Source organism: Jaculus jaculus, chromosome 19, assembly GCF_020740685.1.
Source record: "Jaculus jaculus isolate mJacJac1 chromosome 19, mJacJac1.mat.Y.cur, whole genome shotgun sequence".
Classification (NCBI taxonomy): Eukaryota; Metazoa; Chordata; class Mammalia; order Rodentia; family Dipodidae; genus Jaculus; species Jaculus jaculus.
The window spans coordinates 44166585-44220845 of record NC_059120.1 but is presented as its reverse complement, the minus strand read 5'-3'; the positions used below and the strand labels follow the sequence as shown (position 1 = coordinate 44220845).

General features: G+C 46.5%; 1 protein-coding gene and 1 pseudogene across 2 annotated transcripts; one reads left to right on the top strand and one right to left on the bottom strand.

Moving 5' to 3' along the window:
• The first annotated feature begins 8649 nt into the window (after positions 1-8649).
• On the top strand, positions 8650-45489 carry Sars1 (seryl-tRNA synthetase 1). Of its 2 annotated transcripts, XM_004659046.3 has the most exons (12): positions 8650-8875; positions 20312-20382; positions 27104-27184; positions 31470-31628; positions 32551-32694; positions 33861-34016; positions 42205-42426; positions 42963-43092; positions 43345-43502; positions 43753-43824; positions 44172-44301; positions 45052-45489. In XM_004659046.3, exons 1-12 carry the CDS (start codon positions 8740-8742, stop codon positions 45207-45209), a joined length of 1617 nt encoding a protein of 538 aa, XP_004659103.1. In that variant the 5' UTR covers positions 8650-8739; the 3' UTR covers positions 45210-45489. The 2 variants fall into 2 exon arrangements, with proteins under 2 accessions (XP_004659103.1, XP_004659104.1); XM_004659047.3 differs by lacking the exon at positions 43753-43824 and having other exon boundaries at positions 8652-8875.
• Positions 40999-41392, bottom strand: LOC123456058 (annotated as a pseudogene).
• Positions 45490-54261: the final 8772 nt, after the last annotated feature.

The following is a 54261-nucleotide window of genomic DNA, read 5'->3' as shown; positions in this document are numbered from 1 at the left end:
GGACATGGGCTGGGTGGGTGAGTGGAAAAATGATGTCTTCCAACCCTGTGCAGAGGAGAAGGACTCAGAAAAGAGCAAAGATTTCATAGCACCACCGACATAAGCTAGAAGCTTCTTGCTGCCTGTTGAGAAATCAGTGGCCTCAGTTTCCCTAATAATAGGATGCATTGAATGATGGGTGAGGGCCAAAAGATACCCCAAGCAAAACATAGCTTGTTAGTTCCCTCCCCTCAGTTTGGGCTTCTCTCACAAATAGCTTGAGGCCCGCCACACCAGATAGCCATCAACACAAATGAGCCTGGCTTCTTGGTGTAGACAGACGGTGGATTGCTACAGACTGTATGTGGCGAGCTGCCCAGGGCATATCAGGGACTCACCACCTCCAAGGGGGTTGGGTTTTCTGGGCTCTGTACTTTCCCTCAGGTTAAAGCCACCTGACTCCCCAGGAAGCCACTCCACCCAATGAGTTCCAGGGTGTCACAAGACTGACTGGCACCAAGCACCAGATTCTAGGTTAGGGTCTTTGAGGAATTATTTTTAGCTTTCCAGCAAGTTCTCTCCCACTCCTCTGTCTCTGTAGCCTCTTCCTCTCTTCTACTTCCTCCTCCTCCTCTCTTTCCTTTTTGTTGTTTGCTTGCTTTTTCTTTTGTTTTTTTTCTTTTCCTTTTTAGTTTTCTTCCAGGTAGGGTCTCACTCTAGCCTGGGCAGACCCGGAATTCACTATGTAGTCTCAGGCTGGCTTCTTACTCACAGTGATCCTCCTTCCTCTGCCTCCCAAGTGCTGGGATTAAAGGTATGTGCCACCATGCTCCACTCAGTGTCCTTTTTCTAACTTATATGGTACTCTGACATGTTTTGTTTTATTTTATTTGTAATCAGAGAGAGAGAGAAAAAGAAAGAATGGGCCTGCTAGGGCCTTCAGCCAACTGCAAACAAACTCTAGATACACATGCCACTTTGTGCATCTGGCTTTATGTGGGTAATGGGGAATTGAACCTGGGTCGTCGGGCTTTGCAGGCAAGTGCCTTAACTGCTGAGCCATCTCTTTAGTCCCAACATGGTTCTTTTTGCAAAAAAAAATATAGTTTTTATTTTTGTTTATTTGAGAGAAAGGGCATACCAGGTTCTCTAGCTGCTGCACATGAACACCAGGCACTTCTGCCACCTAGTGGGCATGTGTGACCTTGCGCTTGCCTCACGTTTGTGTACCTAGCTTTGGTGGGATCTGGAGAGAGCATGGGTTCTTAGGCTTCACAGGCAAGCATCTAAACAGCTAAGCCATCTCTCAAGCCCACTCCACTTCTTTCTTTCTCCCTTCCTTTCTTGATTTTTTGAGGTAAGGTCTTGCTCTACCCAGGCTGACCTGGAATTCACTATGTATTCTCAGGGTGGCCTTGAACTCACAGTAATCCTCCTACCTCTGCCTCCAGAGTGCTGGGATTAAAGGCGTGCACCACCATGCCCACTTCCTCTCTAGTTCTTCTTATTTATTTCTTATTTATTTATTTGCTTTTGTGAGGTAGGGTCTCACTCGACCTCAGGCTGTCCTGGAAATCACTCTGTAGTCTCAGGGTGGCCTCAAACTCATGGCGATCCTCCTACCTCTGCCTCCTGAGTGCTGGGATTAAAGGCGTGCGCCACCACACCCAGCCCCAGTTCCTTATAGTCCTCCTCTCTTCTTCTTCCTTCTCTTTTTTTGGTTGAGGCCTGGCTCAGTGTCCTTTCTCTATCTCATATGGCACTTCAAATGGTCCTTTCCTAGCTGCCAGGAAGGACAGGCTGGTTGTGTATGACCTACTTCTATTTTGACCAGGTGGATACCTGGGCTGTACTTGAAATTAAATGTTTTCAGTATCACTCCTGCTTACAGAATAAAATAAAAACTCAAGAAGAAAAGTAGAAAAGGGAGCTAGGGCTAAGAAGATGGCTCATCTGTTAAAAGCACTTATTTGCAAAGCCTGCCAGCCTGTGTTCAATTCCCCACTACCTATGTAAAGCCAGATGCACAAAGTGGTGCGTGTGTCTGGAATTGGTTTGCAGCAGTAGAGGCCCTAACATATCCATACACACTCTCTCTCCATTAAATAAATTAAAAAAAAAAAGAAATAAAAGAAAAGAAAGCCGGGTGTGAAGGTGTGTGCCTTTAACCCCACCCAGCATTCAGGAGGATGAGGTAGGAAGACTGCTGTTTGAGGCCAGTCTGAGACTAATTCCAGATTAGTCTGGGCTAGAGCAAGATCCTACTTCAGAAAACCAAAAAGAAAAAAGTACAACAGGAAATCAGTATTTACTATATTGTGTCATCTGGCCTGAGTACTTTCCTGGAACTGCCTCACTTAGTTTTCCAAACAGCCTAGAGGCAGACACCATCCCCATTACCACAGAAGAAGAAATTCCAGTGATGTGGCCTGCAAGAGCCTCTCACAACCTCCCCAACCTGCTCCCCTCCCCCTTGGCTCATCTTCTGTCACAGTGAAATCACAAGGTAGTACTGCAGTTGGTTTCACAAATTTGACCATAAATTGTACAGAATCACAATACAAAAAAAAAAAAAGTTATAAACTTAATTTATATGTGTAAATAATCTTGAAGGTTTTTCAGCCACTGACAATGAAGTGGTCATGCAAGAAAATACTTATGAGGGCCTGGAGAGATGGCTCAGGGGTTAAAGGCACTTGCTTGCAAAGCCTGACAGCCATTGTTCAATTCCCTGGTACTCACATAAAGCCAGACACACAAAGTGGCCCATGTGTGAGCTCTTGTGCATCCATTCTCATTCTCTCTTTTCTCTTTCTCTCTCTCCATTGCAAATGAAGGCTAGATGCTCACACCACTTTTTGTAACCGCCTTGACAAGGGTGTTGGGGAATTGAATCAGGTCGGCAGGCTTTGCAGACAAGTGCCTTTAACTGCTGGGCCATCGCCCCAGTCCCCACTGCAAGTGTCTTTAACCCTGGCATACCTACATTGAGATGGGAGGTAAAGGCAGAGTACCCTAAAAGCTTACAGGCTAACTAGCCTGGTGAACTTGGTAGCAAACAGCCAAAGGCCCTGCCTCAAACAAGGTGAGAGGTGGCGATTGACACTGTGAGACACATGCACGCTAACACACACACACACACACACACACTCACACACGAAATGACACATCTGAAAGATTCATGGCTTCACATCATTCTGGAGCTACAGTTTTGTTTATTGGTTTTCGAATTTTTTAATACTTTTATTTATTTATTAGAGACACAGAGAGAGATGGGCATGCCAGGGCCTTTAGACACTGAAAACGAATTCCAGATGCACGCACCACCTTGGGCATCTGTCTTACATGAGTCCTGGAGAATCAAACCTGGATCGTTAGGCTTCGCGGGTAAGCGCCTTAACCACTAAGCCATCTCTCCAGCCTGTCTGTTGGGTTTTTGAGAGAGGGTCTTGCTTATATTAGCCAATCACTATGTAGTCCAGGCTAGCCTCTTACCCATGATCCTCCTCTAGCTCAGCCCTCAAGGACTGGCATTATGCAGAGATGTGCCATAGTGAGACCTGGAGTGACAGCTTCCTGCCGTTCTGTTCATATGTTAGCTTCTAGCAGGAATCACTAGGTATAGCAATGTGCCCAGAAATATCTTTGCCATCTTCTCCTTATACTATGACCTTACCCTGAGCATACTCAGGTTGTAGTCCTTACTGAGTAAAGGAGAGCAGGGGGTGGTGGTACATACCTGTAATCCCAGCATTTGGGAGGTAGAGGAAAAGTTAAAGGTCATCCTCAGCTGTAAGTTCAAAGCCAACTACATGAGACCCTGTCTCAAAGAAACCAAACTCATAAGGATAAAATAAACTGAAGTTAGGCGTGGTGGTCCACACCTTTAATCCTAGCACTCAGGAGGTAGAGGTAGGAGGATCGTCTTGAGTTTGAGGCCACCCTGAGACTACATAGTGAATGCCAGGTTAAGGCACTTACCTGCAAAGCCAAAGGATCCCGGTTTGATTCCCCAGGACACATGTTAGCCAGATGCACAAGAGGGCGCAGGCATCTAGAGTTCGTTTGCAGTGGCTGGAGGCCCTGGTGCACCCATTCTCTCTCTCGCTCTGCCTTTTTCTCACTCTCAAATAAATAAAATAAAGAGTTGAGTTCCAGTATTACACTGATGGCCTCCATAAAAGGTTGGCCCGATCCTCCTCCCCTACCCCTGGGTCCAGTGCAATCACTTAGTCAAACTAAAGGCCAGGAAGCTATACAGGGGCCACGAGGGAGGAGAGGAGGCAGGATTATCATAGATATGTAAGTAGAGGGGCAGAACACTGGGGGAAATGATCTAAGGGGGGTATGGAGGAGAGAAGCAGTGGGAGAAGAGTTAATCAAAATTTAAGATGGTATGAACAAGCCATATGGAAACCTATCCTGTGAAGGTGGATAATAGTGTGCCCAGAAGCCAATGATTGTTAGAAAAATTTCTGTGCCAAGGGTGGGACCTTCCAGCAAGTTGTTGGCTAGGGAGGCCTCCAGTGTCCCCCAAAACATTACAGGTTATTGCCAAGGCTCTTGGTTACCCACCAGAACTAGATGGTGAGACCCTATTGCTCAAGACTTCACATGCTTGGGCTGCAGGTCACTGAGAAATCAAGCTGGAGCTGAGCTGGAAGCCTCCTCACTATTAACTAGCTGTCAGGATGCTGGAAAGAACTATGCAGCCTTTGGGAGGAGACAAGTTATCAACAGTCTTAACCAGCAGTGAACCCCGAAGGCTGTCATCCAGGCAAAATGTACCAACTGGTACATTCATGTCAAGTCTATTTTGGGAGAAACCAATTGCTCTCTGATTGGATTTGAGGCCCACTCCACCAAAGAGAATTCATACTTGGTATGGAAAACCTAGTCAAAAGCCTATGGCTGGAGAGATTATAAGTGCTAAGTGGGAAACTACTACTGTTGTCTGGCTAAGTGGATATATCATGACCACCAAATTGTCATCTAACCACTTGTGTTTGTGTCCGTATGTTAATGTTACTCTCACTTTCTCTCTCTATCTACCTCTTTCCCTCTCTCTCTAAAATAAGTGAATAAATAAAATAAAAAGAAAAACTTAGTCAACAGGCTGGAGAGGTAGCCTAGCAGTTAAAGATGCTTGCTTACAAAGCTTAATGGCCTGGGTTCCATTCCCCAGTATCCATGTAAAGCCAGATGCATAAAGTGGTGAATGCATCTGGACTTCGTTTTCAGTGGCTGAAGGCCCTGGCATGCCCAATCTCTCTATCTGCCTCTTTCTCTAGTAAATAAATAAAATAATTAAAATATATTTTAAAAAACTTAAGTCAATACAGACCTTGACCTCAGAGGCTTTCAGAGACCTCCACTTGGTGGAGAGTCTGTTTACATGTTTTCCTCAGAAACTGCAGCTCCCTATCTTTATCTTATTTGTAAATCATGAATTATAAGAGTTATTTTAGGAAGAGTTTGGAGGGAAAGCCAAGCAGAAAAGCCCAAGCCAAAAGAAATTTTCCTTCACATAGAGGAAGGTCTGGAGATACACCTTGGAAAGCAAAGCAGTAAAGTGCTCAGACAGAAAGAAATTCTGGGATTGGAAAGATTGCTTAGTGGTTAAGGCACTTGTCTGCAAAACCAAAGAACCCAGGTTTGATTCCTCAGGACCCATATAAGCCAGATGCACAAAATGGCCCATATGTTTGGAGTTCTCTTACAGTGGAGGTCCTGGCACTCCCATTGTTTTTTTCTCTCTCTCTCCCCCTCTTTCTATCTCTCCCAAATAAATTTTAAAAATAAAAAAAAAGAGGGCTGGAGAAATGGCTTAGCCGTTAAGGTGCTTGCCTGTGAAGCCTGAAGACCCGTGTTTGACTCTCCAGATCCTACATTAGCCAGACACACAAAGGTGAGGCAAGCACAAGGTTGCACATGCCTACTAGGTGGCACAAGCATTTGGAGTTCGATTTCAGTGGTTGAGGCCCTGGAGCACCAATTCTCTCTCTCCCTCTGTCTCTCTCTCTCTAAAAACGAAAGAAAGAAAGAAAGAGAGAGAGAGTGAGAGAGGGAGGGAGGGAGGGGGGAGGGAGGGAAGGAAGAGGGCTGGAGAGATGGCTTAGCGGTTAAGCGCTTGCCTGTGAAGCCTGAGGACCCTGGTTCGAGGCTCAATTCCCCAGGACCCACGTTAGCCAGATGCACAAGGGGGCGCACACATCTGGAGTTCGTTTGCAGTGGCTGGAAGTCCTGACGCACCCATTTTCTCTCTCTATCTGCCTCTTTCTCTGTCACTCTCAAATAAATAAATAAAGATAACAAAAAAATTTTTTAAAAAGAATGAAAGAAAGAAGGAAGGAAGGAAGGAAAGAATTTTCCCTTTTCCTAGTCTAGCTGGGAAAGGGGAAGAGAGACTGAGAAGTTCCCCCTCACATAGAGAGAGCTAATTAAGAGAGGTAAGGGAACAACTGCTTTAAATTTCTTTTTATTAATGACAACTTCCATAATTACAGACAATAAACAATGATAACTCCCTCATCCCTAACTTTCCCCTTCGCAACCCCACTCTCCATCATACCCCTTCCCCTCTCAATCAGTCTCTCTCTAATTTTGATGTCATCATCTTTTCCCCCTGTTACAATGGTCTTGTGTAGGTAGTGCCAGACACTGCAAGGTCATGGATATCCAGGCCTTTTGTGTCTGGAAGAATGCATTGTAAGTAGTCCTAGTCTTCCTTTGGCTTTTACATTCTTTCTGCCACCTCGTCCTCAATGGACCCTGAGCCTTGGAAGGTGTGATAGAGATGTCTCAGTGCTGAACATTCCTCTGACACTTCTCAGCACTATGGTGCCTTTTGAGCTCTCCCAGAGGCCACTGTCATCTGAAAAGAGAAGCTTCTCTAACCAAAAGTGAGAGTAGCGTTAATATGTGGGTGTGAGCGTTAAGAGACGTGCTTACTGGCCAGTTTGGTGAGTATAACATATGCACTTAGCTAGACACCAGCACATAGGCATTGTACCTGTAGGGCTCATGACTTCCTCCGTCGTAGGTTCTTAGTATCAGGCATGTAATCCTTTTTTTGGTTTTTCCAGGTTTTTCTAGCTCAGGCTAACCTGGAATTCACTGTGTAGTCTCAGGGTGGCCTTGACCTATTGGTGATCCTCCTATCTTTGCCTCCTAAGTACTGGGAGTAAAGGCGTGTGCCACCATTGCCAGTTTATTCTTAATTTTATTTTGTTTTGTGGTTTATTTTTATTTCCATTTTCCCAATCTCATACAGACATCTCTAATTAATTGAACCAATTACATCCAAGGATTCCGACCGCAAGGTGTTCTGGGAAGTGTAGTTTTATCTATCAATCATCCACGTATCTAATTATTTGAGAGAGAATAGGCACTCCAGGGTTTCTTGCCACTGCAAATGAACTCTAGACACATGCACTACTTCGTGTGTCTGGCTTTATGTAGGAACTGGGGAACTGAATCCTGCCCAGCAGGTTTTGTGTGCAAGCTCCTTTAAGCGCTGAGCCATCTCCCAGCCTGGAAGTATATAGTTTATAGTTTCCAAAACTATGGACTAGGAAAAGATACAGGAAAGTGAAAGTTCATAGTGTTTTGTTCCTTTTGTTTTTAAACTATATTTTCTGTTTTGTTATTTATTTATTTGAGGGGGGGAGGCAGATAGAGAATAGGCATGTCATGGCCTTCAGCCTCTGCAAACGAATTCTAGATGTATGTGCCACCTCATGCATCTGGCTTATGTGGGTCTTGGGGAATCGAACTTGGGTCCTTTGGCTTTGCAGGCAAGCGCCTTAACTGCCAAGCCATCTCTCTAGCCCAAGAACTAAGCATATGACCTAGTTCAGAAAAGGTAGTGGGGATAAGGCTCCCAACATTTTGTAAGGTAGAAGGACCACTGAGAAACAGACCATTTACTCTCAACCCCTCCCAATCTCTTGTTACTACGGAGACTTGTTTAAGGCAGGGTCTAATTTTAGCCCAGGCTGACCTGAAACTCTGCAACTCAAATTCACAATAATCCTCCTACTTCATCCTCTGGGCTCTGGGATTAAAGGTGTGTGCCACCACGCTCTATTAGGGAGTCCTTTGATAACTTTGCAGTGAAATATTCTCATTGTTCATTGAAGCCAAAGCCCTGAAAGTTACAAACTCAAAGTATGATGAATTATTTGTTCCAGAGGCCTTCAAATAGACCCAAGACTAGGTGACCTGTTATCTTGTCCAGTCTTCATCTGATACTATTGTCTCTTTAAATGAGTCTCTTAATGTCTTTCTGCACAAGATTCCAACTGTGGGCATTCCGTATTTGAGGGAGGCTAGCAAGAATGTTGAGATAGGATAATCCTGGGGACAAAAGAAACCAACAAATTCAAGACAGAGGGAAAATGCCATCTACGGCTAACGCCCATTTCCAAATTAGGGGTCAGGAAATAAACTGCCTAGTTTGAGATCTGGCCTTCGACCCAAAGAAACCGAGGCACACACAATTTCTTGGGAGATCAGAACAAGACACACACTCATCCCATTCAATGCTTCCCCCAGCTCCGCCCTCAAGCCACACTGCCGCTTCCGGCCAGAGGGGGCGCCCGCGAGTCCATTCGCGCGTGCGCGTGCGCGCGGTGGGAGGGGCCGGGGGGAGTGAAGCCAGGTCAGGGCGCAGGCGCAGTGCGTCCTTCACGGGCCGGCTTGCTGCTGGGCGCTCCTCCTCGTTTCTCTGGGTGTTAGCTAACCTGTGAAACAAGGAAGATGGTGCTGGATCTGGATTTGTTTCGGGTGGATAAGGGAGGGGATCCAGCCCTCATTCGAGAGACGCAAGAGAAGCGTTTCAAGGACCCCGGGCTCGTGGACCAGCTGGTGAAGGCGGACAGCGAGTGGCGACGATGTAAGTACCGGGATGCGCATGGCATCCTCCTAAACGTCGCTTCATCTCTCGGCTCCACCGACCGCAGCTTCCGCCCTTGGCCAGGCCTCTCCCAGGCCTCAGCGCCCTGCCTGTCCCCGAGACAGGTCGGGAGCTGGGGTCGTTCCACTTTGCCCAGCTTCCCGGCTGGCCCTAGGTCCGCCCGGCGCGTGCTCCGTGCTGACCGCCGCGGGGACGGCTGGAAAGGCGCACTGCGCACGCGCGCGGAGCGCTGTCAGTCCCCCCGCCCCTGGGGTAACTAGTTAGAAGGAAGCCTGGTCTGGAGTTTTAGAGGGGTTGGGGGCGGGTGGTAGTTAATTCCCTTTCCTAACGTTCTGACCCCTCCTGGTCCTTTTCTCGTCTTCAGCAAAGCCAGCGTGGTCTCCCTGTTTTGATAGATTCCAAGGGTGCTGTCTCAGATTGAGTCGCATCTGCAGCACAATAAGGTTGACTCTATCTTATTTGAACCATCTGGGGACTTTGGGGACTGCTCCTGGCTCAAAGCAATGATACCGAAGCTTTGGGAAAGACCATCCTTCCGACTTTATGGGAATATTTTCAAGTATCAGCAGTCTTTTTCTGTGGCAGATCAGACAGAAGGGAGAGATGCTGTGAGGCAAGAAAAAGCTTGTAATTATTTGAGGGTGTTTGTGATTTGTGCAAGCTTTCTGGAAAAGACCTGTTTTTCAACATGGGCAAGAACCTAGAACTGATCTGCATCTTGCATGAAACTAAAAGCTCTACAGCATTGGCTGCCTCCCAGTGATCCCTGGCTGGCCGGATGTTGTCAGGCACACGTGACTCGTCTTGTCTGATGCAATATGTCTGCAACCAGCTGAGAGCCAGGTTTATGACAGAATCCTGCACAGGCAGTGGCTGGCTACCCAAGAGTGTGTGGATATGTATTGGAAAATTAATCTCACAGCCAAAACAGAATTTGCTTAACCCACGGTGTGTGTTGATTCTGTATGTTTTAGGTACTCTGATGTGACAATGTATAAGATTCCACACTTAAATCTGAAGTTTTGAATTGTACCGGAAATGAATTTTCTCTTTTTTTTTTTTTTTTGATATGTGGTAGAAATACTCCAGCTGGGTGTGATAATGCACTTCTTTAATCCCAGCACCCACTCCGGAGGCTGAGGATTGCTGTGAGTTCCATGTCGGCCTGGATTAGAATTAGGCACTGTCTCAAAAACAGTAACAACAACAATGACAAAAATCACCCTGAGCAGGACATGGCAGCATGTGCCTATAATCTCAGCACTTGAGAGTCTGAGACAGGAAGATCTCTGTTTCTAAGGAGACCCTGCCTCAAAAAAATTGTATATATATATACACACACACTCTGAACATGTCCTGAATTAGAAGTTAGGATTTTCTGATTTAGACTGGTACAGATTTCTGAGTCAGTGTATGCATTAGGTAGCAGGTATGACTTTGCATGTGCTAGATGGGGTCTTGTATACAATACACACATCTATAGGGAGTTTTGTCTCTTACCTGATATTTGGTGAGTTCTTTAGGGACACATAGGATATACAGATACCAAAGGACAAAATCATAGCAATTAAAAAATGAGGGTGGTAATGAAGATGTGGCACATTTATACAATGGAGTTCTACTCAGCGGTAAAGAAAAATGAAGTTATGAAATTTGCAGAAAAATGGATGGACCTGGAAAGTATTATACTAAGTGAGGTAACCCAGGCCCAGAGAGCCAAGCGCCACATGTTCTCTCTCATATGTGGATCCTAGCTACAGATGATTGGGCTTCTGCATGAGAATGAAAATACTTAGTAGCAGAGGCCAGTAAGGTAAAAAGGAGACATAAAGGGAAGAGAAAGGAAGGGAGGAGGATACTTAATAGGTTGATATTGTATGTATGTAATTACAATGATTGTAATGGGGAGGTAATATGATGGAGAATGGAATTTCAAATGGGAAAGTGTGGGGGTGGGGAGGGAGGGAATTACCATGGGATATATTTTATAATCATGGAAAATGTTAATAAAAATTTTTAATTAAAAAAAATGAGGGTGGGATCAGGGGCATTCTTTTGCTGTGCTGCCTAGGCTGGTTTAGAATTTATGAGATGGGGGCTGGAGGATGGCTTAGCAGTTAGGGTGTTTGCCTGCAAAGCCAAAGGACCCTGGTTTCCCCAGGACCCACATTAGCCAGATGCACAAAGGGGCGCATGCATCTGGAGTTCATCTGCAGTGGCTGGAGGTCCTGGCGTGCCCCATTCTCTCTCTCTCTCCCTCCCTCTTTCTCTCTGTCAAATAAATAAATAAAAATAAAATATAAAAAAAAAGAATTTATGAGATGGAGCTGGAGAGATGTCTCAGTGGTCAAAGGTGCTTACTTGCAAAGCCTCATGGCCCAGGTTTGATTCCCTAGCACCTTATGTAAAACAGATGCTTAAAGTGGCACATGCATCTGGAATTATTCACAGTGGCAGGAGGCCCTGATGTTTTCATTCACACACTGCCCCTCCCTTTCAAATACATTAAAAAAGTTTTTTTTTTGCCTTTTGAGGCAGGATCTCGCTCTAGCCCAGACTGAACTGGAATTCACTATGTAGTCTCAGGGTGGCCTCGAACTCACAGCAGTTCTCCTACCTCTGCCTTCCGAGTGCTGGGATTGAAGGCATGCACCACCATGCCCGGCCATAAAAATATTTAAAAAAAAAAGAATTTATGGTCTGAAGTGATATATCCTTTTATCCTCTTATCTCAATTTTTCAAGTAGTGGCTTGGACTATAGACATATACACCCACACCTAGCTTTAAAGAATATTTTTTTTGAGACAGGTTCTCATGTAGCCCAGGCTGGCCTTGAACTTTTGACCCTCCTGCCTCCACCTCTGGAGTGCTGGGATTATAAGCATGTGCTACCACATCCCACTTAAATATCAGTGTGTAGGCCAGACATGGTGGTGCAATAATCCCAGTACTTGAGGGAGGCTGAGGTAGGAGGATCACTGTGAGTTCAAGGCCAGCCTAGGATAGAGGAAGATCCTACCTTGATGAAAAGCCCCCCCCCAAAAAAAAAAATCATGTTTGTGTGTGTGTGTTGTTACTGGGTATTGAGCTTAAGAGTTTAACACATAGTATGCAAGCCTTGTGTCATTGAACTATGCCCCAGACCTTTGTTATTTTAAGACACAGTCTTGCTAAGTTTCCCAAGTTGACCTCAAGCTTGCAATCCAGTTTAGCTTCCCAAGAAGCTGGAATTAGGGGCATACACAATCATGCCTGGCTTAAAGATCTTTTTTTTATTACCATTATTTGAGAGAGAGAGAGAGAGAATGGGTGTACCAGGGCTATAAATGAACTCCAGACGCATGTACTACCTTGTTTAGCTGACTTACGTGGGTTCTGGGGAATCGAATCTGGGTCCTTTGGCTTCGTAGGCAAACACCTTAACCACTAACCCATCTCTCTAGCTTCCACCTTTTTTTTGGTGGGGGAGACATGGTTTGCTGTTATATTTACTTTGCCTTCATCAACGCAATCAAAGTATAGGTGCTGTACATTAAAACATGCAAATATGGGCCAGGTGTGGTGGTGCACACCTTTAATTCCAGCACTTGGGAGGATAGCTGTGAATTTGAGACCAGCCTAGGACTACAGAGTGAGTTCCAGGTGAGCCTGGGCTATTGTGAAACCCTACTATCGAAAACAAACAAGCAAACATACAAATACATCATTCACTGGCTGGAGAGATGGCTTAGTGGTTAAACGCTTGCCTGTGAAGCCTAAGGTCCCCCGTTCAAGGCTCGATTCCCCAGTGCCCACCTAAGCCAGAGGTGCAAGGTGGCGCATGCATCTGGAGTTCGTTTACAGTGGCTGAAGGCCCTGGTGTGCCCATTCTCTCAATCTGTCTCTGCCTCTTTCTCTCTGTGTTGCCCTCAAATAAATAAATAAAAAACCAATATATCATTCATCAATTCCTGTAAGCCAAGGACTTTTTTTGTTTTGTTTTGTTTTGTTTTTTTCTAGGTACCATCTTACTTAGCCCAGGCTGACGTGGAATTGACTATGTAGTCTCAAGCTGTCCTCAGACTCACAGGGATCCTCCTACCTCAGCCCGCTAAGTGCTGGGATTAAAGGCATAAGCCACCATACTCATCTGTTTTTTGACAGCTCCTATAAATGTAGACAATATACCATGATCATAGTCCCCTCCCACCACCATCCCTTTCTCCCCTCTCAACCCCCTTCTACTGAATCCCTTCTTTTCAGCTAGTCTCTCTTCTTTTTTCCCCTCCTACTATGAAAGTCTTTTGTAGGTAGAGTCAGCCACTGTGAGGTCATTACTATCAAAGCCACATTGTGTGTGGAAGACAGCCCTGTAAGCAGTCTTGGCCTTCCTTTGGCTCTGTTTTTTGTTTGTTTGTTTTTTTGTTTTGTTTTGTTTTGTTTTTTTAAGGTAGGGTATTACTCTATTCTAGGCTGTCCTGGAATTCAGTATATAGTTTCAGGGTAGCTTTGAAGTCATGGATATCCTCCTACTTCTGCCTCCTGAGTGCTGGGATTAAATATATATTTACATTAGAGAGAGAGAAAATGGGTTCATCAGGGACTCTAGCCACCACAAATGAACTCCAGATGCATGTGCTACCATATGCATCTGGCTTACTTGGGTTCTGGGGAATCAAACCTGGGTCCTTAGGCTTCAGTGCCTTAACCGCTAAGCCATCTTTACAGCCTAGCTCTTTTTTTATTTTTTTGGTTTTTCAAGGTAGGGTCTCACTCTGGTCCAGGCTGACCTGGAATTAACTCTGTCATCTCAGGGTGGCCTTGAACTCATGGCGATCCTCCTACCTCTGCCTCCCGAGTGCTGGGATTAAAGGCGTGCGCCACCACGCCCGGCTTCAGCCTAGCTCTTACATTCTTCTCACCACCTCTTCTGCAGTGGATCCTGAGCCTTGGAGGGTGTGATAGAAATGTCTCAGTGCTGAGCACTCCTCTTGTCACTTCTCAGCACTGTGATGATTTTTGAGTAACCTCAATAGTCATCACCATTTGAAAAGAGAAGCTTCTCTAACCAAAAGTGAGAGTAGCATTATTATATGAGCATAAACATAAGTGCTTAGGGGGTATTTTGATGGCATAATATATGCATTTAGCCAGACAGAGCGTAAAGATCTTAATGGACTTTTTTTTTCAATGCTAGAACTGAATGGGTGTTTCAGAGACCTGAGTAGAAGAGATTGGTTTTAGAGAGTGGGTTGTAAGGAAGTAGAAAACAAGGTCAAAAAGCAGATCAGTTGTTTCAAAGTTACTTTCCCTGTAAGGTGGGTTTAGGGAGGTAGAAAATAGTTTCAGTTTGATGATAAAGAACTTGAATATGGGGCTGGAGAAATGGCTTAGTGGTTAAGGCGCTTGCCTGCAAAGCCAAAGGATCTAGGTTCAATTCCCTAAGGCCCACATGAGCCAGATGCACAAGGGGGCTCACACATCAGGAGTGAGTTTGTAGTGGCTGAAGGCCGTGGCATACCCATATTCATTCTCTGTCTCTCTCCCTGCCTATTTCTCTCTTTCAAATAAAGAAATATTAAAAAAAAATTAAGAACTTGAATATGGCTGGCTCTGTTTTAACTTTTATTTATTTATTTTTAAAAATTTTTTCAAGGCTGACCTGGAATTCACTCGGAAGTCTCAGGGTGGCCTCAGACTCACAGCAATCCTCCTACCTCTGCCTCCTGAGTGCCGGGATTTAAGGCATGTGCCACCACACCTGGCCATTAATTTTTTTTAACACATTTTATTTATTTATTTGAGGGAGAGAGAGAAAGATGCAAATTGAGAGACAGAATGGGTGCACCAGGACCTCCAGCCACTGCAAATAAACTCCAGACACATGCACCCCGTTGTCCATCTGACTTATGCAGGGTACTGGGGAATCAAACCTGGGTCCTTTGGCTTTGCAGGCAAGTCCCTTACTGCAAAACCATCTGTCCAGCCTGTTGTAACTTTTGAAAGTCTGTAGTGTGAATACCAGGTGGTAAAATCACTGGCGAGTGCACAGCCTACCTCCCATATTACCTCTGCATGGAGCTGTCCAGCCCACGCCCTGTGTGTGCCAACCCTGTTTCATGGAATGCCCATGCTCGCTGACTTCCCACCTTTGTGCTCTTTAGAGGAAAACTCTCTCTGCCTTTGCAAACATGGGCTTGAGTGGAAAGGAAATACACTGGGGTCTGCACTGCATAGTTCATGGTGGCTTCTAACTTCTGAATCAAAATCATTTTGGCCTGCAGAGACAGCTTAGCGGGTAAAGGAATTTGCTTGCAAAGCCTAACAACCCAGGTTCCATTCCCTAGTATCCATATAAAGCCAGATGCACAAGGTGATGCATGCACATAAGGTGGCATTTATGTCCGGAGTTCATTTATAGTGGCTAGGGGCCCTGATGCTCCAGTTCTCTCTGTTTCTCTCTCGTTCTTTCTCTCATACAAAAAAAGGAAAAAGAAAATATATGAAACCCCGTAATTGTGAAACAGTGCTGATTCCCTAGTTGAACTCACACCTGAACCCCAGTCTGGTGGCTTAGTAAATAGAATCCTGCACACACAAAATCAGTCACTTGTTGGGGCTAAGTATGAGTGATTGTTTTACATATTGAACTTAAGATCAGAGAATAAGGTTCTTCTGCCACCGGTGAAACAAAGACTTCGACGTAGGGCCCTGTTGAGAGCATGGAACATGCTCACTCATGTCCTGTCACAGCGGAACCACTTGTCTCTGCGGATGCTTCAAGATGCTACTGGGGCTCACGTGGGATGCAGGAATCTGCCGTAACCTGGAGTCAGCATCACACTACTGACGACTCCGACTCTCCTGCATTTGAGCTGCATTTTCTTCCATTTAATTCACAGTGGTCTAATGAGGCCACGTTTGGACATATTTGTCTTGGCACTATTCCCAGAGCTACTGGTTCTTAGTATATCTGAAATCTTCTGCCAACCATAGGAATTCTACCCTCTCCAAAATGTACAATCCTGTGTGAGATTTCTGTTTACCGTCAGTTAAAGCCGTCCTTTCTTCCTAAGCTGTATAGGATATGCCTTAAGCTAGGCTTTATCTCTGTTTGCTCCAACAACTGGGCTAACTGTCTAACTACCTTCAGTTTTGCCTTAGCCCCACTTAGTCAGAGTCCATCTCCAGGGCATGTGACCTTTCTGCAATGCACCTAATCCTTCCACTGGTGGACCTCTCTGTCTTGCAGTCATACAGACGGGCTAGGATGTGAGCACATGTGTAATTGTGCATTTGTTTGTAATGACTCTAGAAACCACTCACATGTCCACAACTGCTGCCTCTTCCTGGAATACTCCATTTCTAGGGGCCGCCACGTCCTCCTGTTCTTATTGCCACCGACTCTTCTATCGCACGATCTCATTGGCTGAGTTTTCTCCGTGTATTGTCTTTTGTATATACCTTTCCTAAGCTTATTTGTACTGAGGTATAATGTATATAATAAAGTGTGGCTTGATGAGTTTACAAATCCTTACACCATGTAATCATCACCCAGACCAAAACCGAAGACATTTGTAGCGTCCCAGCAAGCTCATGCATACTTCCTGCCCAGTCTCTCCTTCAAAGGTACCAGTATTCTGAGCTGAGGGCTGGCTCAGGAGCTAAAATGCTCCCTTTAACTAAGCCTGCCAGCTCAGGTTCAGGTCCCCGATACCCACACGAAGCCAAGTGCACAAAGCAGCACGTGCATCTGGAGTTCATTTGCAGCTGCAAGAGGTCCTGGTGTGCCCATAACTTACTTTCTCTCTCTCGCTCTCTCTCTCCCCTTCTACCCCCTACTCTCCTCCCTTCCCACTACGCGCACACACACACACTCACACGTGTGTGAGTGTGTGTGTGTGTGTATGTATTTAATAGTAGTCCAATCTGTCACCATAAATAATTTTGCATTGTTTTTGGATTTTGAACTTCATGTAAATAGACTTTAATAGAATGTGCTCTTGTATACTCGGACATGTTTGGTTTTTTTTTTGAGGTAGGGTCTCACTCTGGTCCAGGCTGACCTGGAATTAACTCTGTCATCTCCGGGTGGCCTTGAACTCATGGCAGTCCTCCTACCTCTGCCTCCCGAGTGCTGGGATTAAAGGCGTGCGCCACCACGCCCAGCTATGTTTGGTTTATTTGTCACAGGTGAATTTGATTTTTTTTTTTTTTTTTCCGAGATAGGGTCTTGCTCTTAGCCCAGGCTGATCTGGAATTCACTATGTAGTCTCAGGGTAGCCTCGATCTCATGATGATCCTCCTACCTCTGCTTCCCAAGTGCTGGATTAAAGGAGTACACCACTATACCTGGCTGACTTTTTATTTTTAATTTTTGGTGTTTCAGTCAGGGTTTCACTCTAGTCCAGGCTCACCTGGAATTCGCTATGTAGTCTCAGGGTGGCCTCGAACTCATGACAATCCTACCTCTGCCTCCCAAGTGCTAGCATGAAAGGTGTGCAGTACCACACTGCCTGCATTTGACTGTATGAGACAGGGTCCCATCTAGTCTGGCTGGCGTTGAACTCACTATGCACTTGAAGATGATTTTGAGCTCCTGATCCCCTACCTCCACTTCCCAAGTGCCAGGATTATAGACATATGCTACCGTGCCTGGCTGCAAATATCACACATGTAGAAGTTAGCTGTTTTTTCATTGCTGTGTTGTATTCCACTATGTAAACATTGTGTAAGTGATGAGCATATTTACATAATGCCATTTGGCCAAAATAGGAAGTTTCCAGTTTGAAGATTCATGAATGAATTTCTGCACACTTCCTTCTTTGTGGTTTCATTGAGACAGAATATCCCATGCTGGTCTGGAATGTGAGATCCTCCTGTCTTCTCTTTAGAGCTGGATGGGATTCTGGGTGTGCCCCAGCCCGTCCAGCTCTGGCTCCATTTTGACCACTATTAAGATTCAGTACTGTGTTAATTAGTTTCCATTACAAAGCCCATCCATTATCATTACTTCAGTCAACATCATGCTAGAGGTTGCAGATACTTGCTGTGAGGCAAGAAACAAGATTAGGGGCTGGAGAGATGGCTTAGTGGTTAAGCACTCGCCTATGAAGCCTATGGACCCCGGTTCGAGGCTCGGTTCCCCAGGTCCCACGTTAGCCAGATGCACAAGGGGGCGCACGCGTCTGGAGTTCGTTTGCAGAGGCTGGAGGCCCTGGCGCGCCCATTCTCTCTCTCTCCCTCTATCTGTCTTTCTCTCTGTGTCTGTCGCTCTCAAATAAATAAATAAAAAAAAATGAACAAAAAAAATTTAAAAAAAATTAAAAAAAAAAAAATAAAAAAAAAGAAACAAGATTAGGACAGAAGTAAAACTCAGAATTTTGGATGATTTGATTGTGTATGCAGAATCTGAACTATAACTTTAACAAGACCACTAGATGTAATATATAAAATTAGTGGGATTTCTAGGCAAAAATAGTCAAAAAGCAGCACAGTTTCTTTAGAGTTCAAAGTGTTAGCCATCACATCACAGAACCTCTTACCACATAGTTATAAAAATCTTTTTTAAGACAGTTGGGCAGGTTACAGTTATGTTAGTGGATCTTCCAAGTGTCTCAGTTGGGTTGCTCCTTGGTAATAGGTTATGGTGCTTTCACATTTCAACCTCAGAATGGCCTTTTCCTTACCACCCTACTGTAGTCACCAATCTATGGCAACTGACTTTGGGGTTCTTTGTAGTTTCAGGCCTGTAACTCATAGCGATCCTCCTACCTTGGCCTCACAAGGGCTGGGATTAAAGGCATGTGCCATCATGTCCAGCACAGAGAGAGAGAGAGAGAGAGAGAGAAAGAAAGTGGGCAAGCTATGGCCTCTAGCCATTGTACACATACTATAGACACATGCACCAGTCTGTGCATCTGGCTTTATATAGGTACTGGGAAATTGAACTTGGGTCATTATGATTTGCAGGTAAGTACCTTAACTGCTGAATCATCTCTCCAGCCCCTGACCTTGGGGTTCTGAACCTGAGATTAGTACTTTGTTAGTTAACTTTTAAGTACTGTAACAAACCACCTGAAATAATCAACTTTAAAAGGTAGAAGGAAGCTGGGCATGATGGCTCATGGCTTTAATCCCAGCACTCGGGAAGCAGAGGTAGGAGGACCGCTGTGAGTTCGAGGCCACCCTGAAACTCCATAGTGAATCCCAGGTCAGCCTGGGCTAGAATGAGACCCTACCTCAAAAAAACAAACAATAACCAAAAAAAAAAAAAAAAATGTGAAGAAACAAGTGACAATATAACACTGCTCATACTGCTGTCCTGACAACCAGCCATACGTTGATAGTGACAAACACAGTGATCAATCAAAACAGAAATCCAGAGGCTATAGAGAACACAACACTAAATTAGACTGCCAACAGGCTTGCCATGGCTCAGGGAAGAGGGGGCAGAAAAATTGTTAAGAGCTTCAGAGTGGGTAGGAATATCCTGAGGCATGGTTCCCTGCTACCCCACAGGTTCTGACTGCGGCCTTCATGACCCTCAGTGACTATGATAACCCCACTGAGGAGGATCTCGTTTCGTGGGAGCTAGGGCAAGGGGATGAAAGAGAATAACCTGTTACAATTAATATAAAATAAACTCAATTTTAAATAAAAGGTGGAAGGAACTGGTTATAGTGGCACAACCCTGTAAGCCTAGCACTTAGGAGATAGAGGCAGAAGGATCAGGAGTTCAAGGCCAGCCTCCGTTGCATAGTGAGTTTAAAGCTAGTTTAAGCTAAGTGAGACCCTGTCTCAAAAGAGAGGGAGAAATCCAATGTGGTGGCACCCACCTTTAATCCCAATGTGTTGTGAGTTTGAGGCCACCCTGAGACTACATAGTGAAATCCAGGTCAGCCTGGGCTAGAGAGAGACCTCACCTCAAAAAAAAAAAAAAAAAAAGAGAGAGAGAGAGAGGAAAAGGTGGGTATTTTGGTCCATAGTCTTGTGGGTTTCAGTCCATAGTTTGTTGGCCTTGCTGCTTGCGTGCCTTTGGTAAGTCATTTCACTCTGTGCATCTGGCTTACATGGGTACTGGGGAATCGAGCTCACGTTGTCAGGCTTTGCAAACAGGTGCCTTTTACCACGGAGCCATCTCTCCAGCCCACCACGTCTCTCATTTCAGGAATATGGTGGAGGAAGCTGCTCACCACATGGCAGCCAGGAAGCCAAAAAACGAGAGAAAGGGATGGATTTCCACACCCTCCCCTCTGCAGTGGCCCAGCCCCGGGAGTCTGTGGCCCTCCACTGGGTTCCACTTACAGGTCCTACCTCCTTCCAGAGCTGCCAAGCTGACACCAGCCACTAGTACAAGGAGCCTTTCAGGTGCATGGCCAAGGACACCTTCGTTATGCGCGTCTTTGGTACATTCTTGGCTTCTTCACTTTTAGGTAGATTTCGGGCAGACAACTTGAACAAACTGAAGAACTTATGCAGCAAGACGATTGGTGAGAAGATGAAGGTAAGAGCTCCAAGCGGCCGGCTGGAGAGCTTGAGCACAGCGGCTCCATCGCGTACTCTAGCTGACAGCCACGGAAATGCTCACCCAGCAGCTAATTTGTGTTTTGTTTTTGCGCGTGTGTGTTGATGGTATGTGGGTGTGTGTACACGTGTTTGTGTCTGTGGGTAGGTGTGCACGTGTGTTCATATGTACGTGGGCGAGTGCACGTGTGTTCATATGTATGTGGGTGTTCACATGCATGTTCATATGTGTGTGGGTGAGTGCACACGCGTGGAAGCTGGTGGTAGATGTGAGTGTCTTCACCTTGTTCTGTGAGACAGGGTCTCTGTCACCAAACGTGGCTCACTCATCCGGCTTGAGCTCACTCATTTGGTTAGTCCAGTAGGCAGCAAGCTCTGCGGGTGGGGCTTTCTCTCCCCAGCACTGGGAATCCAGGCATGCACCTCCCTGCCCAGCATTTTATGTCGGTACCGGAGCTCTGAACTCGGGTCCTTGTACTTGTGTGGCAAGTGCTTTACCCACTGAGCCACCTTCCCAGCCCCTTAGCATCTGATATCTTTAGGACTAAAGTTCTTAGGAGAGGGAAGTTGTTTTCACAAGAAAGGAGAGAAGGGAACCCAGAGGCATTTTCAGTGACCTTGTGCTGTGTCTGTCTTTTGTTTTTTTTGTTTTGTTGTTTTGTTTTTCGAGGTAGGGTCTCACTCTAGCCCAGGCTGACCTGGAATTCACTATGTGGTCTCAGACTGGCCTTGAATTTACAGACATCCTCCTACCTGTGCTCCTGAGTGCCACCATGCCTGGCCATGTCCTTTGTGTTCAGTTAACGTTCTTGCCACGTTAGTCTGTTTTGTTCTTACAATAGTGATGTAGGATTTAGAGGTTTCTGGTGTCTTCTTCCCCTCCCCTCCCCCAGGCCTGTGAACTCCAAGTTTAGGTTCTTATCCATTTTAACCAAGAATTGAGAAAACAGTCTCCAAGAAGGGTAAATTTTGAATTAGGTTTATTTAGGGAGAATTGGCATCCATGGGAAGGCTACAAAGGCTACCTATTGGGGGACTTACCTGTTCACTTGAAAAGAAATTCTAAGGGGCTGGAGAGATGTCTCAGCAGTTCAGGCGCTTGCCTGCAAAGCCTAAGGACCCAGGTTCAACTTCCCAGTACCCATGTAAAGCAAGAAGCATAAGGTGATACTTGTGTCTATAGTTCACTTGCAAGGGCTAGAGGCCCTCACACAGCTATTCTCTCTTATCTGTTTTCTCTCACTTTTTCAAATGAATAAATAAAATATTTTAAAAACAAAGGAATTTCAAGTCTTTTATGGGTTCTGCCACATGAGCAGCATCTTGGCGTGGCAGTCTAATTGTATAGGTTTTGCTGTCTTAACTGGACTGATTTTTTTCTGTCAGAGTGCAGACCTCAGGGTTTGTGTTTACTTCCGTTGAAAGTGTTGGGCCAGGAACCATAAGAATGGAAGGTTCTGATTTTGCAAAGAGGTCTCACCCTATTAATGGGGAAGGAGAGTCTGACTTGCCAGTGATGCTTATCACTATCCCAGTTAAGTTATCAGGAAGAAACTACAAGGAATGGCTGTTGGGCCAGTCCCTCCTGGTTCTGTATTTCATACTAAGCTTCCAGCAGGACAAAGCCTTTTTTAAAAAAATATATAGTTATTTGCAAGCAGAGAGAGAGAGAGAGAGAATGAGAATGAATATGGGCGTTCCAGAGCCTCTTACCACCACAAACAGAACTCCAGTTGCATGCGCCACTTTGTGCATCTGGCTCCATGTACTGAGGAATTGAACCCAGGGCTGTTAGGCTTTGCAAGCAAACACCTTTAACCACTGAGCCATCTCTCTAGCTCCCAAGTTTTTTGTTTTTTTTTTTGAGGTAGCCCAGGCTGACCTGAAATTCGCTATGAAGTCTCAGGCTGGCCTCAAACTCACAGTGATCCTATTTCTGCCTCCCAAGTACTGGGATTAAAGGTATGTGCCACCACGCTTGGCCCTAAATGTTTTGTATTGCCTTGGTTTTGGGTGCTTTCTTGCTCAGCTACATGTGCGATCTTTCTTTAAGCAGTGAGTCCGGGGCTAGAAAGATGGCTCAGTGGTTAAGATGTTTGCCTGCAAAGCCAAAGGACCCAGGTTCAATTCCCCAGGACCCATGTGTTGCAGTCAGGTTCACATTGCTGGCAGAAATCACCTGACCAAGAGCAGCTTTTGGGAAAAAGGGTTTATTTGGCTTACAGGCTCGAGGGGAAGCTCCATGATGGCAGGCGAAAACGACTGCCTGAGCAGAGGGTGGGCATCACCCCCTGGCCAACATCAGGTGGACAACAGTAACAGAGTTGCCAAACACTGGCAAGGGAAAGCTAGCTATATTACCCATAAGCCCGCCCCCAACGATACACTACCTACAGGAGGCATTAATTCCCAAATCTCCATCAGCTGGGGACCTGGCATTCAGAACACCTAAGTTTATGAGGGACACCGAATCAAACCACCACATTCTGCCCCTGACCCCCTTAAAGTAATAACCATTCGTGATGTAAAATGTAATGCATTCATCCAATGTTAAAAGTCCCCATAGTTTCTATCCTAATGATGTTCAAACATTCCCATAATCCAAGGTCTTTAAACTGAGCCATAATATCAGAAAATCCCCAAAACCTCATAGTGGCACAGAATAAACATTCACACTATAAAAGATGGTATTGGGTATAGCAAAGAAATAATCAATGAATACAAGAGTTTTAAAAATTTTATTTATCTGCAAGTAGAGAGCTAGAAAGGAGAGAGAGAATGGGTGCACCTGGGCCTTTAGCCACTGCAAACAAACTCCAGATGCATGCGCCCCTCTGCATCTGGCTTACGTGGGCCCTGGGGAATCGAACCTGGGTCCTTCGGCTTCACAGGCAAGCACCTTAACCTAAGCCATTTCTGCAGCCCCCAGTGCAAGATTTAAACAGGTCAAACATCAAACTCTGTAGCTCCAAGTCTAACAACTCTAGTCAGTGACAAATTACCCCCCTCCAGTTAGGCTATTCACAGTCCTGGAAAACATCTGGAGCCAGCAGCTCTCCTTAGCAGCTATCTCGTGGTCCCAACATCTCCACTGGGTCTCCATTGCAACCCATGGTCCATCCTCATGGCTCTGTTGGGTCTCCATGCAGGCATCCAGCAAACCTGCTTCACACTGCCCATGGCCATTTCCAAAACAGAAGACTATGTTACAAATTCAGTTACTCTCTTTGCTGCATTTCTTATACTCCATGATACCAGGTCGGGTGCCAATTTGTTAATCTAGGGGGGAATAAAGCAGATTTTGAAGAACAGGACACACTCTGAGCACTTGGGCCCCTTCAACAGTCTGTGTTCTTCCTGTTGTTCCAGTGCAGGTCAGCTGACCCAATCTCAGTGGTTGTAATCTCTCATACAATTGCACCTGAATGAGCCGCAGTTACGACCCAAAAGATTTCATTTTTTCTGTGCTGTATCCCTCTGCTCACCCCAGTCCATTTCCATGCATGACACAGAATAAACATTCACACAAACTGCTTCTAGCCCAGCCCAGGTAAAGCTCATTCTCCCCCTCATAAGCCAAACTTCACAGCCCATAGTTCTTACTGCTTTCAGGTCTTTCAACTCTGCCCAGAATAGTCCATCAAGCTGTTCTTACAGCACTGCAAGGTGTCTCTCAGGCTGAGGTTCCAAATCCTTCCACATTCCTCTTGAAAATGGCTCTAAAAGGCCAAAGTCACACAGTCAGGTATCTAGCAGTAAAAGACCCCACTTGTACCAACTTTACTGTTGCAGGCAGGTTCACATTGCTGGCAGAAATCACCCACCAAGAGCAGCTTGTGGCAAAAAAGCATTTATTTTGGCTTATAGACTCCAGGGGAAGCTCCATGATGGCAGGATAAAAACTGGCCTGGTGGACATCACCTTCTGGCCAACATCAGGTAAACAACAGCAGTAGGAGAGCGTGCCAAATGTGGCAAGGGGGAACTGGCTATATCATCTAAAACCGTCCCCAACAATATACTGCCTGCAGGAGGCTTTAATTCCCAAATCTCTATCAGCTGGGAACCTAGCATTCAAAAACACCTAGTTTATGGAAGACACCTGAATCAAACCACCATACCATGTAAACCAGATGCACAAGGTGGCACATGTGGCTGGAGGCCCTGGCACACCCATTCTCTTCCCCCCCCACCCTTTCTCTCAAGTAAACAAATAAAAATAAATTCAAAATAAAAAAGAAGAACCAGCATGGTGGTGCTCGCCTTTAATCCCAGCACTCAGGAGGCAGAGGTAGGAGGATCGCCATGATTTCAAGGCCACCCTGAGACTGCATAGGGAATTCCTGATCAGCCTGGGCTGGGGGTGGGGTGGGGGAATCACTGAGCCCTTCAGTATCCTATTTCTTAGTCCCCCCACACACACCTCCAATGCAGGGTCTCACTCTGGCCCTGGCTAACCTGGAATTAACTATGTAGTCTCAGAATGGCCTTGAACTCTTGGCAATCCTCCTACCTCTGCCTCCCAAGTGTTGGGATTAAAGGCATGTGCCGCCACGCCCGGTTTATTCTTAGTCTTTCTTGACTCCTGTGCGATTGTAAAGACCGTGTGCTTGGGCTCTCATGCTCTGCTTCCCACGTGTGAGTGTTCATCTATTGGATTGGTAGGAATAGCGCTTTAAATTGGGTAGCACATTGTCTTGTTTTGTGTAAGGATTAGAAATGATTGCGTTCCCGGCATAGTAGGAAAATCACTGTGAGTTCGAAGCCAGTCTAGTACTACATAGTAAGTTTCAGGTCAGCGAGACCCTACCTTGGGGAAAAAAGAAAGAAAGAAAGAAAGAAAGAAAGAAAGAAAGAAAGAAAGAAAGAAAGAAAGAAAGAAAGAAACAAACAAACAAACAAACAAACAGAAGGAGGAAAGAAGGAAATGATTTGGAAAACTCAAAAAAATCGCTAGTAGAGGAACTGGGCGAAGTAGTTTAGCTGTACCCCTGCCATTGAGTGTCTGGAGCTGTGACCTGTTCACGTTATGCCTCCCTGATAGCCCTTCCTCCCACTTTCCCTCAGTGCTGGGATTGTTCTTTGTGCGTAGACACAGGCTGACCCTCAGGGCCTGCTGTTGACCACCACACTGTTTCCAGTGTTTCTATCCCTCTCCCCCTCCGCCTTTGGCATTTTGAGACAGGGTCTTGCTTTGTACCTCTGAATAACCTGGAACCTTTTATATAAATCAGACAGTCTGGCCTTGAACTTGCAGCAGTCCTCCTGCCTCTGTCTCCCAAGTACTGGGATTATAGTCATGTGCCACTCTCCCTGGATCTCCATTGTTTTATGCTTCATAACATCTCAAACATATGCTTAGCGTCCTGGTGGTCTAGTGGCTAGGCGCTCGCAAATACATTCCTGATTTTTCTGTTATCTCTACAAGGAGAGGAAAGCTAATCTTTTTAGGTTCATATTAATTCACCCCAACAGATACATTGACTTCAGATTAAAGAGCCAGGCCAGGGCTGGAGAGATGGCTTAGCAGTTAAGGCACTTGCCTGCAAAGCCAAAGGACCCAGGTTCAATTCCCCAGGACCCACATAAGCCAGATGCACAAGGTGGCACATGCATCTGGAGTTTATTTGCAGTGGCTGGAGGCCCTGGCATGCTCGTTTTCTCTCTCTCTCTCTCTCTTCCCCCTCCCTCTCTTTTCCTCCCTCTCTCAAATAAATAAATAAACATTTTAAAAAAGACTGTATCTCAAAAATAAATAAATAAAAAGAAAAAGGAAAAGGGGAAAAAAAGCCTGGCCAAGTGTGGTGGCGCAAACCATTAATCCCAGCACTTGGGAGGTAGGAGGATTAGGAGGCTGAGGGGGGAAGATCTATGAGTTCAAGGCCAGCCTGAGACTACATAGTGAATTCCAGGTCAGCCTGGGATAGAGTGAGACCATACCTTGAAAAACAAAACAAAAAAGCCAGGAAGAAGTTAGTGATATTGCTCACCTGTTTAGGGCACTTGCATGGAAAGCCTGGTGGCTGCGTGGTTGATTTCCCACATAAAACCAGGTGCACAAAGTAGTGCATATATCTGGAGGTTATTTGCAGTTGGAAAGTGGCCATGGCACACCTGCATTCATTCTTTCTCCCCACTCTGTAAATCAGTCAATCAATAAATAAAAATTTGTAATTAGCTGGGCGTGGCAGTGAACACCTTTAATCCCCAGCACTCAGGAAGCAGAGGTAGGAGGATCACTGTGAGTTCAAGGCCAGCCTGAGATTATATAGTGAATCCCAGGTCAGCCTGGGCTAGAGTAAGACCCTACCTTGAAAGACTAAAAACAAAAAAAAGGAAGTTGGGCATGGTAGCACGTATCTTTAATCCCCACATTCAAGAGGCAGAGGTAGGAGGAACACTGAATTTGAGGCCACCCTGAGACTGCATAGTGAATTCCAGGTCAGCCTGGACTACAGAAAAACCTTAACTTAAAAAAAATTAATCAAAAATCAAGACATTTCTTTCTTGAAGAATAAGAATTGCAGAGTAAGAACTTGAAACCTCGATATCTGGCTTTTAGTTCATTAATTTTTTCCCCCTACATGCAGCAACTTAACATAGAACATTCTGTGGTTAGTTTATATGATACATTAATTTGGTCTGTACTAACGTCAGATTTTTTTTTTTAATTGAGTTGGCCTTTTTTTCCCCTTCCTGCAGAAAAAAGAGCCAGTGGGAGATGATGAGTCTGTTCCGGAGAATGTGTTGAACTTTGATGACCTCACTGCAGACAAATTAGCTGTAAGTTCTCATCTTTTCTCTGAATGTCATCCTTGGACAGGAAGTGCTGACTCTACTCCACACAGCAGTGTGGCAACTTGAATTCCTGTGCTGGGCTGTGTCCCTACCTGCTCTTGTTACATTCAGTTCTTAAGTACTTACTAAACAGAGGAGAAAGATGGAATGGGAAAAAAAAAAGGAACTGAAGTATTTGTTTCACATAACTCCTTTTTCTACTATTTCACAAAGGGAGGGAATTTTTCACTTAACTATAATTAAACAAACATTAACTAGTGGCTTACTATTTTCATCACTGAGCCATTTTTTGTTTTGTTTTGAAACCCTTAACACATAGCAAGAGTATAAACCAAAAAGGCAAAATTGTTGTGCTTGAAGGGGTGGATTGAGGACTTACTCCTATCTAGCCTGGCCTGCTAAGGTTTCCCCCAAGAAATGACAGCCTAGTTTGAGTCATCTGCAGAGGAATGCAGAACAAACTAAAGACAAGGTATCTTGCTCCTAAATAAAGTTGTAATCCTCCTGAGGAACATTTGAACGTTTGTATACATTGGGATGTAAAGGCAGGCATGGTGGTTCATGCCTGTAACCCTAGAACTCCAGAGACTGAGGTAGAGATGCCGTGACTGACAGCAGCCTGGGATATAGAGCAAGTTCCAGGTCCGCCTGGGCTAGAGTGAGACTCCATCTCAAAAACCTAAAACAACGGGCTGAAGGGATGGCTTAGTGGTTAAGGTGCTTGTCTACAAAGGTAAAGGACCCAGCTCCACTTCCCCAGGACCCACGTAAGCGATATGCACAAGGTGGTGCATGCATCGAATTCATTTGCAGTGGCTAGAGGCCCTGGCACACCCCTTCTCTCTCTTCCTCCCTACCTCCCTCCTTTTTCTCTCTCAACTAAATAAATAAAAATAGGTTGAAGAGATGGCTTAGCAGTTAAAGTGCTTGCCTGCAAAGCCAAAGGGCCCAGGTTTGATTTCCTAGGACCTACATAAGCCAGATGCACAAGGTGGCACATGTTTCTGGAGTTTCTTTGCAGAGGCTGAAGGCCCTGGCATGCCCATTCTTTCCCTCCCTCTCTCTCTGTGCCTCTTTCTCTCAAATACATAAATAAAAAACTTTAAAAAAATGAGTGGCACACTCCTTTAATCCCACCACTTGGTAGGCAGAAGTAGGAGGATCACCGTGAGTTCAAGGTCACACTGAGATTACATACTGACTTCCAGGACAATATGGGGTAGAGACCCTACCTGGAAAAACAAAAGAATAAATAAATAAAAATTAAGGGAAGTAGAACTATTAAAAAAAAAAAAACTAAAACGAGAAGCTAGAGAGATGACTAAGATGCTTGCCCGTGAAGTCTAAGGACCTAGGTTTGATTCCCCACATATATAAGGTGGCGCATACATCTGGAGTTAATTTGCAGTGGTAGGAGGCTATGGTGTCTCTCTCTGCCTCTTCCTTATTTTCTCTCAAATAAATTTAAAAAAAACCTGAAATGTACAAAATCTCTTGGGATGTATAAGAATAGCAGGAATGGAGCTGGAGAGATGACTTAGTGGTTAAGGCACTTGCCTGTGAAGCTTAAGGACCCATGTTCGACTCTCCAGGTCCCACGTAAGCCAGACAGCAAGGTGACCCAAGTGCAGAAGGTCACACGTGCATAGTAGGTGGCGCACATGTCTGGAGTTCCATTACAGTGGCTGGAAATCCTTGTGCGCCAATTCTCTCTCTGTCTCTCACTCTTGCTCTCTCACATTTGACAAAAAAGGGGAGAGTGGGGGCCAGTCTGTTGGGCTTGCCTCACAAACAACAAAAATCCAGGAATGGTGAAAATCTTCAAATGTCTGACTTAGGCATTCCCCAAGGAAGCTGTTCATGGCTTGGTAGCTTTCTGTACCCCATGAAATAAAACTCATTCCTTTTTTTCCCCCCCTCTTTTTGGTTTTACAAGGTAGGCTTTCACTATAGCCCAGGCTGACCTGGAATTCACTGTGTGAACTTACAGTGATCCTCTTATCTCTGCCTCCCCAGCGCTGAAATTAAAGATGTACACCACCACGCCCAGCTTAAGCCTCATTTCTTTAAAGCGTTCATTTTCAGTATTGACATACTCATTTTCATGTGTGCTGTGTGTGTGTTCAGGTGTGTAAGTGTGAACATACACGCACCACAGCACGTATGTAGCTGTCAGAGGACAACCTTAGGTACTGGCCCTCGCTTTCCACATTGTTTGAAGCAGGGTCTCTTGTTAGCCACTCCGTTCGCCGTGCTACCTGGCACGTGAGCCCCTGAGGATTCTCGTGTCTCCACCTCCCATCTCCCCATAGGAGCTCTGAGATTACAAATGGCGTATCACCATGTCTGGCTTTCCACTGGTCTTGGGGATCCAAACTCAGGTCTCCATGCATGTGTAGCAAGCTCTAAGACATCTCCCAGCTCTATTTTTGTTTGCTTTTATTTTTTTCACTTTTTAGTTTTTAGAGAGAATTGGCATGCCAGGGCCTCAGCCACAGTAATTAAACGCCAGATGCTTGTGCCACCTAGTGGCCGTGCGTGACCTTGTACTTGCCTCACCTTTGTGCATCTGGTTTACCTGGGCTCAGGAGAGAGATTGAACCTGGGTCCTTAGGTTCGCAGGCATGCACCTTAACCGTTAAGCCATCTCTCCAGCCTGTTTGTTTTTTGAGGCAGGGTCTCACTGTAGCCACGGCCAATCTAGAACTTACTGTGTAGTCTAAGCTGGCCTCAAACTCACAGCAATCCTCCTACCTCAGTCTCCTGAGTACTGGAATTAAAGACATGTGCCCCCATGCCTGCCATTTTCTTTTCCCTTTTTTTTTAAAAAATATTTTATTTCTTTTTTTATTTATTTTGTTCATTATTTATTTATTTATTTGAGAGCGACAGACACAGGGAGAAAGACAGATAGAGGGAGAGAGAGAGAATGGGCGCGCTTCCAGCCTCTGCAAACGAACTCCAGACGCGTGCGCCCCCTTGTGCATCTGGCTAACGTGGGACCTGGGGAACCGAGCCTCGAACCGGGGTCCTTAGGCTTCACAGGCAAGCACTTAACCGCTAAGCCATCTCTCCAGCCCATCTTTTCCTTTTTTCTTTAAAGCATTTTTCTTTCTCTTTTAAAAAATATTTTATTATTTATTTATTTATTTGACAGGGAAAGAGGGAGGGAGGGAGGGAGAGAGAATGGGGGTGCCAGGGCCTCTAGTCACTGCAAACTTGAGATGACTGCGTCCCCTTGTGCATCTAGCTAACGTGGATCCTGGAGAATCGAACCTGGGTCCTTTGACTTTGCAGACAAATGCCATAGCTGCTAAGCCATCCCTCCAGCCCTTTTTTCAAGGCATGGTCTTATGTAGCCCAGGCTGTCTTCCAATTCACTATGCAGTTGTGTTTTGAGCTTGTGCTCCTCCCGTCTCCAGTCACTAAATGCTGGCATTGTAGGAGTGTTTTTGACAGGGAATCACTAGGGTTGGGTTGGGTCTTGCAGTCCTCTTGCTGTAGCCTCCTGGGGCCTGGAAACAATAGGCACAGGATGCTATGCCTGGCTCAAAATATAGGGCTCAGGAGGCTGGAGAGATGGCTTAGTGGTTAAGCGCTTGCCTGTGAAGCCTAAGAACCCCGGTTCGAGGGTTGATTCCCCAGGACCCACGTTAGCCAGATGCACAAGGGGATGCACGCGTCTGGAGTTCATTTGCAGTGGCTGGAGGCCCTGGTGTGCTCATTCTCTCTCTTATCTACCTCTTTCTCTCTGTCTGTCACTCTCAAATAAATAAATAAAAATTTAAAAACATATGTAGGGCTGGAGAGATGGCTTAGCAGTTAAGGTACTTGCCTGCAAAAGCCAAAGGACCCAGGTTCGATTCCCCAGGACCCACATAAGCCAGATGCATAAAGAGGCACATGTGTCTGGAGTTCATTTGCAGTGGCAGGAGACCCTGATGTGCTGAAACTCTCTCCCAAATAAATAAACACACCTTAAATATATATTAAAATGTTAGAGCTGGGTGTGGTGGTGCATGCCTTTAACCCCAGCACTTGTGAGGCATTGGTAAGAGGATTGCTGTGAGTTAAAGACCACCCTGAGACTCCATAGTGAATTCCAGGTCAGTTCCCTGGGCTAGAGCAAGACCCTACCCCAAAAAACCAATAAAATAAAATAAAATAAAATAAAATGCTGCCACAGGGGTGTCACTAGAGGCCAGCAGGGTTAGGGCACTGAGAGTTTATTGCCCTACTGTTCTTGATGTGAGTCTGGCCTGTCCTACAGACCCTGAAAGTCTCCCAAATCAAAAAAGTCCGACTTCTGGTCGATGAAGCCATCGTAAAGTGTGATGGTGAGCGGATCAAGCTGGAGGCCGAGCGGTTTGAGAGCCTCCGAGAGATCGGGAACCTTCTGCACCCCTCTGTGCCCATCAGTAATGATGAGGTAGGTAGGCCCCTTCCTCCTTGACTGTGGAGCAGGGCTGGGCTGGAGGAGAGCTGCCCACTGGCACTCTGTCAGAAGCTGGCTTTGTATGTCCCTTGCCCACCAATTGAGCATTGCGGCCGTCAGATCCCTGCCTGATTGGGAAGTGGCCGAGACAGCAGGTAGGAGGAGACTCCTGGCATGGAAATCTTTTTCTAAATGGGGCTGCTGTCTTCTGCAGTGGGTTGCCCCTGGCAGCAGCGAGTCCTGTGGGAGGGGTCTGCTAAATCAACCTGACCCCTCACCCGCACGTCCCTTTGAGAAGCTGCAGGTTGAAGAGAAATCTGCATGATAAAAGTTTCCTGCTGAGCGGGAGCTTCCCCAGCACAAAGCTGCTCTGAGCCCAGCCTTTGTTCCCAGACACCCCAGCCGAGGCAGGGCCCATCTGTGCCTCTTCCATTCATTCCCTGGTGAACTAAACTTACTGCTGGCTGGAGTGCGTGGAGGCCACCGAGCCAGAGCCGACTCCGAGGTCAGGGTCCTGAGCCCACCCTCATATGGCCCTGAGACCAATGAGAGCCTGGAAAAAAAAGAAACTCCTGCATTCTTCTGTGTACCCCAGACGATGCTTGATTGTCTGGGGTGAGTATTGTAGAGAGTTTTTGAGGAGTCATTAAAAGGTTGTGGGGGAGAAAGAATGAATACTACAGGTCTCTTAGAAAATCATGACTCCTAATTCCATGGCTAGAACTGCTTCCAGGACTTTGTAAATTATTATTTGTTGAGCAGCAAATTCCCTTCCCCTTTCACTGTCCACAAGACCCACGGCCAGTGTTTGGTGTAAGCGGTGGACTCCCAAAGCTGTAGCTCTTAGATAGGGCTTGGGCAGGTGGAGGTTGTGGAATTCCAAAGACATGTGTCTCCTCTGGTCTGGTTTCCTTAGGACAACGATAACAAAGTCGAGAGGATTTGGGGTGATTGTGCAGTCAGGAAGAAGTACTCTCACGTGGACCTGGTGGTGATGGTGGATGGCTTTGAAGGCGAAAAGGGAGCTGTGGTGGCTGGGAGTCGAGGGTATTTCCTGAAGGTAAGAGCTGGGAGCCAGTGGGGAAGGAAAAAGGAACTAAAAAAGGCGCAGAAAATCATAATCACACTTAAATAGGCTCACAAATCCCCCACTTGTGCTTGCTGCCTTGTCTGCAAACGCGTAGCAATTAGACGCAATTCTCTTTCTAAAGCTGGAGAGTGCTTATCCAGACTCCGTGCAACAGAAGCCACTCAGTGGCCCTGCACAATGAATGTGCTTTGCTGACTGAATCAGAACAGTCTCTGCCTTTGAGGAGCGCAGGGTAATTGGGCAGTCAGACAAGTAACAAAGACTCAAACCCAGTGTGATCAGCCTGTGGTCTGAGCAGGTCCGACGTGCTGTGAGAACTGGTATGGGGAGGCAACAGTTGCAGATTAGCTGGGGCAGAGGGCAGAAGAATTCAGGAAAACCTTCCAGAAGGATGTGGTGAAGTAATTTTGCAAATACTGTGCACTTAAGTGTTTCACATTTACAAATGAGTCCAGTTATTATTATTTTTTTTTTTAAATTGGTAGAGTCGAAGGTAGCAGGAACACCATGAGTTTGAGGTCAGCCTGGGCCAGAGTGAGACCTTGCCTTAAAAAATAACAAAGCCTTAGCCAGGCATGGTGGCGACACCTTGAATCCCAGACCTCAGGAGGCAGAGTAGGAGGACCGCCATGAGTTCGAGGCCATCCTGAGACTACATAGTGGGTTCCAGGTCAGCCTGGGCTAGAGTGAGACTACCTTGAAAAACCAAAACAATAATAATAACAAAACCAAAACATAAATAACAGAAATACCAAAAATCAGGGGGAAAATCCCATGAACACTGGCTAAATAATCAATTTTTCTTTTTTGGGGGAGGAGGGGCAAACACTTTGAGCCAGCGTGGTACAAAGCCACGGATGGCCTCAAACTCAGTGCAGTCCTTCTGCCTCAGTCTCCTGAGTGCTGGGATTACAAATTTGTGCCACTGTGCCCTGCTACTTAAAGCTCTTAAGCAGAGGTCTCTAAAGAGGGTGCCTGGGCTCTGGTACTAGAAAGCTGCTGGCTCTCGCTGCAGCCTGTGGTCTCCCCTGAATTGCTGTGTGCCCGCTAGTTCCTTCGTGTCTGAATGTCAGTGCTGGCGGATGGACGGGACTGTGACAGGACCCAGTCCCACCGCGCTGTCTCTGCTCTTTTAGGGGCCCCTGGTGTTCCTAGAACAAGCACTCATCCAGTTTGCACTCCGCACTTTGGGAAGTCGAGGCTACACACCTATTTACACCCCATTTTTCATGAGGAAAGAAGTCATGCAAGAGGTGGCTCAGCTCAGCCAATTTGATGAAGAACTGTATAAGGTAAGTGGCATGGTAGACTGCCTTTAAAATATATATATATTTGAGAGAGAGAAAGGAAGAGGCAGATAGAGAAATGGGCATGCTAGGGCCTGCAGCCACTGCAAATGAACTCCAAATGCATGTGCCACCTTGGGCATCTGGCTTATGTGGGCACTGGGGAATCAAATCTGGGTCGTTAGGCTTCGCAGGCAAGTGCCTTAACTGCTAAGCCATCTCTCCAGCCCCTGCCTTTATTTTTTTTATTTATTTTTTTTTGTTTTTCGAGGTAGGGTCTCACTCTAGCCCAGGCTGACCTGGAATTCACTATGTCATCTCAGGGTGGCCTCAAACTCACGGTGATCCTCCTACCTCTGCCTCCCAAGTGCTGGGATTAAAGGCATGCGCCGCCACGCCCAGCTTTTTTTCCCCCAGACAGTCATGTGACCCAGGATGGCCTCAAACTCCCTGTTTAGCCAGCGATAACCTTGAACTTCTAATCTTCTTGCCTCCACCTCCTGAGTCCTGATACTTCCTTCACATATAGCCACACCCAGTTTTGTGTGGCACTGAGGACCAAACCCTAGGGCTGCTGCATGCTGGCGATCACTCTGCCAACAGTACATCCCTAGTGCACTCACCCTGCGGTTACCTAGCAGCACTTCCCAGCACAGCTCTGGCTGTGGGGGAGATCTGTGTCTGTGGCTCTTGGGCACTTTCAGTGTGCCCAGTACTACCAGTGAAGCTATTAAAATAGAAATTTTTAAGCCGGGCATGATGGCACACACCTTTAATCTTAGCACTTGGGAGGCAGAGGTAGGAGGGTCATGAGCTTGAGGCCACCCTGAGACTACAGAGTAAATTCCAGGTCAGCCTGGGCTAGAGTGAAGCCCTACCTTGAAAAAACAAACTGGGGGAGGGAGGGCATTGCCATGGGACAGTTTTTGTAATCATGGAAGTTGTTAATAAAGAAAAAAATTTAAAGAAAAAAAATATTACTGAGAATTTAAAAATATATTTTATAGCCAGGTGTGGTGGTGCATGCCATTAATCCCAGCACTTGGGAGGCAGAGGTAGGAGGATTGCTGTGAGTTCAAGGCTACCCTGAGACTACATAGTGAATTTCAGGTCAGCCTGGGCTAGAGTAAGACCCTACCTTGAAAAAAAATAATAAAATTATGTGTGTGTGTGCGTGTGTGTGTGTGTATTTATTATTTACCCCCAAGCAGAGAGACGGACAGAGAATGGGCATGCCAGGGCCTCCAGCCATTCCAAACAAACTCTAGATGCATGCACTACTTTGTGCATCTGGTTTTACATAGGGAATTGAATCCCAGTCTTTAGGCTTTGTAGACAAGCACTTTAACCACTGAACCATCTCTCCAGCTCTAGAGAATTAAAATATAATTTTATCTGTGAGGGGAGAGAGAGAATATGGGCATGCCAGGGCCTCTTGCCACTATAATCAAATTCCTGTGCCTGCTGAACTCCAGACACATGCTCCACCTTGTGCATCTGGCTTTATGTGAATACTGGGGAATTGAACCCAGGTCAGGTGGCTTTGCAAACAAGTGCTTTAACCACTGAGTCTTTTTTCAGCCCAAGATTTTTTTTTTTTAATGTGATTTTTCAATGTAGGGTCTCACTTTAGCCCAGGCTGACCTGGAATTCTCTATGCAGTCTCAGGGTGGCCTTGAACTCACAAAGATATGCTTTCCAGGTGAGTGCTGGGATTAAAGGTACGGGGCTGGCTCCAAGCATTTTAACACATAAACATGCAGTAGCTTGCTCGTGTTCCCATCCCATTACCTTCTTTGTCCCTTCCTCTGCTCCCCCATCCCTAGAGGACCTTCCTCTTTCAGGTAGTCCTTGCTCTGTTTTGTTGTCTTGTTTCTTTTGTCCTCCTCCGTCCTCCATGTCAAAAGCTGATGGGCTCAGAACCATGCTGGTCTTGTGGGAGTTTCAGTAACCACTGTGGGGTCATGAATGCACCAGTCAGGTTTTGTTATTGTTTTGTTTTTTAAAGACAAAGTCTGTTTGTAGTTCCAATCTGAAATTCTGGGTAGCCCAGACCGGCCTTGAACTCCCACTCCACTCCTCTCTCAGCCTGTTGAGAGAGCGCTAACATTAGAGGCGTGTGCTACCCTGCCTAGCATCACTTTCTGGCTTAATAAAGATTGACCTTCTTACAGGCTTTTTTTTTTTTTTTTTTTTTTTTTTGGTTTTTCGAGGTAGGGTCTCGCTGTAGCCCACACTGTCCTGGAATTCACTATGAGTCTCAGGGTAGTCTTGAACTCAGGTGTGATCCTCCTGTCTCTGCCTTCCGAGTGCTGGGATTAAAGGCGTGCGCCACCATGACCAGCTCTTTTTTTTTTTTTAATCATATTTATTTGATAGAGAGAGAAAGAGACAGATAGAGAGAGGACAGTTGCACCGGAGCCTCTAGTCTTTATAAGCAAGTGTCTTTAACCTCTAAGCCATTTCCCCAGGCCCTCTTTTTGCAATTCTTGAAGCCAGTGTCTGTTTTTGGCTTGCAGATGGCTCCTTTTGCTCCCTGTTCTCACATCATCTTTTTTTCCATGTATTCCTGGTCATAAATATTTAATTTAACTTGTTTTGGGGTTTTGTTGTTTGGTTGTCTTGCAGCACTGGGAGTTGTACCCAGAGCTTCATGAGTGCTCGTCACGTGCCCTACAGCTGAGTTACGTCCCTAGCCTCCCTCTTACTTTGTATTAATTTTATTTATTTGCATTTGTCTATGGACACATTAATGCCTCTTGCCACTGCAAATGTATTTCAAATTCATGTGCCATTTTTGTGCCAAGCTCTATGTGAATACTGAAGAATTGAACCCCGGGCCAGCAGGCTTTGTAAGCAAGGCCTTTACTGAGCCATTTTCCCAACCCTTACTCCCTCCCACACAGACACTTGAGGTAGGGTCTCAGTCTAGCTCAGGCTGACCTGGAACTCGCTGTGCAGTCCCAAGCTGGCCTCGAACTCACAGTAATCCTCCTACCTCTGTCTCCCAAGTGCTAGGATTAAAGAAAGGCGCATGCCACCATGCCCAGCTTCTAACCCTTACATATATATTTATTTAAGAAAGAGTGAGAGAGAATGGGCATGCCGGGGCCTCCAGGCACTGCAAAGGAACTCAAGATGCGTGCGCCCCCTTGTGCATCTGGCTTATGTGGGTCCTGGGGAATCAAACCAGGATCCTTTGGCTTTTCAGGCAAAGGCCTTAACTGCTAAGCCATCTCTCCAACCCCACCCTCACCCCCACCCCTTACTTTGTATTTTGACATAGAGACTCACTAAGTTGGCCATACTGGCCTTGAACTCATTCTGTAGCCCTGGACAACCTTGAACTTTCAGTCCTCTTGCCAAAGCCTCCTTCGCAGCAGGGGGCTACAAGCCTGTATGATGAGGCCCTCCTGGTTTGTTTTCTTTTTTTGAGACAAGATCCTGCTATGTGGCCCAGGCTGGTCTTGAACACATAATCTTCTTGCTTCAGCTTCTCAAGTATTAAGTTGTTGGCATGTGCCACCCATCCTGCTTCCAAATTCCTAATGTCAATTAATTTAATTTTGTTTTTCTTTTTATTTATTTACTTGAGAGAAAGAGAGAGAGAGAACAGGTGTGCCAGGGCCTCTAGCCACTGCAAATGAACATATCAGAAGCATGCACCACCATGTGATTCTGCCTTACTTGGGTTCTGGGGAGTCAAACCTGGGTCCTTAGAGTTCATAGGCAAGCGCTTTAACTGTTAAGCCATCTCTCCAGTCCAGTGTTAGTTAATTTTAATGTAAGTAGCCACGTGTGTCTTATTAGAGAACATAGAAACAGAGCCCCTCTCACCATTGCCCTGGAACTCTGTAATGTGTTTAAGTTGAGTCTCGTTATCACCTGCACTTAGAAAAGAAGCCCTTTCTCTGGGTACTTGGACAAAGGAATTACAAATGTGGCTCTGATCTCTCATTCCTCTTCCCATGTCTTCTAAGTCCTGACTCCTGACTGGAAGCTTCCACAGGGCTACACTGCTGTCTTGGGATCAGCATGCCTCCTAGTTCATGGCTCCTGTCTTACCATGACTGTTTTCAGGAGAGCCAGAGGGTTCATGTTGACTTTCATAAAGTCCTTCAGAGTTCCTGACTATGATACCAAATACCCCAGTCTGTCCAATACTCAGAGTTTCTAGAACAGCTAGTACTGAGAGCTGTCTACCAGGATGGTGTCTACTTCTCACTTGACCCTCTTAATCTAGATTCCTATAACAGAGTGGGGCCTTCATTCTTACTAGCAAGCACAGTTAGGCTCATCTGATTTGTTTTTGTGGTGCTGGGTTTAAACCCCAAGGGCCGCACGCTTGCTAAGCCAGCACCACCACTGAGCTCCACCTCCAACCCTGTGGTTCCCCTGCCTCCTTGTCTTCTTCAGCTGGACACCCACATATATTCTAATGTTTTGCAATTAACAAATTAATTTTATACACATACATTAGAAAATTATTATAGTTGGACCCTTTACAAAAGTATTAATTTCCTGAGACTACACAGTGAATTCTAGGTCATTGTGGGCTAGAGCAAGACCCTACCTTGAAAAACCAAAAAAAAAAAAAAAAAAAAGAAAGAAAAGTACTTTATTACATCTAGAACACTGGCCTTGTAGAAGTGTTTCAGACATGGTCCTGTTGTATAACCCAGGTTAGCCTTGAACACACAACCTTCTTGCCTTAGCCTCCCAAGTTCTAGAGTTACCAACATGTGCCAAACTAGTTAACAAAAACTAGTATTAAAGCTAATAAACCAAAGCACAGTATTAACATATTTAAAATAATTAGCGTTCACAAGATATTAGAAGAAATTTCATAAATGAGGTGTGTTGCAGTCAGGTTCACATTGCTGGTAGAAATCACCCAACCAAGAGCAGTTTGTGGGAGATTTATTTTGGCTTACAGGCTTGAGGGGAAGCTCCACGATGGCAGGAAAACGACGGCATGAGCAGAGGGTGGACATCACCCCCTGGCCAACATCAGGTGGACAATAGCAACAGGAGAGAGTGCCAAACACTGGCATGGGGAGACTGGCTGTAACACCCATAAGTCCACCCCCAACAATACACCACTTCTAGAAGGCTTTCATTTCCAATCGCCATCAGCTGGGAAACCTAATATCCAGAACATCTAAGTTTATGGGGGACACCTGAATCCAACCACCACAAAGTGTTAACCTAGATTCTAAATAATCTAGAAGTGACATAATCAGGAATGAAGCCCTTTATTATTACAACTCATCAGTTTCTAAGCCTAAGATGTTATTTTCCATAAGAACAAAGTCTAATAATTACAGCTTTCGTAAAATCTAGCTCCTAGACCTTAAAGAATGAGTGATCGACACCCGGCTGAAAGCCAGATGTCTGTCGTGGCAACAGGACCTGGTGCACATCCATTCATTATTATTCATTTTCTTTTGCAAATGATAAAAAATAAATAAATAAGTAGGACCCATGTTAGCCAGATGTACAAGGGGGCGTACACATCTGAAGTTCGTTTGCAGTGGCTGGAGGCTCTGGCATGCCCATTCTCTCTCTCTCCCCCCCTTCTCTGTCAAATAAATTAATAAATAAAAATAAAACATTTTTGAGAACTTAAAAAAATAAGTAATAAAAAAAAGAATGAGTGATTGATGTAGTTTCTAGATTTGATTACAATCATATAGGAAACCAACGTATAAAATGATGAAAAATGCAGTGCAGGTTAAACTATTATAAATTATTATCCATGGCTTAAAACTGAGTCATTTAAGACTTTAACCCCAAATGAGCTTCATTGACAAGTGATAATATGCTATCCTCATGTATAAACTGTTAATCTCCAGGACTGGTTAAAAGGAGGCAACTGTTGTCTATCACAATCTAATACCTACTTTGCAATGATGTCTGTAAATAGCAACAAATTCTGAAGCTAGGCATGGTGGTTGGTGCAAGTCTTTTAATCCCAGTGCTCAGGAGGCCTAGGTAGGAGGATTACTTTGAGTTCTAGGCCAACCTGGAGTTACAGAGTGAGTTACAGCAATTTGAGCTAGAGTGAGACCCTGCCTAAAACAAACAAACAAAAAAACAGGGCTGGAGAGATGGCTCAGTGGTTAAGGCTCTTGCCTGCAAAGCCGAAGGACTCATGTTCATCTCTCCAGATCCCATGGAAAAGCCAGATGCACAAAGGCGAGGCATGTGCAAGGTTGCACATGCCCACTAGGTGGCACAAGTGTCTGGAGTTTGATTCAGTGGCTGAGGCCCTGGTGTGCCAGTTCTCTCTCCTGTCTCCTTCTCTTTCTCTTGGTCTCTGGAAAAAAAAAAAAAAGCCAGGCATGGTGGTGCATGTCTTTAATCCCAACACTTGGAAGGCAGAAGTAGGAGGATGGCCATGAGTTCAAGGCCATCTGAGACTACATAGTGAATTCAAGGTCAGCCTGAGCTAGAGCAAGACGCTACCTTGAAAAACCAATACATAAATAAATATAAAAAAACAAAAACCCAATGTTAAAAAGAAATGTAACAGAGCCAGTCACTGTGGTACACACCTTTAATCTCAGCATTTAAGAGTCAGAGGTAGGAGGATAACTGTGCTTTCTAGGCCAGCATGGAACTACAGAGTGAGCTCCAGGTCAGCCTGGGATAGAATGAGACCCAATCTCCACAAAAACCAAAAAAAAAAAAAAAAAAAAAAAAAAAAGGTAACAAATGCTGAATGAACCATGTTAGAGGAATTAGTTACAAGAGTGAACAATGTCCCTGGGGAAACGTTGTCCACTTAACAATTGCAAATACAAAGAAAACAAGTTTCATTACTATGAAGACGATGTCCACTTTGTTCAAGCGTTGCACAAATAAAGACTTTAATGCAATAAACAAACTGCACATAACAGTGCATATTTAGCCATAAATAAGTACTTATGTCTGGTTTCAGTAAGGTCAGGTTAGCATAAAAATAGTTTAGAAACACAAATTCACATTAGTGGAAAAATCCATTTTCCTCATAACCATTCTTCAATTATGACTTCAGTTTTTCATATTTCAAATACCATAGTCAGCCATGTGGACTAGCTCCAGCACCTCTTGCCCAGGATAGCATCCAGCAGAACTGGAGAAAGTAAAGCGCAGGAGTATGAAACGGTTCCATCATCCTGTTGACATTTCTGACTGCACACAGTGGAGCGAGCTTGCTGTTTCGGTAGTTTGTCTCTAAGCTCATCGTGAGAAATGTCAAGTTCCTCATCCAGTACCACCAGGTGTTAAACCTTGTCAGTCTTTGTTGCAATGGCAGCATTGTTGGTTTCTTTGCAAAAATGAAACTTTCCCAGCTTTCCCGCTAAATCATCAACAGCATCACAAATCATTAACGATTTACTACTTATCCTTCTTTATTCTTTTTTAAAATATATTCTATTTATTTATTTGATAGAAAGAGGCAGAGAGAAAGGGAGAGAATGGGCGTTCCAGTACCTCCAACCACTGCAAATGAATTCCAGACACCTGTGCCCCCTGTGCATCTGGCTTACATGGGACCTGGAGCATCAAACTGGGATGGAGCATCAAACTGGGATCGTTTGGCTTTGCAGACAAACGCCTTAACCACTAAGCCATCTCTCCAGTCCCTCCTTCTTTAGTCTTTAAGGATAACTTCCACCAGACTAGACCTATGCACAGGAAAGCAGGCTATGTCTGTGTGTATCATTGCAAAAAGAAAGACATCACTTAACTCATTTTTTTGTTTTGTTTTGTTTTTATTTTTTGAGGTAGGGGTCTCACTCTAATCCAGGCTGACCTGGAATTCACTATGTAGTCTTAGGGTGGGTTCAAACTTTCAGCAATCCTCCTACCTCTGCCGCCTCAGTGCTGGGATTAAAGGTGTGCGCCACCACACCTGCCAGATAAGTTTTGCATTTCTTTGTCTTTGTGGGGCTTTGAGTTGGCCTCACTAGGTATCCCAGGCTGCCTTCAAACTCAGGATCCTCTGCTGCAGCCTCCTGAAAGCCAGGGTTCTAGGCATGCCATGCATTTCTTTTCTGTCTATCAAGAGAGGGAAGCGCATTCCTCCCCACTCCCAGGCAGGGATTGAAGGAAGCCCTTCTTGTCCCATCACTGTGTCTTTCCTGTGGCTTCTGACACAAGCCGAGGGGCTCTCCAGCTTCAATAGTGTGGGTCCCTCCTCCTACAGGTGATTGGCAAAGGCAGTGAGAAGTCTGATGACAACTCCTATGATGAGAAATACCTGATTGCCACCTCAGAGCAGCCTATTGCTGCCCTGCACCGGGACGAGTGGCTGCGGCCGGAGGACCTGCCCATCAAGTATGCTGGCCTGTCCACCTGTTTTCGCCAGGAGGTGGGCTCCCACGGCCGTGATACCCGAGGCATCTTTCGAGTGCATCAGTTTGAGAAGGTGAGTAGGTCAGAGTAAGGGGTACAGAACTTCCGCCTTCCTGTCTGGATGGTCACAGACGAGAGGATCTGTGTTCCCAGAGCCCCAATGGTCCAGCTTTTCCTCTCATTGTTGACATCTTCACAGGGAAGAGCCTGGGGGATGTGTGGAGTGGCTTTGAGCTCAGACTGGGACCAGGCTGCCTAAACCCACATGCCAACTCTACCCCTAGCAGCTGTATCGCTGTGGACCAGTTGCTGAGCCTCTCTGCTCAGTTTGCACCACTTTGAAGTGAGGAAATGATGGAATCCACTCCCCTGGGTTGACTGTGAACATTGAACTACTTAATATATGTTGAAACCAGGTCTCTGGTGGCTCTATAGACTCAGTTGTTCTGGTTATTGCAGTCTCTTGTAGTTGAGCACTGGTCCTTCTTCCTGGGGCCTGAGCCTGGCGTCTCCCAGTAGTGTGGGACTGGATCGTCATTGCTAGGATACTTGAGTCCTTCGGTTTACTTGCTCCTCACTGCTGTCTCTGCCTCCTGTGTCCCTCCGTAGATTGAGCAGTTTGTGTACTCGTCACCTCATGACAACAAGTCCTGGGAGATGTTTGAAGAGATGATTGCTACTGCAGAAGACTTCTACCAGTCTTTGGGAATCCCTTACCACATTGTGAATATTGTCTCAGGTAGGGAACTCCTCATCTTTTCAGTCTCTTTCCTACACCTCACAGTTGCTACTCTCCCCAGCTGAACCACCACACGCAGCCAGCCAGCCTTCAGTCCAACTCATTCCCCACATTCATTAAGATGTCACACCCGTAACCCCTGGGAGCACTGGGCAGTGATATCTGGGTGAAATTTCACTTCTGGGGATAGTGGAGGTGGACTTTCTGAAATCCCACCCCTCCTTCCTGAATTCCAGAGGGTTTTCCTTACAGGCTCTTTGAATCACGCTGCCAGTAAGAAGCTGGACCTGGAGGCCTGGTTTCCAGGCTCAGGCGCCTTCCGTGAGTTGGTCTCCTGTTCTAATTGCACTGATTATCAGGCTCGCCGCCTCCGAATCCGATACGGACAGACCAAGAAGATGATGGACAAGGTAGGTGGTCGCCGGCAAGGTGGGCAGCGGGGTTCATTGCAGGGCACGTCATCCGGCTTCTCAGCCATGGGATCATGTTAATTCCCAGCACCATGGGAACATTTTAGCTCATTTGAGACCCAAAAGAGAAACTGGAAATGACTTCTGCCAAGTCAGGACCAGAATCTTGTAGGTGGAAACCTGAGTCTAGCTCTATTCTGCAAGGTAATCCAAGCTTTTCTCTCTTTGGCTTTGTTTTCCTTAACTCCAGAGAAAGAATAATCTCCGTTTACCTACACAGATCAAGTTGGAGGCAGTGTCTTCCCTCTTTTCGCCCAAGAAGGTCGGGTTGTAAGCTCATCTCTTAAGCCTAGTCTCCAGACCCTGATCTGTTCCAAGTCGGGTTTGGCTTGGGTTAAAAGGAGGGACCACAGTAGTGGTGTCTGCCTTCCCACCAACTCCCCTCAAAATATTGGGGTCTACCACTTGTCACGCATGCAGATGTGAGGCACCTTCCTGGAGTTATCTGATAGGCAGTGACACCAAACAATTCAAGTTCTACAAAGTTGATGATGGGCAGAAGCCATCTTTGGATTGGGGGCGTTCTTACTAAATGGATGATTTTCTGGTCATCAGGAAGACCTGCCAAGGGTTGAATCTAACTTTCCCCTGGGAACCCTCTCTTTCCAGGTGGAGTTTGTCCACATGCTCAATGCGACCATGTGCGCCACCACTCGGACCATCTGCGCCATCCTGGAGAACTACCAGACAGAAAAGGGCATTATTGTGCCAGAGAAGTTGAAGGAGTTCATGCCACCAGGTACGGCTCCTCTTCTTCCTCTTCTGTCTTCACACTCTTCTCAGCAAGGCCCCTTGTGGAATGTGCCAAATGGCACATGGTCACCAAAACTCTGCCCACCCTGTGGTACTGAGAAAGTAGCCAATATGGATGTGATACTCAAATTCTAAAACTCACATTGTGGGTGGCTGGAGAGATGGCTTAGCGGTTAAGGCGCTTACCTGTGAAGCCCAAGGACCCATGTTCAAGTCTCCAGATCCCATGTGAGGCATGTACAAAGTTGTACATGTCCACTGGGAGGCACAGGCATCTGGAGTTTGATTGCTGTGGCTGAGGTCCTGGTGTACCAGTTTTCTCTCTCTTTTTTAATTTTTGTTTATTTTTATTAACTTATTTGAGAGCAACAGAGAAAGAAAGAGGCGGGGGGGGGGGGGAGAATGGGCGTGCCAGGGCCTCCAGCCACTGCAAACAAATTCCAGATGCGTGCACCCCCTTGTGCATCTGGCTAACATGGGTCCTGGGAAATCGAGCCTCGAACCGGGGTCCTTAGGCTTCACAGGCAAGCACTTAACTGCTAAGCCATCTCTCCAGCCACCCCCCCTCCCTTTTTCTCTCTCTCTGAAAAAATAAAACCTCAGACTATGGAAGCAAAGAGTCAAGAAGCCAGTCCCTCTTCATTCAAAGGGATCATTGTCTTGTTGAATTCTCCCCTGAGGTCCTTGGGCTTTGGCTGAGAAGTGACAGGTCATTTGGTTGGCTCTTCTCTGGCAGGACTCCAAGAACTGATCCCCTTTGTGAAGCCCGCACCCATTGACCAGGAGCCATCCAAGAAGCAGAAGAAGCAGCATGAGGGGAGCAAGAGGAAGGTGGTAGCGGGAGAGGTCGCCTTGGAAAGCAAGCTGCAGAGCATGGAGGTCACTGACGCCTGAACATTCCTCGCTGCAGATCCGCCAGGCTTCCTGTGTGTCGGCCAGGACCTTGGGACCTACCCGGAGCAGGGAGTCCCAGCGTTGCTCCTTGCCATGCCTGTGTGACTGCCCAGCCGGAGGGAACCCATCTGCCCTGTGCCGTGCAGGTGTCTTCCTCTTGTTGGGCTGAGGGTCTTCTCATTAATGACTGGCGAAACCATGCAATAAAGCATCTCTGGGGAGGGCGTGAGACTTCTTCGGCCTCCTCCCCAGGCTTGAACCCCTTCCCACTGGGACTGAACTGTTCTCCTCAGGAGCTTCCTTTGAGCAGGCTAGCCCATGAGCAGGACGGACTTAGTAAAGGTTTTGTTTTAAACCTGGAGTCTTAACACAAGCTTGCAGGACAAGGGCCAGAAGAAGACTGTAACTTCACTCTTACATAAAGGCAGTGGGGTAGAGTAGCTTAGAGACTCATACTGTGCAAAAGTCTCCTTGCACCTGTGTTCCCTAGGAAGGGCTCTGTGGAAAGGAAGGCTGAACATGCTAGCCGACTCCCCTCCCCTTTTTTGTGGTTTCTCAAGGTAGGGTCTTGCTCTAGCCCAGGCTGACCTGGAATTCACTGTGTAGTCTCAGGGTGGCCTTGAACTCACGGTGCTCCTCCTACCTCTGCCACCCACGTGCTGGGATCAAAGGCCCGCACCACACACTGTATCCAGTTGGGGACAGCACTGTACAGAAGCTCCTTGCTGCAGCAGCAGAGGCTCCAGGTAGACCGCAGGACACAGGAGCGCAGGGAGAATGTGTGCTCCCCGCTCTCCCACTGGTGCCCTAATAGCCAGGCACCCGCCCCCTGGGGAAGGTGGTGGTGAGGCGTTCTTCTTGATCTGCCTTTCATCTGAGATCTGCGCCCCTCCGCTCTAATAACACCTTAGGTCAGCCTAGTGCCTGCCTCCTAGCAGGTTAAGGTACTTCCTCGAGCTTCTCCCTTTTATCTTTGCTTGGTTCCAGAAGGTAGGGTGGGACATGATTATACCTGTTGTGGAGGGAGAGCCAGGCAGTGTGGCCAGGTGGTAGTCCTGGCCTAGCCAACTTTCCCTTTGTTATTTACTGGAAGGTGGAGAGCCGGAGTGTGACCCGGCTGGTCACTTAGGAACCTTCAGCTCAGTGGTCTTAGTCCCCACGCAACACCTTCCCCGGGCCTGGTACGAAGGAAAGAGGCCCTATGCACAGTTTTCCAGTTGGGGCACCCCTATTAATCTTGCTTCTGAAAACCTGTCAAACTGGGCGTCTGAAAGGGAGACCACAGCGGCTTTCCCGCCTTGCCTGCTGTGCCAGCTGGGCCCCCAGGCAGGTTTTGTAGTCCATTGCCCTCAGCCCTGGGATAACAAAGCCAGGGCAAGAGGACAAAAGAGCAGGCTGCTCCTGTTTGTTATCCAGGATCAGACATTCCCATTCTCCTAGCCTTAGCTGTTTGAAGAAAGGCAGTTCACACAGTGAGCAGAGGGCTGTTTGTGCCCCACCTAGATGTTCACGGAGAACCTTTAGGTGAGCCAGGTGCTGGTGGCGCACACCTTTCAATCCAGCGCTCTTAGCTTGGCCTTGGTCTCCACAGCCGTCTCCCCCACTCCCGCGTCAGTCTCCTGATGCCTTCCTGTATGTAGCTGGTGTGTGCTTTTGGTTCTCCTGGACCCCAAAAGCATTATGGGAGCTCAAAAGTGGGTTCTGCTTCACCAGTTCCTGCTTCCTGTGCCCTGGCTGACTCGCCTTTCATACTTTCTGAAGCTTGCCAACCTTGGACACTGAGCAGCCACAGTCACCACTTCAGCCTTCCCCTCTGTGCCCTGTGCAGACTCGCTATGTGAACCTACTTGCCCAGGAGCCCAGCTAGTGAGATTGCTCTGGACCAAGTGGTGTGAAGCAAGAGGAGAGAATAATACTAGTGAAGGAGAGAATGGCTGGCAGAGGTTCCTCCCCAAAGGTCACATAAAAGAACAAGTTGGCAGGTGGGCATATAGTCTAACCCTGTTGCCAGGCCCTGTGGGAGCAGAACTTGCAAAAAGAAAGAGATACAGTCATTGCTCTCAAAGAACCCATAGTCTACTGGGAAGGTGTGGCCCGTCTTCCTCCACAGTGAGCTGACAACCAGACTTCTCTCCCTGGAGCAGTGGCTTGGGTTGATGCAAGCCTTGTTTAGGATGGGCTGACCCACCTGGAAGGCTGAGCAGTTGGGACCAGGCCCAGATAACCTTGAACTCCACCCAGGTAGTTGCCTCCGCAGCCTACAGTTGATGCCCTCATCCCTGGCACCTTGGCTGCGCCATTTCCAACCTCATCTACCCAGGTTACCTCAGCAAACAAGCCCCAGAGGCCCAGTGGAGTGAGTCAGAACCCTGGGTCCCTCGCTAGCTCTTAGTTCCCACACCCAGAAATTCGGGGTTCAAGATGCAGTTCTGGGTGCTTCAAGCAGGCAGAAGTACTGGGACCTGGTGTCCGGCCTGTACCAGCAGAGTCGACTGGAAACTAGGAGCCAGACCTGCTGGACCCAGGACTGCGAGCACCCAGTGTGAGTTAGAGACCCTCCCATCTGTCCAGTAGCTGGGCAGGCAAACTCCCTTACACCTTGTCACCTGCCCCGCGTTTCCTTCCGGGAAGCCCTTCTGGTTTACCCTTGGTGTAGAGAACACCTCCCCCAACCCCAATACCTCCCACGGGGGGCCTAGGGCGGCCCTGGCTGCGCTCCCAGATGAGTCTGACAGGCAAGGCTGGGATGGGCTCCAGAGAAATGTGCTGCATGTCAGAGCCTGTGCCAGGATGAGGGGCCTGTTCCACTCCCCGTCACCTCCCAGCATGGGCTTCCCCAAAAGCCCCTTCCAGGTGGGCAGAAGAGGGGTGCGACCTTGTAGTACCCCCATCTGCACCAGCCCCCGACGCAGCTGAAGGCGATGCCTCTGACATTGCCCTTTTAAGAGCCCCCCCAATGGGGGCGGGCTGCTGCAGGCTGAGTCTTGTTGCAGAAACCCAGCAATGCGCCGCCGCTCCCCCACCAACCTGCCAGTGAAAGAAGACCTGGGTGCCAGTTCTCAACCTTCCGGTCAAAGGGCCAGGGGGTTCCCCGCGATCTCTGAGGAGACCCTCTTAGAAGAAAAGGTTCCTTCCTAGCTCTGCTCTTAACTGGCTTGGAAGCCCTGCATTTTGGAATGTCCCCTGCGCCTTCACCGGTTTGGGCCCCATCCCCTCTCCTTACACAGACTAGCAGTCAGAAATGGTCTGGAAATTACTTGTATTGAGGTGTAAATTGCTGATAAGATGGTGTGATCCTTCAGAGAGATTTGTTTTTAAACCCCGAGCCTAAGGGATTAGACTCCCAATAGAACGTACTCATCCTTCTCTTCCATCTTAAATCAGAGAAAGCAATGTTTCTTTACTCTCGAACCAGCTCTTCTCTCCTTGTGCCCTGGGGTCCGTTCTGTGTCCCCAGAATCCTTGTTCTTCAGTGACCTCTCCTGGATCTCTTTCCCGGCTCAGACTCTCCTCGCTATCCTTTCCCCCTCAGTACCAACCTGCTTACACCGCCCGGCATCTTCACGCAGCATCCTGTGTGTGGTCTTGCCTCTCCTCTCAAATTATCATCCCATCTGGCTCCTTTTCCTCAAGGATTAATCAACAGTGGACACATGAGGCTTGCTACCTCATCAGCATTCTCAGTCTCCCATCTCCAATGCCCCCCCCCACACACACACACTCAGGGGGGATGTGGAATGTTCCAGATAGAAGGCATGAATGCAGATTGAGGACAGATTTGAGTAGGGGCTCTGGAAGGAAGTTGAAAAAAAGCACCTGACCCTAAAGGCTGGTTCTCCACAAGCTCTCCTTCCCAAGCCCATTTCCTCACCTGTGCATCTTAGCTACCTCAGCATGCAGACGGCATCTCCACCAGGACCTCGACACCCCCACCCCTGCCCCAGTCAATCTGCCCACTCCACCCTGAAAAAACGAAAACCCCCTGCGAGGCACCCTAGAAAGCTTCCTCCTTGCATTCCCTAGCCAGTCTGTTGTAAGCCTCACCAAGTCTCCCCCATAATAACAACCTGTTCTTCTGCTCTAAGGACCCCAGTCCCTTCTGCAAGTGGTACCAGAGCAGCCTTTGGTGGGTCCAGCCATGATCACTCGGCCTCCCCTACCAAAACACTTCAGATGGTTTCCCCAGCTAACAGTTTACACTCAGCCAGAGCCAGCATTCATGGGCATGTTACCTGCTCAACTTGCCGCTCCCTCCTCCCCCCCAAAAGAACTCCTGTCTCCCAGCATTCAATGGCGGGCTGCGTCCCTCCATATTTGCTCACGTGGTTCTCAGCCCACATGCCTTTCTTGTTGCCTATTTGGGATTCTGTCTTCTCAAGGTGGTTCAAGTGCCACTCCTTTAAAAAGCTTTCCCTCTGGCTGGAGAGATGGCTTGGTGGTTAAGACACATGCATGGAAATCTAAAGGAACTAACTTCAGGCTGGGGAAATGGCTTAGCAGTTAAGGCGTGTGACTTCGAAGCCTAAGGACCCTTGTTCAATCTCCCAGGACCCACATAAGCCAGATGCACAAAGGGGTGCACGCATCTTGGAGTTCGTTTGCAGTGGCTAGAGGCCCTGGCACACCCATTCTCTCTCTGCCAATTTCTCTCTCTCTCTTTCAAATAATAAATAAATATTAAAAACAAAGGATCTAAGTTTGATTTCCCAGGACCCGTGTAAAAATAAAAATAAAAAAGCTGTCCCTCCCACCAACATACAAAGTAATGAATATAGTCAACCTAGTGACACCAATTATCTGCCAGTTGTTCTTTGAGGCCAGAGCCTCAGAGAGGTCTTGTGTGCCTACACAGCTAGAGTCCGGCGGGCCCCTCTTCTTTCTGCTTTAAATGTCAGACTTTGCTGTGGATTTGCTGCCCCAGGCTCTTCTTGCTTAAGGACTGGATTTGATATGGACGCTATCTATATCGCTATGAAACGCTAGTCTTTTTAAAAAAATTATTTATTTATTTGAGAGAGAGAAAGATCAGACATAGAGAAAAAAAGAATGGGCACTCCAGGGCCTCCAGCCACTGCAATAGAACTCCAGGTGCATCCACCACCTTGTGCATTTGGTAGGTCCTGGAGAATCAAACCAAAAAGGCCCTTTGGCTGCAGGCAAGTGCCTTAACCACTAAGCCATGTCTCCAGCCCCAGAGTGCTAATCTTTTAAGCCTTTTTTTTTTTTTTTTTTGGTTTTTCGAGGTAGGGTCTCACTCTGGTCCAGGCTGACCTGGAATTAACTCTGTAGTCTCAGGGTGGCCTTGAACTCACGGCGATCCTCCTACCTCTGCCTCCCAAGTGCTGGGATTAAAGGCATGCACCACCACGCCTGGCCTTTTTAAGCCATTCTTAAACAGACTGGCACTATGGATTGAACCAGTCGTGTGATAAGGCATCCACTGACATCTTTTTTTTTTCCTAAAGATTTTTATTTTTCAGGCAGAAGTAGGAAGATCGCCAAGAGTTCGAGCCACCCTGAGACTGCATAGTGAATTCCACGTCAGCCTGAGCTAGAGTGAGACTCTACCTCAAAAACAAAACAAACAAACAAAAAAAGATTTTTATTTTTGTTTATTTATTTGAGAGAGAGAGAATGGGCGCACCAGGGCCTTCAGCCACTGCAACGTAACTCCAAACGCATGCGCCACTTTGTACATTTGGCTTATGTGGGTGCTAGGGAATCAAACCTGGGTCCTTAGATTTTGCAGGCAAGTGCCTTACCAGCTAAGCCATCTCTCCAGCCCTCTCCAATGACATATTACTTTTTTTTTTTTTTTTAATAAGAGAGAGAATGGGCACACCAGGGCTTCTAACCACTGCAAAGAACTCCAGACACATGTTCCCCTATGTGCATCTGGCTTATGTGGGATCTGGGGAGTCAAACCTGGGTCTTAGGCACAAGGCCGTACCTCCTCACCTGCAGCTGGCACGGGGAGTGAAGGTTTGTGCATAGCTCACAGCTGCTGTCACAGGAGTCTAGACACCAACTGCTGCCCACCAGATGGGAGTCGTGGGCATGAAGGAACACTATCCATTCATGGGGTTTTTTTTTGGCCAATATTTATTGGTTGCCTATGTGCAAGGGCACATGCTAGGTGCTAGGGATTTGGGACACATGCTCCCTGGTCCTGGAGCTCACTGCCAGTGAGTAAGATAGCTGTTAGCCAAGTAAATTAACAGGTACATGCCCTACATAATTACAAATTGCCAACCATGAAGAAGGGGGCATTTCAGACAGCTCTGTTTGGCAACTGGAAGGAGACCAGGGTGTTCAGAACAGCATGTGGTGTGAGGATACCTCACAAGGAGCTTTTCCAACTGACACAAGGAACTTGGGTCATATTCAGTGCATAACAGAGAAGCCTACTGCAAGGTTTTCAACAGGAAGACAGCATGCTGTGATTTAAGACATCACAGTGTTACTCTGTAATAGGCCCTTTAAGCCCAGAGAAGTCTAGAATGTGGCACCTCAACAAGAAAACTGGCCTGGACTCCAGTGAGTGTCATCAAAAAGGAAGGAAAGGGCTGGAGAGATTTCCTAGTGGTTAAGGCACTTGCCTACAAAGCCAAAGGACCCGGGTTCCATTCCCCAGTACCCACATAAAGCCAGATGCACAAGGTGGCACATGCGTCTGGAGTTTGTTGGCAGTGGCTGGAGGTCCTGGTGTGCCCACTCTCTCTCTCTCCCGCTTTATTTTTTATTTTTTATTTTTTTATTTTTTTTTTTTTGGTGAATGATTTTTTTGATATACTCTTTTATTTATTTATCTATTTATTTATTTGAGAGCAACAGACACAGAGAGAAAGACAGATAGAGGGAGAGAGAGAATGGACACTCCAGGGCTTCCAGCCTCTGCAAACGAACTCCAGACGCGTGCGCCCCCTTGTGCATCTGGCTAACGTGGGACCTGGGGAACCAAGCCTCGAACCAGGGTCCATAGGCTTCACAGGCGAACGCTTAACCGCTAAGCCATTTCTCCAGCCCTATTTTTTATTTTTATTTACTTGTTTATTTTGGTTTTTCGAGGTAGGGTTTCATTCTAGCCCAGGCTGACCTGGAATTCACTATGTAGTCTCAGGGTGGCCTCAAACTCAACAGCAATCCTCCTGCCTCTGCCTCCTGAGTGGTGGGATTACAGAAATGTGCCACCACGCCTAGCATTCCCTCCCTCTTAAAAAAAGAAAAACAGGAAGGAAAAGGGGAGGGAAGGAAAACAATGACATGATTATATGTGGTTCATACTCTTCTGGTTCAGAGGCAGAAACCACCTAAGATCTTCAAAGTGTAGTTTCGGAGTTTGCCTTGGATTAGTGATTAGCTAATCCTAGAAATTCTGGCCTTGGCCTGGCAGAGGCCCTGTGTGTGCACAAGAGAGGAGAGACGGCCCTGCCTATTTGCCACACTTTGCTGAGGGGCCTGGGGTGGGGCGTCATGTCAGCCCTTCATTTTCTTATCATTCTCCAGAGGTAGCTGTGAGAGAACCCTCAGAGCAGTGCCAAGAATTTCTGAACCCGGAGGTAGAGGATCTTGGTATTCATATTCTCTCTCAATCGCTCTGTTTGTTGTCCAAGGCAGTGTCTCGCTCTAGCCCAGGCTGATCTAGAGTTTACTCTGTAGGCCGAGGCTGGCCTCAAACTCACTAGGATTCTTCTACCTGAGCCTCAGGAGTGCTGAGTGTTTGCCACCACGTCTGGCTATGTGTGCATGAGACAGGAGCTTGCTATGTAGCCCAGGCTGGCCTTGAATTTGTAGCAATCCTTCTCCCTCAACTTCCACGTAAAGTCGTCTCATTATCTCTCGCCTTTTCTCTTTTCTCCTTTCCATTCCCTGCCTTCCCTTCCCTCCTCCTGTCCTCTCCTCTCCTTTCTCTTTTTTTCTTTCAGGTGGGGTCTCTCTATATTGTCCAACCGGACCTCAAACTCCTGGGCTCAAGTGGTCCTCCTGCCTCAGGCTCCCCAGTAGCTAATACTGTAGGCTCATGCCACCGTGCCCAGTTTATGATATTGTTCTGTCAGGTTTTCTAAATGCTTGAGTTTTTTTTTCAAAAATTTGTTACTAGGGATTTGGAGAGATGGCTTAGTGGTTAAGGCACTGCAAAGCCAAATGACCCGGTGTTCAATCCCCAGGATCCAGGTAAACCAGATACACAAGGTGGCACATGCATCTGGAGTTTGTTCGCAGTGGCTAGAGGCCCTTGGCGTACCCATTCTCTCTCTCTCTCATATAAAAGACAGACTGATTGAGAGGGGGAGGGGATATGATGGAGAGTGGAGTTTCAAAGGGGAAAGTGGGGGGAGGGAGGGAATTACCATGGGATGCTGTTTATAATTATGGAAGTTGTCAATAAAAAAGAAATAATAATAATAATAATAAATTTGGTACTAGGGTTGAACCCAGGCCTTTACACATGCTAGGGTGGGCTATATCTTCAGCCCTCTTTTTTTTTTCAAGATAGGGTCTTACTGTAGTCCAGGTTGATCTTGAACTTACTCTGTAGTTCCAAACTGGCCTTGAACTCACAGCAATCTTCCTCTACCTCTGCCTCCCAAGTGCTGGAATTAAAGGCATGCACCACCACATCCAGCTCTCCACTTTTCTTTTTAGTATTTCATTTGAGACAAGGTCTCACTGAATTGTCCAGGCGGACACCTTAAACTTACTATTCCAGGCAGGCCTTAAACTTGTGATCCTTTTGCCTCAGCCTTCCTAGTAGCTGGGAGAATTACAGGCTTGCTCCACCAGGCCCAGATAGGTTTTTTGCTTGCTTTCTTTTTCCTTTTTCCTTTTTTCTTTTTTTCTTTTTGTTTCTCAGGGTAGGGTCTCACTTTAGCTCAGGCTAACCTGGAATTCACTATGTAGTCCCAGGGTGGCCTTGAGCTCATGGCAATCCACCTACCTCTGCCTCCCAAGTGCTGGGATTAAAGGTGTGCACCACCATGCCTGGCCCAGCTATGTTTCTTGGTGCTACGGATTGAACACATACTGAGCAAGTGCTTTAGGACTAAACCAC

Coding starts and splice junctions, on each gene's coding strand:
- Sars1 (XM_004659046.3), top strand. CDS start 8,740: ATGGTGCTGGATCTGGATTTGTTTCGGGTGGATAAGGGAGGGGATCCA. Junction 8,876..20,311: donor GGACAGCGAGTGGCGACGAT/GTAAGTACCGGG, acceptor CTTCACTTTTAG/GTAGATTTCGGGCAGACAAC. Junction 27,185..31,469: donor TCACTGCAGACAAATTAGCT/GTAAGTTCTCAT, acceptor CCTGTCCTACAG/ACCCTGAAAGTCTCCCAAAT.